Source organism: Bombina bombina, chromosome 2, assembly GCF_027579735.1.
Source record: "Bombina bombina isolate aBomBom1 chromosome 2, aBomBom1.pri, whole genome shotgun sequence".
Classification (NCBI taxonomy): Eukaryota; Metazoa; Chordata; class Amphibia; order Anura; family Bombinatoridae; genus Bombina; species Bombina bombina.
The window spans coordinates 834,154,139-834,226,227 of record NC_069500.1 but is presented as its reverse complement, the minus strand read 5'-3'; the positions used below and the strand labels follow the sequence as shown (position 1 = coordinate 834,226,227).

At 37.3% G+C, this 72,089-nt stretch overlaps 1 protein-coding gene across 1 annotated transcript; it reads right to left on the bottom strand.

The window, feature by feature from the left end:
- Window positions 1-11,654: 11,654 nt before the first annotated feature.
- On the bottom strand, window positions 11,655-67,870 carry EBI3 (Epstein-Barr virus induced 3). Its single transcript, XM_053700734.1, has 7 exons — window positions 67,819-67,870; window positions 25,841-25,934; window positions 17,407-17,640; window positions 17,180-17,297; window positions 16,794-16,966; window positions 16,331-16,494; window positions 11,655-13,503 (listed from the first exon to the last, which is right to left on the bottom strand). Exons 2-7 carry the CDS (start codon window positions 25,923-25,925, stop codon window positions 13,327-13,329), a joined length of 951 nt encoding a protein of 316 aa, XP_053556709.1. The 5' UTR covers window positions 25,926-25,934; window positions 67,819-67,870; the 3' UTR covers window positions 11,655-13,326.
- Between the last annotated feature and the right edge of the window lie 4,219 nt (window positions 67,871-72,089).

Here is a 72,089-nt window from a genome sequence, read left to right as displayed (position 1 = left end):
CCACTTTTCACGCGCCACTGAAATCTATGGGGGAATAGGTTAACGCCATTGCGATATTTGAACTTCAGATTTTTGTGCGGTTTGGGATAGCGCTAGTGCGGAAACTTTTTACTTTCAACTTACAATGGGCACAACCTGACGCGCGCAAAAACTTCTAGCGCTCCACTCGCAATCTAGCCCTAAAGGAGTCAGGAAGGAGCAGTGAGTTTGATGTACATGTGGCAGTTACCTCATTTATTGAGGTTGAAACAACCAAGAGGAGATTGTGCCTTGCCTTCTTAAATGGAAGCTAAATCATGTAGACACAAACACTGTAAAATGTACTGTTGTGGACATAAATAAAACATTTATTTTTCATACAGATATGAAACATTTAAAGGGATATGAAACCCAATATTTTTCTTTCACATTTCAGAAAGAACATGCAATTTGAAACAACGTTTCAATTTACGTGTCAATTTGTCTAATTTGCTTTGTTCTCTTGGAATCCTTAGTTGAAAAGCTTACCTAGGTAGGCTCAGGAGCTGCAATGCACTGATGTAAGCTAGCTGCTGATTTTAAATATTTAGACTTCTTTTTTTGTAAGAGATATACAATTATTGAATAGAAAATTAGCAACTCTAGGCAAATTATCCCCTTTTGCTTTCCCCCAGAATTACTCTGTATACACTATTACCAATACACCAGGGAACTCTGGGTAAGAAATGCAAACTAGATATTCAATATCTCACGGTTGTTGCTTTTAAGTACTATTTTAAACACAGCAATTCCCTTTATGGGGTTGGATGCAGCAAGAAATGAGAAACATTTCTCTATTGGTGGCACTAGGTGGAGCGCTTACATCAAGTACAGTTACATATAGTAACATAAAACAAGGAAAAAGCATGCACCAGCATTTATTTTCTCATGAAAAAAAAAAAAAAAAACTGTTAAAATTGCACTTACTGGATAAAAAGATAAAATAGTCTCATTATAAAGTGTCTGATTTGTTCTTGGGGGGAAGACTCCATCCTTAGAAGCCTCCGCAGTATTTCCTCTCTGTTCTACAAACTCCTGCAACTCCATTCTGCGGCTCTGTTGGGCCCTTTCCACCTTGATCACCTTCTGATGCTGCTAGTGGTGCAGCTTCCGTAACGCTGTCCCCTACGCATTTTGTCTGTATTCTACACAGACTTTCTCAACGGCGAGTTGATACTAGCTGGTGGGGAGCTACGAGTCTCTTTTATAATGTTTAGACTTCTCCTCCTCCTCTGATTTCACCAATATGAGCTATGACACGCTAACCAAACTGTTATGCGTAGATCTCATCCTGCCGCAGTGTTAATCCGGCCAGATACCTCCCTCTGACATGCCTCAGATACTTCCATGCAGTTTCACAGATATATATTGTTACTGTTTAAATTTTGTCTCAATGCGTTATAACATGACATTTTTTGACACTTTATTGCCATTCTCTCACACTAAAATGCCAATTGCCTAAACAATTATTTGCAATTCATCCTTGTAATAAAAGTATGTTATTCCGTAATTAATAAAATTATCTTTACGGTCATATAGTAAAAGACTAAGTTGCATAAAAATTGATTTATTGTAATAAAAACAAGATATATCTTCACAATTGTGCATAACTTATTATTGTTCAACCATAAAAGCTTGAAGATCGATATCTTTATTTAAACCTTTTGGTGCTAAACTTTTTAACATATTATCCACTTTGTTTCACATTGTATCAATGAGACAAATCTTTGCTACAATAAATCCTAAGAAATATTATATATCACTTTAATCAAACAATAAAAACAACAACAAATGGTATGATATTCAGGCATACGAGTAGTGCATAATTACTTATGTGCTGATCAATATAAAGTATGGCGATTAGGGAAACACTAATAATAAGTCCCTATATAAGTGGTGACACGGAAATCGTTGCTAGCAAAGAACAAGTCTCTCAGCTTAAGCCGCAAATACCTCTGTTGTGTAGATGAGGGCCAAGAAATGGTGACTGAACGCTGAGATGCGTGTTTCAAATATCCCGGTCACGTGACCTTTGATTTTCCAATGAGATGGGTTTACTGTGGTCTGTTTCCTAGAAACAAAGTAGCAATGTTGAAGCGATGTAGCAATGTTGAAGCAACTTACTACTACTACTCCTACACTTCTTTGGCTTATCTAAGAATACCAAGAAGCAGGACAGGTGCACTCACACACTTAGCTTAGATCGAGTGTGTTAGAGATTGCAGCAAAATCCTGTTGTGGAGCTTTCTTGTATGTACATAGGCCATAATCTGAACTTCTTATTACATCATATAAGCAGATTTTAGACAAACAGGGACATTTCACACTTTGTATTGAACAAGTGTGCATTGTAATATTGACACCTGTTGGAGCGCTATTAATCTAGCTATACCCAATACTGGGTTTTTCACAGACCTAATTATCCCCAGAGTGAGCTGTTCATGAGTTCTCTGCATCCACCTAAGAGAAATAGCCTGTTTGAGTGCTCACATCAGTCTGAATTTAATTTTATGACTACACAACAACCTAGGGTTCCCACTTTTTACTTTTTGCCTAAAGTGCATAAAGATCTCCCCCCGCCCCCCCCCCCCCCCCCCCCCCCCCCCCCCCCCCCCCCCCCCCCCCCCCCGGACGACCGATAATTTTGGGCATTGAATCACTGTCCTCTAACTTGTCCCAATACGTTGACCACTTTCTTCAGGATTATGTAATAACTCTTGCGGCATACTTAAAAGATTCCACACATTTTTTTAATTGTATTAATGAAATTCAATGGCAGGATAATTACTTCATGGTCACTTGTGACGTTAACTTTTGTACACTAACATTTGTCACAAGTTAGTCCTGCAAGCTATTACACATTTTCTAAATAAAAACACTACCTTGGTAAAAGAACAAAAACTATTCCTACTAGAAAGTATTGAATTTATTTTAAAAAAATAACAGTTTTTTGTTTAATAACAAATTTTATTTGCAAATCAAAGGTACGGCAAAGGGCACAAGATTCACCCCAAGTTATTCCAATCTCTTCATGGGCTTTTTTGAAGAAATTTTCTTTAACAATGGAAAATGGGGGGCAAACCTTGTGCTCTACAAACGCTATATCGATGATATGTTTTTAATATGGAAAGGAGGCTTTGAATTATTACTTCTATTTTTAGACGACCTTAACTGTAACAATCTAGGCTTGACATTTTCATATGAACATAGCAAAAAGCAGATCCATTTTTTAGATATAGAAATATAGATTATTAATAAAGAAATTAAAACCAAGACTTATTTCAAACCTATTGATTCGAATAATTTCATACAATTTGACAGCTGTCATCTTCACCGCTGGAATTCCAATATCCCAAAAAGTCAGTACCTAAGAGTAAGGAAAAACTGTACAGAAATACAACAATATGATACCCAATCCGAAATATTAATAGAGCGTTTTTCAGATAAGGGTTATGATAAGGATGAAGTTATAAAAACTAGGAATCAAGTGAGAGACATAGGGGCCGATTTATTAAAGTACCGACGGACATGATACGATGTAGCGTATCATGTCCGCCACACATTGATACATGCAGACAGCATACGCTGTCTGCATTTATCATTGCACAAGCAGTTCTTGTGAACTGCTTGTGCAATGCCGCCCCCTGCAGAATCAGGTGGTGTCAATCAGCCTGATCGTATAGGATTGGGCGGATTGATGTCCGCAGCCTCAGAGCAGGCAGACAAGTTATGGAGCAGCGGTCTTTAGACCACTGCTTCATAACTGCTGTTTCTGGCGAGCCTGAAGTCTTTCGCGGAAACAGGGGCATCAAGCTTCATTCGGAGCTTGATAATTCGGCCCCATAGAAAGAACTGACCTTTTAAAAAAAAAACTTTAATCAGAAAAAAAATCCCCAGTAAAGAAACCCTAGAAATAGACGTTCCGTTTATTACAGGTTACAGTTCTCAACATAGAGATATAAAGAAAATTATTAACAAGCATTGACATTTCATCTGAAAATACCCCATCTTAGGTGTTAGAGTAAAACACCACCCAAATCTAATTTTCAAGAAAGCAAGAAATCTCAAAAATTACTCTCCAAGTGAATTTAAAAATTCAAAATCAAAATATGCAGATACCAATCTCAAAGGGGAACAAATTCAAGGTTTTTTCCATGCCTCACATACAAATCTTGCAAATATAGTAAAAAAAAACTAAAGAAATTACACTAAATGGTAATAATAACTTTAAGATAAGGGATATTATAAGATGTACTGACAAAAACATCATATATATGATAACATTTTCGTGCAATCTTTTTTGCGTAGGTCAGACTAGTTGCTGCCTACGAGATAGGATAAGAGAGCATATATGGAATATCGAACAAAATATCTCTAGTACTGTATTATACAAACATTTTAAAGAGACGCATCAAGGCAATTTGAAATGCTTCAAATATTGGGGTATTCTAAAAATTAATAATAACATTAGAGGGGGAAATATGGAAACAAAAATTACTAAAAAAGGAAGCAGAATTAATTTTCCATTTTAAAACTCTACACCCACAAGGGTTAAATAATGAACTAGACCTTAAAGGGACATAATACTCATAAGCTAAATCACTTGAAACTGATGTAGTATAACTGACAGGAAAATATCACCTGAGTATCTCTATGTAAAAAAAGAAGATATTTTAGCTCACAATTTCCTCAGCTCAGCAAAGTAAGTTCTGTGTAAAAAGCTATACTCACCTGTTGCTCAGCTGCAGGTAAAAAAAAATAAAAAATGAAGAAATGAACAGCAGCCAATCAGCATCAGCAGTGCTGAGGTCATGAACTCTTTTACTGTGAACTCATGAGATTTCACTTAACTCTCATGAGTTTTCATAGTAAAGTTCCTTAAACTGAATAGGGAAATAAGATATTAGCTGTCCCGGCACAGACATACTGATTTGCTGCTTAGAAATCCTTTACAATGGGATGTAGGAATTTTCTAGGTAAAATATCTTTTTTACATAGAGATGCTCAGGTGATATTTTCTAGTCAGCTTTTTACAGCTATGCTGCATCAACATGTGGGTATCATGGCCCTTTAATTTTCTTTATTAATTTATGATAAAAATGTATTTTCACCCCATACACACCTTGAAATACACAATTGTTTTGTTGTTTTTTTTCAACACTTATCTCATATTTCTTTATACAAAACATATTATTCATGTATTATGAAGTCACTATTAACTTCTTTGATTTTCACTTTCTTTATTATTACATATTTTATTCACATTCCTAGGAGCTAATAACCTCTAAGAAATTGTAGGAAGCACTTAAACACTTTATTATATATAGAGATCTTTAATTCTATTTATGTGTTATGTATTATTTGTTACTAAATTCAAGGAAAAAGAACCAAAGAGAGATGGAATTAGAACAAGGTTTCAAAATGATATTCAATCTGTCAGATAAAACTTTTTCCACTCATGAATTGAAATTATTAACAAAAGTTCTCAACTTTGCTCCTACTAGCTCTCCAAATTATTTTGACTTATATATTGATATACAACGTTTCATCAGGAAAGTTACCCTGAAACGATATTTGACTAAAAACACTTTATCTGATAATCTGGAGAGACAAGTAACTCTAGATTATGTTGATATTGATACTATAAATGCTTTGGAAAATTTAAATGATACTCCATTTCTAGAGAACGCCGAAAATCATCTCAATTTGTCAGATTTATCTATGTTTGAAGATAATGAAGATTTTCCTATCAAACATTGTCCTTTAAAACGGAAATCCATTTTTTATCCTTTACATAGTCAAACTGAATATATCAAAATATTCAATAGATTGGTTTGTCAGGATATAGAGTCTTTGTCTAAAATACCCCATCATCAGCCACAGTATTGTAGAGACAACCTCTCCAAGGAAGAAAGACTAGCCCTCAAAACTCTAAGTGATACTACTGATATTGTTTTTAGAGCTGCCGATAAGGGTGGGGGTATTGTTGTACAGAACAGGAGGGATTATTTAAATGAAGCATATTGCCTTCTTAAGGATACTGATACATATTTACCCTTAACATGTAATCCCACTGACAAGTATAAAAAGGAACTTTTTATATTTTTATCTGAGGCTAAAGCTATTAATATTTTAAACATGGGTGAATTTAAATTCTTACATGAGGTTGCTCCTAAAATATCAAGTTTTTATCACTTACTGAAAGTCCACAAGGATACTTTGAATCCCCCAGGTAGGCCAATTGTCTCTGGGATAGGTTCTTTGGGTGACAATTTGTTCAAATATATTGATTCTTTTTTACAACCTTTGGTTATGTCCACTAGAGCCTATCTCAGAGACACAATAGATGTCATAAACAAAATGGAAGGACTTTCTTGGACACATGATTACATTTAGATAACCTGTGATGCCGCTACTCTATACACCAGTATACCTCATGAACAGGGCATAGCAGCAATTAAGGATTTTTTGGATAAAAGTAATCTACTGAGATCTCAAATACAATTCATTGAAGATGCTATTTATTTCATACTTAACCACAACTATTTTTTATTTGAAGCAATATACTATAAACAGGTTCAAGGCATGGTGATGGGGACCACTTTTGCCCCATCGTATGCCAATTTATATATGTCCAAATTTGAAGATACTATGATTTGGAACAATAATCCCTTTATAAAGAATGTTATTAAATATTACAGATTTATCAATGACATTTTGATTGTATGGCAGGGTTCGAGGGATGCAATTAATAAATTCATCTCTCATATGAATTGTAATTCTTATAATTTAAAATTTACTTGTGAGAGTTCTTTGGAATCAATCACCTTTTTAGATCTGACTCTATATCATGACACTAATACTAATAGTGTATCTGTCAAAAACTTTCATAAACTCACAAACAGGAATAGCCTCCTTAACGCTAAAGTGGCCATTTAAAACAATGGAAGAGAAACATCACATTGGGGCAATTTCCGAGGATTAGACGAAATTGTACAAATAAAGATGATTTCAATAAAGAAGCTATTTTAACCAAATTGTTTTTAGAAAAAGGATATAATTTGAACCTCTTAGATGAAGCTAGAAATAAAGTTGCAGATATGGATAGGCTACAACTTAAAAATAATCAACCTAAAAAAATCAATTTAGGGAAACAAAAAGAAAATAACTTAAAGTTTGTCACTAGATATAATAATCAACATCACAAAATTATAAACATCCTTAATAAACATTGGAATGTGCTCAAATTGGATCCTATATTAAATAACATACTAGGTGATAAACCGGAGGTGGTTTTCAGAAAAAACAAACAGCTAGATTACGAGTTTTGCTTTGCGGCTTGTAACGCTGAAAATATGGCGTTTTCAGCATTAAAACAACATCGCAGCCATTTCAAGTGTTGTTGGTATAGGTGTACCGCACACCTTTTAACCTGTAATGCAACGTCAGTCCCACACTCGTAAAAATGACGTTTTTTATGGGATTCCCATAGCGCCGGTATTACTAGTTTTGCGGTGAGGCTAAAAAGTGAGCGTTGCAGCCTATACCGAAAAGATCCGTACCGCAATCTAAAGTCAATTATGAGTTTTACACTACAAAGCTGTAACATAAAACTCATAACTAATGTGTTACAAAGTACACTAACACCCATAAACTACCTATTAACCCCTAAACCGAGGCCCTCCCGCATCACGAACACTATAATAAATTTATTAACCCCTAATCTGCCGTTTCCGACATCGCCTCAACTAAAAAAATTATTAACCCCATATTTCGCCGCTCCCCGACATCGTCACCACTATACTAAAGTTATTAACCCCTAAACCGCCGCCCTCCCACATCGCAAACACTATTTAAATATTATTAACCCCAAATCTGCCAAAACTATTTAAAAAACCTAAGCTACCCATTGCCCTGAAAAGGGCATTTGTATGGGCATTGCCTTTAAAAGGGCATTTAGCTCTTTTACTGCCCAGACCCTAAACTAAAAATAAAACCCACCCAATAAACCCTTAAAAAAGCCTAACACTAACCCCCTCATGATCCACTTACAGTTTTTGAAGTCTCGCTTGAACGATCTTCATCCCGGTGGCAACATCCTGATCCAAACAGCGAGAAGTCTTCATCCAGACGGCCTCTTCAATCTTCATCCAGGCGACATCTTCTATCTTGATCCCGGAGGCGCGAAGCGGGTCCATCCTGAAGACATCGGCGCGGAGCATCCTCTTCATACGGTCGCCGCCGTACACTAGATTTTCAATGCAAGGGACGCGATTCAAGATGGCGTCCCTCGCATTCCTATTGGCTGAAAAATTCGAATCAGCCAATAGAAAATAGGGCTGCTAAAATCCTATTGGCTATTCAAATCAGTCAATAGGATTTAAGCAGCTCTAATTCTATTGGCTAATTCAAATTTTAGTGTAAGGTTTTAGTGTAAGGTAGCTTAGACTTTAATTTAGATCTAATTTCATTATGTTAAATTAGTTGATCCAATCAGTTAATAGGATTGAGCTTGCATTCTATTGGCTGTTCCAATCAGCCAATAGAATGCAAGCTCAATCCTATTGGCTGATTGCATCAGCCAATAGGATTTTTTCACCTTTAATTCCGATTGGCTAATAGAATTCTATCAGCCAATCGGAATTCAAGGGGCGCCATCTTGGATGACATAATTTAAAGGAACCTTCATTCTGGAAGAGTCATTGTAAGAAGAGGATGCTCCGCGCCGGATGTCTTGAAGATAGACCCGCTCCGCGCCGTATGGATGAAGATAGAAGATGCCGTCTGGATGAAGACTTCTGCCCGGTTGGATGAAGACTTTGATGACTTAGATGTCCGCGCTTCTCTCCTTGCTTGTATAGATAAGTGCAGATCGCGTGCACGCACCGGGGACTGATCCGACACTGCTGGCCGCTCACCCACCTCGCTGCAGCTGCTCCCACCTACCAACGATCGGCACCATCGCTGGTCACTTGAAACCCCTGATGACATACAGGCTACGTCCTTGGTCGTTAACTGACTTTTTTTTTTTTTTTTTAGGGGTTAAATAATAAAAGTAATAAAAATATGTAAAATGTTAAAAAAAAAACACTTCGCAATAAATATAAAAAACATGTTTAAAATAAAACTCCACTAGGACAAAGCAGACACAGGGGCTGATTTACTAACCAGTCAATCTGCTTATTCCACGCAAGCCTTTAGGCTCGCCGGAATAAGGAGTTAAGAAGCAGCGGTCGTGGCCTCGACCGCCACCTCTGAGGCGGCGTACAGCAATCATCCCAATTGGATAAGATCGGGATGATTGACAGGCCCTGCTAGCGGATCTGCAGGGGGTGGCATTGCACAAACTTTTCAGTAGAAATGCTTGTGCAATGATAAATGCCAACAGCGTATACTTTTGGCATTTAGCGATGTCAGGCTACAGCAGATCATTTCAGTCTGACATATAATAAATCCTCCCAACAGTCCTTAAAAAGAAGGCAAAAAAGTCTATTTACATTGAAAGGTGCTCCATTTTTAAAATTATTATTTTTGAGAATGAAAACAATTTTAAAATACATACATAAGCAATAGATAAAAGTTTAAAGGTAGATAAAACCAATGTAGTTTAAAAGAGTAGTATAATATATATATATATATATATATGACCTCTGATGAAGCGGCCAATAGCATCGCAAAATGCGTCAGGCAACACCCCCTCACTAGCTCACACACGCTGTTAGTGCTATGGCACGTTTTTGTACTTTCTCTGATTGTTAGAGAGTTTTTATATGTGATCTGATTTGTTTTATACCGTAACGTGTATACAGCATTTTAGTGGTTTTTATGCTATTATGAATAAAATTTGTTACTACACCAATTATTGCCCAGCTTTTCACTCTATGTTCCCCCTGAATACCGGTTTACAGAGACACACCATACACGATCGAACAACCCCTCTCTGCAACGGTTAATCTTCTGTTGGAGAGGTTTGGATTTTGCCTGGAGAGGAACTATTTTCTGGGAAAGTGAGGACTGCTATTCTGAATACTACAAAGACTTTACAGCCCCCCCCCTTTGCTGTTTCCATACCTCATATGAGTTGAGGTTAATAAACATGAGTGTCCATTTGGCATTTTCTTTCTATCTTATTTTGACTGCATCTTACATACTACACCAGAGAGGATTTTCGTTGCTGTGCACCCTCTCTATTCTGTTGTTTCATATACTAAATATATATATATACCTGCAAGTATCAAAAAAGAGTTTCCAGGATGATGCAAACGCGGACTGGCCATCTGAAAGTTCACAGCCAAAAACCGGAAGTGACGTCACTTACCTAAAAATCCTTATGCATTTTGTGAATTAGCTCTCACTTCGACAGAGGATGGATCCATTGCCATCCTGGCTCTGTATATATAATAATGTGCTTTCCAATACCAGATGTTACATATCTAAGTCTTATGTAATTAATACTAACAATTTTGGGGAAAAATACCATTTAAAAACAAAAAATATGAACTTGATGAAAAATATATGTATACATAAAAAGCTTATTTTATTTATATTTATATAATTAGCAGGTATTTGACATATTTGGATTTTTAGAAACAATATTGTATTATGAAAAGAAGAATAACAAATATAGGATTCAGGCTTATATTTTTTGTATATAATATCTTATCTTAACAAAATGTCCCAGTTGAAACCCAAAAAAATATATACATTGCACTTAGTTAAAACTGTGGCAATATGTTCACCAATTGTTTTGATATTTTATTAGTTCATGACTGGATTATAGAAAAGCAGCTAGATTTATATCTTTGTTTAACTCTTTGGATTCCAAAGTGCCCAGATAATGGACCCAGTATGTTTCTCTTTTTTCTTAAATCCAAACGTTTGTTGGTCCCCATTTTAGAAGGAATACATTCTATACCTTTAACTGTAAACGCATTTGCATTTTTAGTTTGGCATTCCTCAAAATGGCTCTTTATTCCATATCCATCATCTTCTCCTTCTATATTCTTTATATATTCAAGAACCCTAGTCTTTGAGTATCTTTTAGTGCGACCCACATAGAATAGATTGCAGCTACACGTTAAAAGGTTTACTACATACAGACTTGCAATTTATGTTTGTTGTTTTGGGTATCTTATTTGTCTCATTCTTGATTATCCGTTTGTTGTTTCCCTGTTTCTGGCTATGTAATCACAACATACACAAGCCTTTATGTAATATTTGTAAAAAAAAAAAAAAAAACTGGTTAAATGGCGGTTTTGTTTTTCTCCCTTGGTTTTTTCTTTTTTGTAGGGTCTAGTATATTTTTAAGGTTGATGTTTTTCATATATGTAACTAAAGGTTTCTCCAGCAGGTGGTTGTGAAAAACAGTATCTTTATGAAGTATATTCCAGTGGGTTTTTTTTATAATATTTTCAATGTCTTTATAGGCACTATTGTAGGTGATGATACATGTTGGACATTCTTGTTTTCCTTGTTTCTTTTTATTTAATGTCTTGGGCACTAGTAAATCCTTTAGTTCATTTATTTCACCTTTTGATAAGCCTGTTCTACTATCTATCTATCTATCTATCTATCTATCTATCTATATCTTTTGTTCAGTTTGTGGTGTACTTCTCTAAAACATCCTTTCATTAAGATGGACTCAATAGACTCTTCAATCAATCTTCACATGAATTTGGAAACAGCACACTTACAGTACTGGGGCATGGAACCACAGATTTGCCAAGTCCTCCACAATCACAAAAAATCATATAGATTCCAGCCTCTAATTCATAAAAACAACAACGTTTCAGGCCTATAATAGGCCCTTAGTCCCTATGGACTCAGCAAAGAGATAATAAAGGTCTTTTTTTATGAACTGGGGCCTGGAATCTATAAGTTTATTTTTTATACAGTGTTATTAACAGAAAATGTTACCACCCTAGGGACATTATGAAGTATCTGTGTAGGAGCAGTACAATATTATATCATTTTCTGTTGCTTTTTAAATGTTACAAAGTACAAATGAATTGCATAATTTAACAAACATTGATTTAATGATAATTTGTTCAACAAACATTGAGAAACATGAATATTAATTTAATTTTAACTTAATATTAGTTTAAATATTAGCCATTTGGTTATTAAAATAACCTACAGAATAATGTTTACATAAAGGGATCCACTACACTATGTAAAGGGGGCAATAATCGATTGGAGGAGGGAGGTAGGGATGGTGAGGGGGCGGCTACACTACAGAAAAATATTTTTTTTATTAATAAATTAACAAAAAGTGATGTAAATACATATAAACTGGATACTGGCAGACAACTGCCAGTACCCAAGATGGTGGACACTATTTAAAGGGGGAAGTGTTAGAGAGCTGTTTGGGAGGGAGCTGGGAGAATAAGGGGGGATCCTGCACAGTAGAAAAGTAAAAAATAATAATACAAAAAATGCCCTAAAACTTCATAGTGGCAGACTGTCTGCCAGTACCTAAGATGGTGGGTGACCAGTTGGGGTGAGGGAGGGAAGAGAGCTGTTTGGGAGAGATCAGGTAGGGATCAGGGGTGGGAGGGTAATCTATATAATACAGCTAAACTTAACCTTACAAGTTACCTGATTAACCCCTTCCCTGCTGGGAATTTCAGAAGTGTGGTGCGCAGCTGCAATTAGCGGCCTTCTAATTACCAAAAAACAATGGCAAAGCCATATATGTCTGCTATTTCTGAACAAATTTCAGTGAGAATCCCAAAGTTTGTAAAAGAGTTAACAATTAACGATGGCATGAAATATGGCAAAATGGGTCTAGATCAATGACATTTGTGGTCTACAATTTGTTTTTATAGTTTTCATAGGTAAACAAAAAAAACAAGGCTCTTTTTCTGTTTATATAGAGTGATAGCAAAAAGTTTAAAAATTCTCCGCTCTTTTGTGCAAGTTTTCTTCTGAAATTCTCGCTCCTTAAGGGATTAATTATGGTAATCACCACATGGAGTTACAGAATATGATGACGCATTACAAATGATTAGTAATGATGGTAACAATAATAACGATAATAATATCAAATAAATGAGAAAATCAGCTATTTGTAAAAAAAAAAAATACTTATAATTGATAGGTCTTTATATGGGAAAATGGATGTATAGAAAATAAATTACAGAAGGTTGACGAATGTCAGTCAATTATTTGCAAAAACCAACAAAACATGTAATGTATTTCATATATATTCAGAGATATCCAGTTCAGTTTCAGATGTAGGTTATATCAACATCCAATGGAAATGCAACTTATTGTTGTAGACGAAATGTCTTTAAATAGGAAAACAACTTAAATTCTGCTTTTCGTGTGTACTTGAGAAGGCATCCAGGATTTTCCTGTTACCACTGAGCTCCAATCACTATAATTGCCGTAGTCCATGAACTCTTTGGCTGCCACCTGTACCTGTAATACAGTTCCAGGTCTGATCCCGGTTAGGTTAAAGGAGGTCTGTTCATAGTCACCTATCTGTGGGAAGAGATGGGGAAGATCTGGAATAAGAAGGGGACTCTGTTGGAAAGTGGCATTAACATAGAGGTGAAAGCAGTGATAATACTTTATAGTGACTAATTATGTAATAAAAGAGAACATATTTAGGGCTAGATTACAAGTGGAGCGTGAAATTATCCCGCGCCCGCAAATGGCAATTTGCGGGTACGGGATAAATAACTGCCCATTACAAGTGGCTGGTTATTGCTACCGGAAACTCGCAGTAGCAATTAGTGTTTAGAAAATTAACCAGAGATTAGATTTCTAGTTAATTTACTAAAAGTGCTACAAATGCCTTCAAAATAGAGGGCATTATAGTTTTTTATTAAAGTTCACATTGCTGTTAACTTGTAATACCAGCGCACATTAGCGAGCGCTGGTATTACACAGTGGAACTCATATATTGCTTTAATGAAAGCGATATTTAGCTCTCCACTTGTAATCTGGACCATACTTCATTAAAAATAAATAGATGGATGTGGGGGTCAACAAAGTCTTTTAAATCAATCTTGGACCTCCTATTTCTTGAGTGAAGAGAATGGACAAAACAAAATGTCATGATTTTATTCTTGAGCAGAAGTTACAAAACTCATAAGAATGCGTAAACAAAATATAAAATATAGAACTAATAATTTACTATACCAACAAGCTGGGATAACTGGCATTAAGTTGACAAGCATTTATATAGAAACTGTCTAAAATAACAAATTTTTATCTTATTAAAACTAAGTATGCAATCTCTAATTATACACTTTGGGCCAGATTACAAGTGTAGCGCTTGTAATAAGGATTTGAGCGTAAAGAACACTGCAATCTCACAATCGCGTTTACACTTAGCGCTCCACTTGTAATCTGGCCCTTTGTTAAAGAAAAAAATTCAAAAAGGTTGTCATGGGCATCTGCAGAAAGTTTTCTTCTAAAGTTGCTTGTTGTACACATATGTTGGTCATCATTTTAAAATGGTGGTTCATTGCTATTAAGTGACTGTTGGATGCTTGTGCCTGTATATAAAGAGCTGAATTAAAAAATCCATGATGGTTGTACACTACAGAAAAATGTGAGAGAGGGAGGTGGGCTGGAGGGGGACCCTACACTACAGAAAAATATTTTTAAAATAAATAATATTAAACAAAAATCATAGCCAGTGTTCCCTCTAAGGCTAGTTTTTGAAGCAACTCAGCAATTAAACTGTTATTTAGCAAAGACTACACAATGCAGGTGTGGTTCCCTTATTAACTGTTTCACTGCTGGGCTGCTCACAGAACTGACCTTATAGGGACACTGATCATAGCTTGTTACTGTCAGACTGGCTGCCAGTAACAAACATGGGAATGGACAGTGGGAGGGGGTAGGATAAGAGAGCTGTTGGGGATGACCAGGGAGGTGGGAGGGTGAGGAGGGACACCTACACTACAGAAATAAATATATTTAAAAAAAAAAATAAACTGCATACTGGCATTCTGCCAGTACCTTAGTTGGTGGTGACCAATGGCGGGGAGAGTAGAGAAGAGAGCTGTTTGGAAAAGATGTAGGGATCCGGGGTGGGAGGTGTCAAGTGGGAGGGTAATCTCCACACCACAGCAAAAATAATTTTACAAGCTAACTAATTAACCCCTTTACTGCCAGGAATTTCAAAAGTGTGGTGCCCAATCAGCGGCCTTCTAATTACCAAAAACTAAAGCCATGCATGTCTGCTGTTTCTGAACAAAGGGGACCAAAGAGAAGCACTTACAACCATTTGTCTTATGACTGCAGTAATTGTGTGTAAATAATTTCAGTGAGAAGCCCAAAGTTTGTGAAAAAGTTAACAATTTTTTTATATGATTGTATTTGCCAATAGTCCCTAAATTTTGTTGTATGTATGTCCCTGGATTTTTTTTGTCCCTGGAAATGTCCCCTCCAGGAGATTTGGAGGGCTGCAGCTGAGCTTTGGCATGTGTGGCACAAATTAATGGGGAAGAGCTGCCGGTGAGGCTGTGCATGCAGCAAGTACTCTGCTTGACCACTCAGAGCAGGTCTAGGTTGGGACTCCTTGCTACACCTTCTCTAAGTGATCAATGTTTAAACTGCCACAAATAAGAACAAAAAACACGTACAAAATTGGCATGAATTATACCAAAATGGGCCTAGATCAATACCTTGGGTTGTCTTCTTTAAAAAATATATAACGTTTTAATAGGAAAATAAAAAAAAGCTCTATTTTTGTTTAAACAGATTGATAGTAAAAATGCTAAAAATACATTGGGCAAGTTTTTCTCTGAAATTCCCTGTAGTGAAAAAGGTAGCAATAGAAATTAGAGATTTATTTTAATATATTTCTATTGTCAGACATCAAGGAAGTAACTATTTAGATACATTCCAACGTTCTCCCTAGGACCTTTTTAGTGGGTGCACCACCCGGTTGATTTTACTGACCACCCAGCTAAAAGTTTAGCCAATATTAAGTTAATATTAGCTAATATTATAAATGTTCAAATTACCATTAAATACATTTATGTTACAATTATGCAATTAATTTGTGCTTCGGATAGCAGAAAATTATATAATATTAGAAAATATTACTCTGCCCCTACCCAGCTACTTCATAATGTCACCCTGGTTTGCAAAATTTTCTGTAGAGAAAACTGGATTCTCTCTTGAAGGGTTTTATTGCCATTCAAAGCAAACACGTCAGTTTTTAATAAGACCTCCAAGGAATACAAATATTCTCTTTTGATCAGCAGCATTCAAATAAGTATCAGGCAATAGGAAACAGCAAAGCTACAATGACTGTAATCATGGGAAGTATTCTGAGATTACCACTTACTATTATAAAGGCTCCCCGTCCTACTTTTTTGTAACGGATACGGTATTTGAGGGGGAAATACTCTGGCAGTGGCCAAGTACGTGGTGGTCTCCAGCGCAAATGTAACATCCTGCGCTGTCCAATGATAGGAGTAAGTGAAAGATCCTCAGGAGGGTCAGGCCGTACTGTAGGGTCAGAATTGAGCTGTTAGATCATTTTCTATGTGAGTATTTGTTAATGCTTGTCTATGGCTTGTTTAGGATACTAATTGATAACATAATTGCAGATATAAATACAGTATATATATTTTTTCATTATATAACATATTTAACTACTACTCATATGGGAATATGCATTTTTATAGCTATATATTTTATGTAAAATTATCAAGACTTCAGTTTAACAGGCATAAGTTCAGTGGCCACATTTAAATGGTAAAAGGTAGCAATGTTTAGCTTTGCGTCAAATAGTAGCAATTACTCACTGATGTTCTCCACGATGAACGGTTTCCCATTCATAATAGATCCCAGAGGATTGGTGGCATTCACCTTGAGAACATAAGGCAAATTGGCAAACATCTGAAAGTCATTAATCAAACAGCTGTTTGGCTCATCTTTAGACTGAACACATGAGTAATCAGGGCCCTTCAGACCCAAACTGCAAGATAAGAAGATCCAACAAATGGGAGACAGACTCAGAGATGGTTTACTTTCCTTTGTGTCTTATTTTGATATATATTGTTCATTTTTCCATTTTAAATGTCACAAATAAACATCATATTATGTTAGATACTTAGATAAGACCTAGCCTGCTAGGCTAAGATACTAGTTTACTACTAGGCTAAAAAAAAACACAGCTAGACCTTGGTACCTATAGGTTGTGGTGAATATGGTTGGCAAGTGGGTATCTGGATGGAGATCCCATTTACATCTAATTTTCTCTGGGTAACTCATAGCCCAACACTGGATGTGCAGCTTATCGGGTGGATCTGTGGGCAAACAGACAAACAATTATATACATAAAGCTGTTCTGTAGATGGGGGAATATGGCAAGCAATTTAGAATTTCCCTACAATTACAACAAGCCTACAAACTTACATCCCAGCTGAAGTTCTATTTGTGTTAGAATCTGATTTGTGTGGAGCTGGTGGCAGCTGTAGTTACCACGTTGGTCTTGCTGGACATTGAGTAGAGTGAGCTGATTCTCATTCTGTAGCACATACTCGCTGTTCTTAATTCTAGACCCATTCAGCCTCCATTCCACGATAGACAAGATGGTATTGCATTGTAGAGTTATATTTGTCCTTAATCTTTCATATTGCACAGAGGACACTGTAAGTATAGAAATGGACAGATAGTATAGAAAATGTATCATACACAAACATCTAATCAGAAATTCTGTAATCCAACATATATTTGAATTTTCAATTTATATCACAAAACTATTTTATTTTGCACCCATAATTAAACTCATATATTGTGATTTGAAACCCTCAGTAAGATCCCTCCATAGTTGTTTATAATCAGTTTTATCTCCCAATTTGCTCATGGCTTCTGTTATATGCATATCAATGGGCCAAATCACAATATGTCCATCATTAGGTCTAACAGGACTCGATTATCAAGATCTATATCATCATGCTTACAATACATTTTCCTCACTTTTCTAATAAACAGATGTAAATCTTTAATAAATTCAAAAAGGTTTATTTTATTGGTAGGGTAGAAGGAAAGACCCTTACTTAAAACGTTCTCTTGGTGTACTGTGAGGGATTTATTAGAGAGGTTAATGATCTGTAGGCTGATTTGATGTCACCATCTCGGCCAACTCAACCAATCCGCTCTGCTCCTCTCATTTTGTATGTAGCCATGTAGTATGTATTTCTATCTGTCCTTACCTCCTCTCCTTTTTCTTTTTTGTTTTGTAGTCACCCTGGTTTTTTTTTTTACTATCTCTTTTCTTTGTTACACTATGCACCAATAAAGGTTTTGAGAAGTCCCTTCCTCACCTTCCTCTGCTGCAGAAGACTAACATTCAGAGGACGATACATTATCCTTATTACCCTTAGAGGGCAGATTAGTTATTTTCCCTCTGGGTTTCTCTCATCTCGTCCCTTCTCAAAATCTTTAATGTTTCTATTCAATTTCTCACATTTGGTCTTAATGATTTATTTTTCTTTGTCATCTAATTCATTCCTTCATGTTTCTAGAGTTTCAAACGTATGAAGTTTCTGGTTCAAATCTGAAATCTCTTTATTTAATTCTCACACAATTTCATTCTCACACAATTTGATAGAATTGCCACAAGGACTTTGGAGCAAGAAATCAATGTTTGCTCCCAACTGCCCTTTTAGCTGTCTATGTGAAAATGATATGTGGGGAATAAGCATACACTCAGGCCTCTTGGTATAACATGAATGCAAAATACCTGTCATGTGCTTTTGTTCCATACACTATATTTTCTAATAAGTTCCCCATAAGCCTTCAAACCATGCTCCCAATAGTCAGTATCAGCTATATCATTACCTTCGCTATTAATACCTGCAAATGTCTTATGTATATTAGCTTGGAAATGTTTTTCTCTGTTCAAAAAATCCTTCATTAAATTAAGTGAGGCCATTATTACTCTCACCCTAAGAAATTACTACTTAATAGTCTATTAGATAATAGTTAAGAATACATCTTCTGAACTAAATTCAGAATCGTGGGTAAAGTATACTCTCTATATCCCCAAAGAGTTAAACTTAAGTAACCAAACTAAGGGGCAGCGCCTAATGCGTGAATAAAAAAAGAAAGGGCATTATTCTGGCACACATTCTGCATGAAGTCATAACACACATACATGGGACAGCTCCATGTACATCCTGTAAGGCCCATGATTATTGCAGGTCTTGTGACTAGCTAGTATGAAAGTCATTATATCTGGCAATGGAGGCGCAGACCTCAGGAAGACAATGTGTTGTCCTCTGCATTTTGTGAGTAATGTGAAGAGATATTGTATTCCATTGAGCCTTATCACTTTTACTTATGAAGCAGCTCACATGTCTTAAAGGAACATAATACTCATGCTAAATTGAATGAAAGTTATGCAGCATAACTGGAAAAAGCTGACAAGAAAATATCACCTGAATATTTTATGTAAAAAATGAAGATATTTTACCTCAAAATGTCTTCAGCTCCAGAGTTGCTGTGTAAACAGTTATACTTCAGCTGCTGTCCAGCAAGTTTGAAAAAAGAAAAAACAATAGCCAATCAGCATCAGTAGTGCTGAGGTAATGTTTTGCCATTTCTGCTCATGAGATTTCATAGAACTTACTTAAAATGAATAGGAAAATAATATGACTATGCCTGCACATGACAGATGTACACTTCCTTGCAAGTCCTGGGACAAGCATTGTGACTGGCTGCTTAAAGTCTAATTACAGTGGGGTGTGAATACTTAGTAAATTTGAAGTAACATATCTTCCTTTTTTACATAGAGGTTTTTTTTCCATCTTTTTTAGCTATGCTGCATCACTTTCATGTGTTTCAACATTTGTGTATGTCCCTTTAATGATCAGCCCCTTATCTGACCTCAAAAATGGAGGACAGATAATGGGCCAGATCAGATAGAACTAGTTCAGTGGCAAGTGCAGGGCATGGCTCAGCAACAGTGTAAGCAAAATTAGCACACTCCATTATGCGGGTAAACGGCTATAAGCATCATCAGTGATGATGCAACCTCAAATAGTTGAAATGGCATGTGTCAAGAATCATGTACTCAATAAAGCAAGTAAGCTGACATAAAGGATTCATAAGTGTGCAATATTTGCATGTGGGATGGTTCATTGGTGGCAAAACAATTTCAGTCACAAGTTACACATAAGCGGGCCGATTTATCAATGTCTGGCGGACATGATACGCTGTAGCATTTAACATTGCACAAGCAGTTCTGGTAAACTGCTTGCGCAATGCCGCCCCCTACAGATTTGCGGCAATTGGCCACTAGCAGGGGGTGTCATTCAACCCAGTCGTATGAGATGGGCGGATTGATGTCCGCAGCCTCAGAGGTGCCGCTGCTTCTTAACTGCTGTTTCTGGCGAGCCTGAATGCTCACGCAGAAACATCTGCATTGTGGCTGATTGACAGCTTGTTAAATCGGCTCCAAGGTGTTTGATATCTCCAGCGGTACAAATTGTAGAACTAATTATGTAGTCTACTTAATCCATTGCATAGAAAGAAATATGCAATATGTAGGGATGACCACTAGGGAGGTAAGGGTACGGATCAGGGAGCACTTGAATGACATTCCCACTTCTACACCTTGCTCAGTTCTGGCAGCCCATTTTATAGATAAACATGGCTCTTTAGTGGATTCATTGAAATGGCTAGTGATAGACAAAACAAGGACACCAGAAAGAGGGGGTTATATTGATACTCTCTTATCCAGAAGGAAAGCATTCTGGATTTTTTCACTATAGACTAGATTACCTCTAGGATTTAATACAGAGGCGGATATAATTAATGTCTGGAGATAACTCTGTTAAAATAAGTGGTAAGCAACACTAAATTATTTAAACCTAAGCTCTATGTCACATATTATTTGTGTATCCTAATAGTGATATGTTTGGAAGGATAATAGAATTGAGTAAAAATGTAAAGTGGTTAAGTGTTATAAGGTATGTTTCAATATAGTTCAGATCAGGTACATGCAGGGTTAAGTGGGTAAGAACATGGCTCGTCATGTGATTGTCTTGTGCACCTATCAGAGAAATTGAACATCTATAAAAGTTGCAGGTGTGTTAAAATATTCAGGCTTCTGATGACGGCATTAGCCGAAACACGTCAAGCCGTTTTGCTCACTTGCAAGTGTTATTTTATGTATTTTTATTCATGTTTCAATAAATGATCCATTTTTGTGCAACAGCCTGTGCTCTACTTAATTTTTGTTTCTGTAGATGGGTCTTTGATTTAACACAGTTACCTGGACCACTATACATCCAAGTATGAGAGAACCCTGACAGTGCATCTCTCTAAAAAATAGCCACTAGATAGGCCAGGGAGAGTGTGGTTTGCCATGATGGAAAACCTGAATTTAAGTGGGAGTGTGTTACCTGGTTTCCAAAAGATTTAATTTGAACTGAAACCTTTTCACTTTCTTAGAAATTCTAAACATTGTACACACCTATGAGAGTAAAGGAAAATTTTAACATCAATGCCATTCAAATGGACAGGGAAGGGAGGAGAAGAAACAAAGTGAAAAGTGCTAGACAGTCAACGTTTCAAGAGGAAGACATAAAACACAGGGTGAATCTGATAGACATCAATAAGTGTCAGGATTCACTGGTGCTGAAATGGTAAATGGTCCAACTTAAATATGCCACTACATTTTTGGTTCTGCAAAACATTTGCAGTATGGCCATACTTTATGGTGATACTTTGGGGCATATTTATCAAGCTCTGAATGGAGCTTGATGCCCCGTGTTTCTGGCAAGCCTGCAGGCTCGCCAGAAACAGCAGTTATGAAGACCGCTGCTCCATAACATGTCCGCCTGCTCTGAGCAGGGGGACAGACATCGCCGGAAATCAACCCGATCGAGTACGATTGGGTTGATTGACACCTCCCTGCTGGCGACCCATTGGCCGTGAGTCTGCAGGGGGCGGCGTTGCACCAGCAGCTCTTGTGAGCTGCTGGTGCAATGCTGAATACGGCGAGCGTATTGCTCGCCGTATTTAGCGAGGTCTGTCGGACCTGGTCCGACAGACCTTGATAAATATGGGCCTTTGTCTTCAGCTTTGAAAGCAGAAGGTAAGTGACTATTGGGATCAGCAATCCTCTTTAATTGTTGTTGGACTACTTGTAATCATTTTTGTAGAAATGGGAATTTATGAGAGCTTGAACCCACTTAAAAAAATAGCAGGAACCTAAATAGAAAAGGGAATGTCCAAATGAAGCCATAAGTGGAGACCATAATTTAAAAAGAAAGGAGGTTAATAGAGAAAAAAATAATAATATATACAAACTCAGCTACACCACACATTTTGTTAAGTGTAACTCTTTGCTATATAAGGTGGTAGGGAGGGAGTACAAGATTGAAGAAAAGAAAAAAAATATGTAGTCATGTATAAGCGAACTATAAGTGAAGTTTTTAGATATGATTAAAAAAAAAAGGAAAAGATTTTCTTAGAATGTCTAATTTTAAATGAAAAACATTAAACAAAAAATGACTCTCTTGTGATAGAATTGTTAAATAAAGTCCAACTGAAGTGTTTCTCTCTCTCTCTCATGAGTGAAGCAGTAGTGTGTGCTCGCATTCAAGCATTAAAACCACTAGAAGTAATTTTTTGGGGCTCCGAGATTCGCACTCGTACGAGTCAAAAGTAAAAAGTTTGCACTCTCGCTTTTGCAAAATCACATTTCTCATAGACTTCAATGGAGCCGAAAATGGACTCACTTCCATTGAGTTGCTCCATTTTAGTACCACATTTTCATTAAAATATGTTGCGCTTTGCATGCAGCAGCTTTTTTCATGTAGGTGTAAGTTAACGTTGTGTTAACGCTTCCATCCGACATTGGATTTCTTGAAAATCAATTAGTTGCTAAGGTAACCCAACCTTACACTATAAAATTTACGTTTAACGTCTGTGCTCCTTACCTGTGATCACCTCTAAAGAGAAACAAAAACAAAGATACACTTATTTATAATACATATTTTTTAACTATAAGCAAATACTATTTTCAATAATAATTATAGTTTCCACTTTATTAATATACAATATGTAATATGTATTGCTGCTCTAGGCATAGGTCTAGTTTGAATTCTATAGATATGTGCTTGCATCTATTTTTATATGTAAATACATGGGACAACAATATACTGTATATTACATATTACAATATTTTTTGAAATTGAAACACTTGCATTATTTGTTGTTTAAAATTTCAATGGGAAATAGGTCTCAAAAAACTCCTTTTTCCTCTTTTACACCTATTTGAACTGGGTATAATTTTTCTCAATGTATCGACAGTCTCCGACAGTGTATTAACGTTTGAGCTTTCATTAGAAACTGGGTATAAGTTATCACTTAACGGCTTCTAATACTTTCAATGGGATGCGAAAATATTTTCTGCAGCCGGAGTCTGGCTGCCGAAATTGTGGTGTAACGCGCCATTGGAAGCGGTCGATAAAGGAAAATTGCTTCTGACAGCATATTTATCGGTTTGCGAGCTCATGCAAACCTAATTATGGCTCAATGGAAGCGAGCCCAAAGTTGGAACACCCACAAGTAGCGCAAACACGATTGTGGTTATTTGAAAGCATACAATAAGAAGATAATATTGCATATTTCATAATACAATGTTCTGCACATAGCAGAATATGTTCTATTTTCTTAAAGAGCTATTTAAATATATCTGATGGATTTTTGCACAAATATATATTTTAACCTATATAAGTACGATTATAGGTTTAAATATATACAGATATATATATAGGAATATCTATTTAAAAATACATAGACCATATTCTGTTATGTGCAGAACATTGGAATGTATATTTATAGTAAATACACAGTATAACACTTTATTAAATATGAATATTTTTTAAATATAATTTTTCATGTTTTCATCTTCTTGACTGCAGAGGGCTCCAATGCACGTATATATATGTAAATATATGTATTTATGTTTTTATATGTGAATATATTCTGTAAATACATCCGTACACATATATATACTGTATATATATATTTTTATATATATATATATATATATATATATATATATACACAGTATATGCATATATAGACATGTAGGTTCATGTTAAAGCCCTTTGCCTGACCTTTTTTTTTCTAACACCTATGACCTCATATCTTTGAGCCCTTATAATGTTTTAATGCAATTTTTTTTAGAATTATTTTTTATCAGACATTATAATGAGTGTAACTGTTAAATGTATTTTTGTTGTGTTTGGTGCAAGTTATTTGAGCATAACAGTTAACCAGAGCTCTAAGGTCGCGGTAATTATTCTATCAAAAAATTACACTCACGCAGTTGCATTTACTTGTAATACGAGCAGAATTTAACTTGCGTGCAAACTGCCTCGAAAACCCAATATCACTTGCGTGCAAACTATATCACTCCACTCATAATCTAGCCGTAAGTGTATAAATTGAGAAAAAGAAAACAAAGTACGTACACACACACACACAAATATATATATATATATACTGTATGTATATATATATTTTTTTAGCAAAAAGAGGCTGCTTCTAGGGTGGTATCCAGCCATAGAACAAGCTATTATGCTATTGTTCATGCAAATTATGACTCTTAGGGAAGTCTCCCTAAGTGTTATGCGGGAATCCAGACGTGGACCCGTTGCTCAGTGTGCCTAGAGGTATATGGCTGCACCTCACTGACGAGGCCACACTAGGCCAAAACATACATCTGGGGTTTTGCCGTTTCTCTCGTTCAGAGAGGGATTGCCTGGTATTTCGGGGCTGGACTGTACTGTGAAGTCAGGATCAGACTGATATGCTACAGGAAAGTTCTTCTCTGTGAAAGGCACATGTTGTTGAGCAAAAAGAGGCTGCTTCTTGGGTGGTAACTAGCCATAGAACAAGCTATTATGCTATTGTTCGTTCCCAGGTTGAGTGCTTGCAGGCAAAAACAGTTTACTTTCAACTTGTAATACGAGTGCAACCTGACGAGCGCAAAAAGCTTACTTCTAGTGGAATTAACACTCGAGCGGGAGCTTTAATTAGTGCTCTACTCTGGCACTAAATGAGTTCAACCATAAGCAACATTGTCTTAGAAGATTTTGTCCCTTAAAGTGAAGATGCAACGGTTGTGCGTGTAGCACAGTGTAAAATGGAGATTCCAATATGGCATCAAAACTGTATTATCATATTTTGCTCTTCTAAGTTGATTAAAGGGACATTAAACCCCAAAAATGTATTTCATGATTCAGGCAGAGAATACAATTTTAGACAACATTCTCATTTACTTCAATTATCTGATTTGCTTAATGCTTTAGATATCCGTTGCTGAAGAAATATCAATGCACATGGGTGAGCCAATCACACTTAGCATCTATGTGGAGCCACCAATCAGGAGCTACTGAACCTATCTAGATATGTTTTTCAGCAAAGGATATCAAGAGAATGAAGAAAATTAGCTAATAGAAGTAAATTAGAAAGTTGTTTAAAATTGCATGCTCTTTCTACATCATGAAAGAAAAAAATTGTGTTTCATGTCCATTTAAATAAATACTTTAAAATTTAAAAAAAAACAAAACATCTTGAGCTTAGATGAATTCTTAGGAACACATAATAATAAAACTGCTACCTTCTAAAGCAGTTTTCAGATTGAAAAAAAAAAGGACAATCTTTGTGGAACCCCTGATCACACATGAAAAACAGTTTGGGAATACTTATATATTCATTAATATTATAAAGCGTGTCTCCCTCCTCTCTATTCTTACAAACTATTGTAACCTTTCCGCCCACTTCCCATGTCAACATGTATATTTCCACACTCAGATTACTTTACCCTTGTATGCTACACCTTCCCTGGATAGGAGCAAAGTGACAGCAAGAAAGGAAGCCCAGGTCATTCTCCAGCTACCACTGATCATTAAAGATTCCTGAAGAGAGAGTAACAAATAGACTGGTTTTAAAATCAATGAAAATCAACAGTTTTCCAATGGACTTCAAGTAAGTAAAATTTATGACTTTTTGTTTTATGGGGGGGGGGGTAAGAGCTCTACATCGACTCCTGACTTCTCTATCCGTGTTAACGACATTACCATTTCCCCATCGCCCCAAGAGCGCTGCTTCAGAGTTACACTTGACTCAAATCTATCCTTCATCCCCCACATCAAATCACTTTCTACATCCTGCCGCAACCACCTACGCAACATTTCCAAGATTCACCCTTTTCTGAGCGCTAACACCACAAAACAAATAATCCACTCCCTTGTTATTTCCCGACTTGACTACTGCAATAACCTACTTACTGGCCTTCCTCTTTCCCTCCTCTCCCCCTTCAATCCATCCTAAATGCCTCTGCTAGGCTAATCAACCTTTCCTGCCGCTCTGTATCTGCTGTACCTCTCTGCGAGTCCCTTCATTGGCTCCCCATTCACAGCAGATTTAAATTCAAAATTCTCACCCTTACATACAAAGCTCTCACCAACGCCACTTCCCACTAGCTATCCTCTCTAATAAACAAGTATACTCCAGCCCGCTCACTAAGATCCAACAATGACCTGCTCCTTGCATCTTCAACTATCACCCCTTTCCATGCTAGACTGCAGGACTTCTGTCATGCAACACCTACCCTCTGGAACAGTCTCCCTCGTGCTGTCAGGCTTTGTCCTAATCTTTTTTCCTTTAAATGCTCCCTGAAGACTTTTTTGTTCAGAGAAGCCTACCACCCAACTCAGTAATAAATTAATTTCACTTTCCTCATTTAACTCTGCATTAACATCTTTTTCAATCTTGCAGTTCTCACCTCCTGCTTCTCAACCTCCTACTTTCCTAGATTGTAAGTTCCCATGGGAATAGGGCCCTCAATTCCTCCTTTATGTGTTTATAAATTTTGTCCAGTCTCTTACAAGTTTTATATCATTGTTTTATTTAAATTAATTGTACCCATGGGCAGCGCTGCGGAATATGTTGGTGCTTCATAAATAAAGTATAATGTTAATAATAAAAATAAAATTCGTGATGGTGGGGGAATTAAAAAAGGGAGATTGCATAAGGGGTTACATTTGGTAGGACTATTTGCAAAGGGGGGGGTTATTTAGAGGAGGTGATTACTGACGGGAGGGATTATATGAATTTGTTTAACTGGTGAAGAAAATAAAATTATTAGTGGCTTACTATAAAATTGGTGCTGCTTATCAGCCAGGCCATGCTAAAATAAATTACTAAAAAAGCAACACTCAAGTTAAAGATTATAGGATAAAATGAATACTATTGCAGACTTGCTAATGGAAATCCAAATAAATCTATCAATCTGTAGCAGGGTGAGACTATTAAATAAACAATATACTACTGTAAAATATATCCTTGCTGTATTATACTAAAGGGTTAAATATAAAATTGCCTTGAAGCAACAGTGGAAATATTTTAATGTCAATGTAAACTATTGAAAATTGTTCATATATTTCTCAAGGATTGTCCCTGTTCAGCCCATTTGCGAAGGCTGTGAGATTTTACAACAAAAAAACATAATTTAGGCTTACCTGATAAATTAATTTTTTTCTTGGTGGTGAGAGTCCTTACATGTAGGATTCAATACCTGTCCACCAGAAGGAGGCAAACACACAAAAACACCAAGAGCTTTAAGACCCTCCCACTTCCCTGTACCTCCCAGCCTAAATGTATAGCCTAGTAGAGGGGAATAACAAATGAGTAGAAAGGCAAAGCAGAGTAAATGAGGTGCACACTAAGGCCTAGATTTGGAGTTCGGCGGTAAAAGGGCTGTTAACGCTCCGCAGGCTTTTTTCTGGCCGCACCATAAATTTAACTCTGGTATCGAGAGTTTAATCAAATGCTGCGTTAGGCTCCAAAAAAGGAGCGTAGAGCATTTTTACCGCAAATGCAACTCTCGATACCAGAGTTGCTTACGGACGCGGCCGGCCTCAAAAACGTGCTCGTGCACGATTCTCCCATAGGAAACAATGGGGCTGTTTGAGCTGAAAAAAAACCTAACACCTGCAAAAAAGCAGCGTTCAGCTCCTAACGCAGCCCCATTGTTTCCTATGGGGAAACACTTCCTACGTCTGCACCTAACACCCTAACATGTACCCCGAGTCTAAACACCCCTAACCTTACACTTATTAACCCCTAATCTGCCGCCCCCGCTATCGCTGACCCCTGCATATTTTTTTTAACCCCTAATCTGCCGCTCCGTAAACCGCCGCAACCTACGTTATACCTATGTACCCCTAATCTGCTGCCCTAACATCGCCGACCCCTATATTATATTTATTAACCCCTAATCTGCCCCCCTCAACGTCGCCGACACCTGCCTACACTTATTAACCCCTAATCTGCCGAGCGGAGCTCACCGCTATTCTAATAAATGGATTAACCCCTAAAGCTAAGTCTAACCCTAACACTAACACCCCCCTAAGTTAAATATAATTTTTATCTAACGAAATAAATTAACTCTTATTAAATAAATTATTCCTATTTAAAGCTAAATACTTACCTGTAAAATAAATCCTAATATAGCTACAATATAAATTATAATTATATTATAGCTATTTTAGGATTAATATTTATTTTACAGGTAACTTTGTATTTATTTTAACCATGTACAATAGCTATTAAATAGTTAAGAACTATTTAATAGTTACCTAGTTAAAATAATAACAAATTTACCTGTAAAATAAATCCTAACCTAAGATATAATTAAACCTAACACTACCCTATCAATAAAATAATTAAATAAACTACCTACAATTACCTACAATTAACCTAACACTACACTATCAATAAATTAATTAAACACAATTCCTACAAATAAATACAATTAAATAAACTAGCTAAAGTCCAAAAAATAAAAAAGAACTAAGTTACAGAAAATAAAAAAATATTTACAAACATAAGAAAAATATTACAACAATTTTAAACTAATTACACCTACTCTAAGCCCCCTAATAAAATAACAAAGCCCCCCAAAATAAAAAATTCCCTACCCTATTCTAAATTAAGAATGTTCCGATCAGCCAATAGAATGCGAGCTCAATCTGATTGGCTGATTGGATCGGCCAATCGGATTGAACTAGATTCTGATTGGCTGATTCCATCAGCCAATCAGAAAATTCCTACCTTAATTCCGATTGGCTGATAGAATCCTATCAGCCAATCGGAATTCGAGGGACGCCATCTTGGATGACGTCCCTTAAAGGAACAGTCATTCGTCGTTCAGTCGTCGGTCCGGATGGATGTTCCGCGCTGGAGGTCTTCAGGATCCTGCCACTTCGCTCCGGATGGAAGAAGATCGAAGATGCCGCTTGGAGAAGATGTTTGCCGGTCCGGATGTCCTCTTCTTGCCGGATAGGAGGAAGACTTTGGAGCCTCTTCTGGACCTCTTCAGCACCGGATTATGGATCGCCAACCCCCGCTTGGGTTGGATGAAGATCTTGGAGCCAGGACGGATCGGTGATACCTGGATGGTGAAGACAAGGTAGGAAGATCTTCAGGGGATTAGTGTTAGGTTTATTTAAGGGGGGTTTGGGTTAGATTAGGGGTATGTGGGTGGTGGGTTGTAATGTTGGGGGGGGGGTATTGTATGTTTTTTTTTACAGGCAAAAGAGCTGAAATTCTTGGGGCATGCCCCGCAAAGGGCCCTGTTCAGGGCTGGTAAGGTAAAAGAGCTTGTAACTTTTTTAATTTAGAATAGGGTAGGGAATTTTTTATTTTGGGGGGCTTTGTTATTTTATTAGGGGGCTTAGAGTAGGTGTAATTAGTTTAAAATTGTTGTAATATTTTTCTTATGTTTGTAAATATTTTTTTATTTTCTGTAACTTAGTTCTTTTTTATTTTTTGGACTTTAGCTAGTTTATTTAATTGTATTTATTTGTAGGAATTGTGTTTAATTAATTTATTGATAGTGTAGTGTTAGGTTAATTGTAGGTAATTGTAGGTAGTTTATTTAATTAATTTATTGATAGTGTAGTGTTAGGTTTAATTATATCTTAGGTTAGGATTTATTTTACAGGTAAATTTGTTATTATTTTAACTAGGTAACTATTAAATAGTTCTTAACTATTTAATAGCTATTGTACCTGGTTAAAATAATTACAAAATTGCCTGTAAAATAAATATTAATCCTAAAATAGCTATAATATAATTATAATTTATATTGTAGCTATATTAGGATTTATTTTACAGGTAAGTATTTAGCTTTAAATAGGAATCATTTATTTAATAAGAGTTAATTTATTTCGTTAGATAAAAATTATATTTAACTTAGGGGGGTGTTAGTGTTAGGGTTAGACTTAGCTTTAGGGGTTAATCCATTTATTAGAATAGCGGTGAGCTCCGATCGGAAGATTAGGGGTTAATAATTGAAGGTAGGTGTCGGCGATGTTAGGGAGGGCAGATTAGGGGTTAATACTATTTATGATAGGGTTAGTGAGGCGGATTAGGGGTTAATAACTTTATTATAGTAGCGCTCAGGTCCGCTCGGCAGATTATGAGTTAATAAGTGTAGGCAGGTGTCGGCGACGTTGTGGGGGGCAGATTAGGGGTTAATAAATATAATATAGGGGTCGGCGGTGTTAGGGGTAGCAGATTAGGGGTACATAGGGATAACGTAGGTGGCGGCGATTTGCGGTCAGAAGATTAGGGGTTAATTATTTTAAGTAGCTGGCGGCGACGTTGTGGGGGGCAGGTTAGGGGTTAATAAATATAATATAGGGGTCGGCGGTGTTAGGGGCAGCAGATTAGGGGTACATAAGTATAACGTAGGTGGCGGTCGGCAGATTAGGGGTTAAAAATTTTAATCGAGTGGCGGCGGTGTGGGGGGACCTCGGTTTAGGGGTACATAGGTAGTTTATGGGTGTTAGTGTACTTTAGGGTACAGTAGTTAAGAGCTTTATGAACCGGCGTTAGCCAGAAAGCTCTTAACTCCTGCTATTTTCAGGCGGCTGGAGTTTTGTCGTTAGAGCTCTAACGCTCACTTCAGAAACGACTCTAAATACCGGAGTTAGAAAGATCCCATTGAAAAGATAGGATACGCAATTGACGTAAGGGGATCTGCGGTATGGAAAAGTCGTGGCTGAAAAGTGAGCGTTAGACCCTTTAATCACTGACTCCAAATACCAGCGGGCGGCCAAAACCAGCGTTAGGAGCCTCTAACGCTGGTTTTGACGGCTACCGCCGAACTCCAAATCTAGGCCTAAAACTGCCGCTAACCAGAAAAAATAAATTAAATACTTTAGGCAGGCTTCATGGACTCTCATAACCAAGAAAGAAATGAATTTATCAGGTAAGCATGAATTATGTTTTCTTTCTTAAGGTGGTGAGAGTCCATGAGTCCTTACATGTGGGATTCAATACCCAAGCTGTGGAATACACAAGAAAAATAAACGGGTGAGACAAAAATAAGGTAGTCACCTATACACGGCCGGATACTGCGGCCTATAAAACATTCTTGCCAAAAACGGCTTCCGAAGAAGCAAAATCATCAAACTACTAACACTTTGTAAATGTGTACAAAGAGGACCAAGTTGCTGCTTTGCAAATCTGTTCTACTGATGCCTCATTTTAGAAAGCTCAGGAGGTTGCAACTGAATGAGTATAATGAGCTGTATTACGTTGAGGAGGAGACTTACCTACCTCCAAGTAAGCTTTTTGAATCAAACTTTTTAACAAAGAAGCTAAAGAAAACAACTGATGCCTTTCGACCCTTATGCTTCCTGCAAAATGTACAAATAAACTGCCAAGTACTTTTCATATCTTGTAAGTGTGTTTTATTTTTTGCGCTGTGAATTGTGTTAATAAATCTCCCTTGAATCGAGTTTCACTACCAAGTGACGTCATTACACCCGGCATTACCTGTGAGCCGCTGGTATAGATTGAATCGCTGAAAAAAGGAGAGAGAAAACAGCTGTGGCGGAGCAGTACTACTAAGTGATTACATCTTTGCCAGCATTTCCGTAGGAACCGCAGTTACGGACCTTACATACTTACATATTGAGATACTGTTGCTAAACAAATCCCATGTTTGGCTGGAGATATCACTGATCCTCTCAAGTTTTTAAGTTTTGTAATAGTCCTGCCTATTTACACAGTGGACTGAACGGACTAAGTTGGATCTTTGTTCAATATACTCTATGGGTTATTAGTCAATAACGACTTCCCTTTTATATGAACATATTAATGTATTATAAGTTTTGTTTTATTCTATGCACCGCACTTTTTGTGTTATTATTTATTTCAGTGAGTGTTTTCACTATAACTGGGGGCTTTTTAGCGCAGATTGTTTTTTCTGTTTGTCTACAAATAAACTGGTAGTTTCACAAAACTGTTTTGTAGCTTGTAAATAATAGTTTGAAGCTCTAACAACATCCAAATTATGTAAGAGGTGTTCATTTTAATTTTTTGGATTTGGGCATAAAAAATGAACTACTATCTCTTGATTAATGTTCTCTGAAGAAACTACCTTAGGTAAAATAAACTGAAAAGTATACAAAGTATTGATGAAAAATTAGACATGGTACTTCACAGGAGAAAGCAGATAATGCAGAAACTCTCTTAGCCGAAGAAATAGCTAAGATAAAAAACACTTTCCAAGACAACTGCATGTCTAATTTGTGCATGGCATCAAAAGTAGGAGCTCGTAGAACTCTCAAAATCAAATTTAAATTCCATGGAGGGGAAATTAGCTTTACCACAGGTCTAATTCTGTACATCTGGTAACTTAGCAATCTTCCTGTGAAACAACTTGCTGACCTTCTTTTATCTAAACCATCCTGGAAAAATTGCGGAATTCTAAGAATTCTAAAGGAGGACCAACATAAATCTCTCTCATCACACCAAGAAAAATACCTCTTTCATATCTTATGGTATATCTTTAGAATAACAGATTTACGAGCTTCCAAAAAACTCTAAAATTAATTAACTGTTCAATTTCCAAGCCGTTAAGTTGAGAGACTGGAGATTTTGATGACCAAAATGGTCCTTGACACAATAGATCTTGACGAAGAGGAAGATGCCATGGCGGAGCACTAGACATGTGAATAATATCTGCATACTAGGTTCTGTGGGGGCAAGCTGGAGCGATCAGAATCGCTGATGTGCGTTCCTGCTTGAGTCAGACTTGTGACATCTATGATTTCTGCCTGAGGATCTACGGATCTTGCATCATATCTGGGATGTTTGCGATTCAGATGAGGAGCCATCAAATCTATGTCTGTAAGACCCCAATGGTCTACTAACGGGTCGAATATTTCCTGAATGAGAGACCACTCCCCCTGAATGAAGGCTCAAATAATTCTCCCAATTGTTGAAAGAGTGCATTGATTGATTTCTTCCCATGAAAGAATCAGATACTTCCTCCATTGCTTCTTCAGAACAATAAAAAGGTTTGAATAAAAACCCCAAACTCATTCCAATTCTGTAACAGGAATAATCAGCCCTATATTCTGTAAATCCTGAACACATTGAAAAAATTAATTTGCTTTCTGAGGATATTTTGGAACATGAGTCAGAAGAAACCTTCTACGAGGAGGTCTTGAACAAAAACCTTTATGATAATGCTTGCCAAGAGGCCTGGTCACAGGCTGTTCAGGATCTTTGGGTTCTCAACATAGTTTTGAAAACCAAGGATCCTGAACAGCATGTGAACAGGCCTCTTAAAAAAAAGGCTCAATCTTTTTCAATCTACCAGAAGAGAATCTGGATTGTCTGATATAGCTGGATCAGACTTTTGCAAATTAGAAGAGTTTTGATTTTAGGTATGATGAGAGGAGCGAAACCTTTACCTTTAGATCTCTGAGGAAGGAAAGATTTATTTTCTTCCGTAGCAGCTGAAATGATAGCACCCAATCCATGACCAAATAAGATCTTGCCCTGAAAAGACAAAGAGAGAAGCCTTATCTTTGATACCATGTCAGCAGACCAAGATTTTTACCATAAATGTCTTCTAGTTAAAACCGCCAAGGCCATGTTCTTTGTGTTTATCTGTATAATTTCTACAATAACAAATAAAGGAGTTAGCAAGTCTCAGAAACGTAATATGCTCCACAGAATCCTCTAATGGACATTGTTCAGACACCAAATTAGATTAAGAATCACACCAAAGGGAATCAGCCCCTGCAACACAGGCAATGTCCAGAACTGGCTTAAATAACACTCCTCCTTGTAGAAACGATTTTCTAACATAACCTTCTATTTTCCTATCCATGGGATCTGTGAAAAAAGTATGATCTTCTAGAGGAATTTTGGTTCTCTTAGCTAAGGTGGAAATTGCACCATCAACTTTAGGAACTTTTTCCCAGTTTTAAATTGTCATTAGGAAATAGGAAACATCTTTTTAATTTTTGAGGAAGTAAGAAAAGGAATACCTGGTTTATTCCATTTATTCCATTTCTTAGAAATAATTTCAGATATTGCGTCAGGAACTGGAAAAACCTCCACCGCCTTAGTGGTAGGTTTAGAAATTAAATCAAGCTGCTTTACAGAATTATTCTCCACCAGAGTAGAATCTTGATCCCCTATAGTTTGTAAAACTTCACAAAGCAAAGATTTAAGATGTTCAATCTTAAAATTGAGATTATAATCCTGGGCCTCAGAGGATATTTCACCCTTTGAAGACTGATCAGAACGCTCAGAATCTGAATTATGTACTGGAATACTAGCAACCTCTGCCACAGGCAGAGAATGAGAGGAGAGATGCTTGCGCTTACTTGAAGGAGGCATAGTCACCAAAACCTCTGAAATAGTATTTTTTTTTACATATTCCTTAAAATCTGGTGAAAATTCAATGGCTCCCCCTATAGAGGACCCCACTGACGGAGGACAAGACACCTTAGTTGAAATTGTAGGTGTAGGCTTTAAACAGAATTTAAACAGGAGCTGCAAAGTTGTGCTAGAGGACAAACAGTAGCCAGCTTGCAAAGCATACACTTATTAATGGCATCAACAAAAATCTGTGGGTTTCCCTTCTAATGGGTCCAAATTGCCAGAAGGGATAGTTCCAGTCTGAGTCATTGGGACACGAGTAAACTAAACTTTTTTAATATATTTTTATTAAGGCAATGAAAAACAGGGTTACAATCACAGAATAAAGGACATCTCAGGTAATAATACATAACAGTAATTTTGCACTGTAAACAAGCATAAACAGAACATTAATTGGACCATGGAATTGACCTTCTTTGAGCCTCGATTTTTAAATAGTGAAACACTCTAGCGTCAACAATACAAAATAGATCCACAGTCGGGATCTGGTATCTGGTACTTATCAGAAGACAGAGTTCTCAGTTTCAAGAGTTCACATTGTGAGAAAAACAGATACAGCAATTGTAATACGAAGGGCAATAGTTCACTAGGAATAATACAACTTTACAGACCTAAACAGCAGCATAACATTTAGTGAAGACTTCGTTCGGACAGTCCATTACCCCTCATCTATACCTCTCAGTTACTACTCAAATTCTCCATTGTCTTCGGTATTACGGAGATCCCCTTAGGGGATCTGAAAACTAGCACACAGTTAAAGGCAAGTAGACTAAAATTAATATTGAGAGAGATCATATTAATAACTATAACACTCTTAAAGCACACGTATATAAATCATTACGTCAACATTGTTAGGGTCCGGAGAGCCATTTTTACCTTATTATGAGTACAAGCTTTGACAAAGATTCTGCGGATAGGGCAGAGGCTACTGTACTCTGCCAAAAGGGCGTATAGAGGGATTATTAATCCTTTATCTCCCCTAGGCGGGGGGGGGGGGGGGGAGTGGGCAGCACCAAAGCTGGTAATATCAATCCCTTCCTCAAACAAAATGTACATCTTACTTTATTTGTGCTACAAATCCTAACAGAAGGAACTAGCATAATAGTGTACTATACTAACATACTCCAAGTTTTGGATACTGTAAGTTGCATGTACTTGAACAATTCTACCACAACTTAGATAGCAGAAAGAGTTTACATGAGGTATATCCCCTGGTTGACATATACAATATCTTGCAGCTTGGAGATTAGAGGCTGTATAAATATGATTACCATTAGGTAGCTTGAACTTGAAACTTAGACTCTTTCACTCACTTGCAGTGTAGGCAATAATCAGGGAGCCAGCCTCAGCTACGATTAACTTGTCTAGAGAACAGCAGACAAAGGAAGTAAAGAACTTATAGCGTAGGATGGCAACTGGCCTGCAATTATGAGGTAAAAACTGCCTGCCTCCAATCTCCTGCTGTTGCTTCAAATGCAGATTATTAAATATATCATCTCAAAACTTAGTATATTGCTTTTAGGAAAAATATCTACAATAAAAAAGCTCAAATATGGAGGGGTTTTGATCTTAGTGACTCTAGTGGTGATCACTAACAAATAAGAGAGCCTAACAAAGTATTGTACTAGTTTGTGGTACTCCTAGTTTTGGATACTGTAGGTGACATGAGATGGATCGTCCTGCCACTTCTAGCAGAATAAGAAGCATAGGCTAGCATACATAGGCGAAGGGTTAAGTAATGTACAGTTATATGTGCTATATTAATAACAGACAAATGTGACAGTTGATATGTAGGAGCAGGAGGTAGTCCTCTAGTGGGGATCCGACAACGTGTCTTCATGAATAGATTACTAATTTCAATAGAGAGGGAACCTCCAAGTAACTGTAACATTAAGTTTCTCATATATAGTACAACTGCTCCGGTGGCCATAGCTTCCTCTTATAAGTCCTGCTCATCCTGTTTGCATGCAGGCAAACCCACCCGTTTTCAGATGAGGGCAGCCAGCCCGGGGAACCCAGGGGAAACAATGACACCAAGTCCAGGGCATCCGCATACTATGGAAATGTCCCCAGCCGGGCTGCCGCAACAGGTCCGCATAGCTTCTTTCAGAGGGGAGCGCGCATAACAGTGCGCGAACACTGCCCTGTCCCACAGGGCCTGCGCCCGCCTGCAAGAGGTCGTACTGAGTTGCCCCCCTTATGGTTATGCCGCTCATGGTGACAGAGGGTGGGTAGGACTCCTTCTTGATGTCTACACTCATCAGCGTCTGCAACGGAAGGCCCCGCCGGGGATCTGTAGACACTGTGTCCCGCTGCGACTCCGGTGCTGCCTCCTGCTCCTCAGCAGCGGTGATGTGGCGCGAACGTGTCTCTTGGATTTTTTCAGTAAGAGCATCAAGTCTCTCACACATTCTCTGTCCATATTCCTCCAGTAGCTCTCTGATGTCGGAATACAGCACACGGGTCTCTATGACGGGTAGCAGTGTATCCTCAACCAAAATGGTGCTTCAGTACGTGACAGGGAGCTCCGGTTCAGACTTTTCAGCTCAGCAGTATATATACAGCCACCGGTTTTCTGTTCACATATCCCAGGCTTCTTTCCGTGTCACCGTCCTCCAGACACAAGCTGAATAGTTTAGTTTTATCAAGGGTAAATCATAGTTTTTAAAGTTGGGATCGGGAGCTCCTGAACAGTGCGTCTTCTAGCTTTGGCGATTGGCCCCGCCGCCCAGAAATAACATTTTTAACTGAAACAGTTACTATGCTTACAAAGGCAGAACTAAATAGGGTTCGATGACCTAGAAGGCAAAAGGTGAAGAGGCGCCTTATGGTGCAGTATCTTTGACTTAACTTGTGTGTAAATTATCACACAGGGTACTCACAAGAGGAGGTGCACACACAGTGCAATCGCAGGCAAGCTGAGGCTTCAGAGCTGCTCGGCTGACTCAGACACTCCGTCAAGGTTGTGGGAACGCAGGGAGATTTGTCACTGGTGATGTCACAGATTTTAATCAGGTGTGGAGAGCACTGTCAAATAAGGTGAAGCACCTGCAATAGGTCTACACGATATGATAGTTGAATATTCCCAAATAACAACTCTGCGTTATAATCAGTTGAGTAGCTTCTGTCTTGTTTACATTCACACATTCAGGCATAGAACAAGTTCCACGACAGCATGTATTAGACCTGTAAGCTTCAGAGGGACCGGTCTTTTCCAAGTAACCTCAGTTTACCCTGTGTGACGATTTACACGCGAGTTATTTGTATCATAACCTCTTCACCTTTTGTCTTCTAGGACATCAAACTTATTTTCTACCATTCAAGAGAGAGCAGCCTACAATTTTATTTGCATTGGAATTATTTGGTTATATTTCATATATTTATATTAAATAAAAAAAAATTTTTTATTTTTTTTATATATATTTTAAGTGTGCGCACCACTGATTCAATATTGGTTACAATACTGTTTGTTTGTTTTGCTAGAACTAAACAGGAGTTAATTCCCATGTGTGCACAGGGAACTGGAAGTATAACAGAAAGTATAATTACTGCTATGTGCAATAACTTGTACTCTGAATTAGAGAACTTGAGGACAAATACACAATGTTCCAAAAATGGTCACATATAGTGAAAGAACTTAAAGGGATACTGAACCCAAATTTTTTCTTTGGTGATTCAGATAGAGCATGCAATTTTAAGCAACTTTCTAATTTACTCCTATAATCAATTTTTATTTGTTCTCTTGCTATATTTATTTGAAAAAGAACCCTGGACAGCACTTGTTTATTGGTGGATGAATTTATCCACCAATCAGCAAGAACAACCCAGATTGTTCACCAAAAATGGGCCGGCATCTAAACTAGCATTCTTGCTTTTCAAATAAAGATACCAAAGGAATAAAGAACATATGCTAATAGGAGTAAATTAGAAAGTGGCTTAAAATTGCATACTCTATCTAAATCACAAAAGAAAAAAAATTAGGTTCAGTGTCCCTTTAAATCCCCCGCTCTTGATGTGCAATGTATGTACCCCCTCCTCGCAAATGCTGCAACCGGAGAAGAGAAAAAGCTAACTGCTGCGCTGAAAAAATCTGCAGGACCGGAGCTGTGAACACACATGCTGCCACCTACTGAGGGGCTGAAGAAACTAGCGCACAACTCAACAGCACGGAGGGAAAAAATGTTAATGCTTGCACTGCTGAACTGAGTTGCACTGCGCTACTAAGAGCAGAAAATTTAAAATAAAAAATCAGGAATTCCAAATCTAAATAAAATAAAGCAACCGCACTGTGTATTTTTTCCCACAAACGTTTTCCAGCTCACTAACTACTCCCTGAGAGCCAGTAGTAATGTCTATGTGCACAAACATAATGCATGTAAAAAGTGTGCACAAGCATAATCATTCAGTGCTAGTACTACCATATTGACTGTGCATACCTGTGACCCAGAGCAAATGGCTATGTTGTACCTTTACCTACTAATAGCCTGTGGGCTATGCGAGTGTGTATACTTACCTGAAAAACACCCACTCTACTGGGCTTACCCAGCTGCAGAACCTCTGCCTCAGTAGAGAGCCCATCCAGTACTGTGCAAAACAACAGAAGATATACCATAGGAGTACAGCAACAATGCCAAACAGGAGGAGGCCAAAGACCAGTCCCCACGACACCTGTGGCAGGCTATAGACAAAAACTCCCTCATGAGAATTACTTTATTTAGCCTTAGTGCACCTCTCTACCCCCTATCTTCTTATTTTGCTTTCCAAGGGGGAATAATGGGTTAATAAACCCTTTCCAACTAAAAAACTGTAGCATCTCAATTCCTCACCCACTCTTGTAGAGGCAAAGACTAAGAGTGAGAGGTACAGGAAGGTGGGAGGGTCTAAATGCTCTAGGTGTGTTGGGTGTTTTTGACTTCTCCTTGTGGTCAGGTGTTGAATCCCACATGTAAGGACTTATGGACTCTCACCACCTGAAGAAAAAAAATAAGTATGCATTGTATTTTGAAACTGAAAGTACATTATGATTTTTTTTAATTTTACTGAGTCATTTGAATTTGCATTTTGTTGTGTAATTCTTTTACTAATTTATTTATCTATTAATATATTTCGTAATGCATATGTTAGCTAAGATATTTAACTTTTTCATATATTTTTCATCATTCAGCTCCTTTGCAGAGCATGTGACACCAGTACTCGTTCCTATTCTCTCACAACCAATACTCTCATTTTCAGTCTGACTCATTTCCTGGTATATATTCATCATCATACCTAATCCATGCTTTAGTCACACATATCCTTTAGAAAACTTTACTTGATCCAGCCTTCCCTTTCAGCTACTGCCACATATCTCTACTCACTCTTGCCTTTATACTCCTTGGCAGAGTTATATATTAACATTTATAACATTAAATTATCTTCTTGATCCTATAGAATTTGTTTTTCTTCCAGAAAAATCCACAGAGACTGCAGTTATGACAAATTATCTGCTTAAAATCAAGTCTAAAGGCTAATCCATCTCATTCTATATTCTGCCTTTGATGCTGTTGAACAACCTCATTTGCTCCAAATCATCCAACCCTTTGGACTCCTCTGCCCCTTTACCACTCTATTTTGCCTTGCCCCAAGCCTCAGGTCTGGGTTCCCTCCTTTTTTCACTATTTCCTTTAGGATTACACCAATTATACATTTTTTGCACTAGACTTATCCTCATCATCCTGGATGTCCATTAAAAAAACCTTAAATAAAGTAGAAATCATTATATAGAGGCAAGTCAAAAACACTTAGGGGCATATGTATCAAGCTCCGAATGGAGCTTGATGCCCCATGTTTCTGGCGAGCCACAAAGTCACAAAGACCGCTGCTCCATAACCCTGTCCGCCTGCTCTGAGCAGGCGGACAGACATCGCCGGAAATCAACCCGATCAAGTACGATCAGGTTGATTGACACCCCTCTGCTGGTGGCCCATTGGCCGCGAGTCTGCAGAGGGCGGCGTTGCACCAGCAGCTCTTGTGAGCTGCTGGTGCAATGCTGAATACGGCGAGCGTATTGCTCGCCGTATTCAGCGAGGTCTGGCGGACCTGATCCGCAGTGTCGGATCAGGTCCGCCAGACCATGATAACTAGAGGCCTTACTCTGAACTGACACATTTCAAAATCCTTCTATTTCCCTGTTCTCTGTATCATGTGACAACCACCCACAGTCTCATACATGTATACACTGTCTAACTCTAGCGCATGCTCAGTAGAAGCTGGTGTCTCAGAAAGTGTGCATATAAAAATACTGTGCACAGTTTGATAATGGAAATTTTTTTTATTTTTTTTTAATGAATTGCATTATTTGAATCATGAAAGTTTTGACTTCAGTATAACTTTAATGATCCAAAGCTAAAAGTCTCCTAAGCTTAGCTCATCCCATTTTCTCTTCATACTCTATTTCCAACCCTCATATTATATCTACACTTGACAACACCGTCATCAGTTTGACCTCTCATGAAGGGAGGGCTCTAGATCATAACATCTGGGGGAGCAAAATGTAGACCACAAAGCTAAAGGAAAGGAAAAGTGGGAGACTTTATCTTCTACTACCTACTCCTAAATTATTATATTTAAAATCCCCATTGGTCATAGTTAAAGGGACATGAAACCCAATTTTGTTATTTCATGATAAAGATAGAGCATGCAATTTTAAATAACCTTTCTTTATGTATATCTAATTTGTTTCTATTTCTTTGTATCCTTTGTTGAAATGTATACCTAGGTAGGCTTAGGAGATGTTGATTGGTTGCTGCACATATATGCCTCTTGTCATTAGCTTTCAGCTAGCTCACTGTAATGCATTACTGCTCCATCAACAAAAAATGCCAAGAGAATGAAGCAAATTAGATTATAGAAGAAAATTGGAAAGTTGTTTAAAATAGCATACTCTGGGGCCGATTTATCATGGCCTGTATTAAGCCAAATGTAAGACTGCTGCTCCTTAACTCGTCCGCTACCTCTGAGGCGGCGGACAGCAATCCGCCCGATCGCATATGATCGGGTTGATTGACACCCCCTGCTAGCGGACGATTGGCCGCAAAATATGCAGGGGGCAGCATTGCAAAAGCATTTCTAGTGAACTGCTTGTGCAATGATAAATGACAACAGCGTATGATGTCGGCATTTATCGATGTGCGGCGGACATGATCGATACAGCGGATCATGTCTGTTCACACTTTGATAAATCGGCTCCTCTATCTGAATCAAGAAAAAAAATTGGGTTTCATGTCCCATTAAAGGGACATGAAACCCACATTTTTTTCTTTCGTGATTTAGAAAGAGCATGTCATTTTAAACAACTTTCTAATTTACTTTTATTATCTAATTTGCTTCATTCTCTTGATATCACTTGCTGAAAAGCATATCTAGATATGCTCAGTAGCTGCTTATTGGTTGCTGCACATAGAGGCCTCGTGTGATTGGCTCACACATGTGCATTGCTATTTCTTCAACAAAGGATATCTAAAGAATTTAGCAAATTAGATAATAGAAGTAAATTGGAAAGTTGTTTAAAATTACATGCCCTATCTGAATCATGCAAGTTTAATTTTGACTAGACTGTCCCTTTAAGTTTGACTCAGAAATATAATTTGTTTCTCTCATTATATCCTTGAGTAATTCCTGCTACTTCCCCTGGAAAATATTCCCAAAACTTCCTCACAGAAATCAAATAACTGATAAGGCCTGCCTGATTTACAGGAACATAAACTATTAGTGGATATAATATTTATTTATTAAATGTGTGCTACAATAAACTGAACTGAAACTAAGGCTGACAAACTCCTTGCTTAATTAACCCAACAAAAAGAAACTGACTATTCCTCAAAATAGCATAACATAAGCTATTAATAAAATAAAATACATGTCAATAAAAGTAACAGAAAAGCCTAGAGGGACGCATTACAAAATAATATAATAAACCAAAAGCTAGAGCTATTTTTTTACAGCAAATACCTTGGAATCACAAGATTGTTTTGTGCAGCCTTGCAATAAATTAACATATACTATGTGAGTGTGAATTTTGTTTGAATGCATTAACACCTTGTCTGCAGCAATTATTTTTCAATAGCCAAACTACCCGCTTCTTGTATTTGGAGGAGCCAATACAGACAAGCGACTGTCATTTTGTTAGCCGAATATCCATCACTTTGCAATTCATTATAAGATCAACTCTGCTGAAATCAATTAGTAACAGATATGTGTACATTGTGCACTTCCAAATGTCAGAATTGGGAAACAAATTTTCAGGCTTAAATTATAGTCAAATTATAGTCAGATAGAGCATGTGATTTTAAACAACTTTAAATTTACTTACTTTTTTTTTTTTTTTTTTTTACTATTATTTTTCTTCATTCTTTTTGTATCTTTTGTTGAAAAACAGGGCGGTATACACCTATACGGCAGCAATTTTGCAAGAATTTTATCCATTTGCAAAAGCACTAGATGGTAGCACTATTTCCTGTCATGTAGTTCTTTAAATGCCTACCTTGGCATCTGTTTAACACTGAATATCATGGGAATAAAGCAAATTGGATAATAAAAGTAAATTGCAAACATTCTTTAAATAGTATGCTCTGTCTGAATCACAAACTAACATGCTTGGGTTTCATATCCCTTTAACATTAAATGGTTTATACCACGTAAACAGAATAACCACAATTGTTTGCTTGTTTACAATGATTTAGGGTTTCAAATGATCCTCCCCTCACATACTTTCCTAGCTGCCAAGCTTGGGGTTTTATCAGTTGTGTTTAATCCAGTAAACATTTATAAAATTAACCAGAGCTCACAGTAGCAATAACCAGCCACTTGTAATGGCTGATTAATTATTGCGCGTCCGCAAACGGACAAATTTGCCCATTTGCAGACGCGCAATAAATAAGTGCTCCACTTGTTATCTGGCCCAAAATGCATATTTTCTTACACACTCTGGCTATAGGTATTATTTTGTCATGAGAGCTTTTGAACCCTAAAAAAATTGACTTTTTCCCCTGAAAGGATATCAGTAAGCACTTATTAAAGGGACAGGCAAAATTAAAAGGCAAAATTAAAATTAAATACATTGTAATAGCACATAACATTTTATCAATATTAGTTCTGTTAGTATTCTTTGTTAAAGAGTAATCTTAGCTGAGCTCAGGAACAAAAATGTGGTTTTGCCACAAGGTTTATTGCAACGTTATACATACTTGGAAGAACTATTAGAATGCTAAAGAAACGTGCACTCTAGTCTGTGTATTTAGCATTCTATGGCCTAGATTTAGAGTTGGGCGGTAGCCGTCAAAACCAGCGTTAGAGGCTCCTAACGCTGGTTTTTACCGCCCTCTGGTATTTGGAGTCAGTCATTAAAGGGTCTAACGCTCACTTTTCAGCCGCGACTTTTCCATACCGCAGATCCCCTTACGTCAATTGCGTATCCTATCTTTTCAATGGGATCTTTCTAACGCCGGTATTTAGAGTCTTGGCTGAAGTGAGCGTTAGAAATCTAACGACAAAACTCCAGCCGCAGAAAAAAGTCAGTAGTTAAGAGCTTTCTGGGCTAACGCCGGTTTATAAAGCTCTTAACTACTGTGCTCTAAAGTACACTAACACCCATAAACTACCTATGTACCCCTAAACCGAGGTCCCCCCACATCGCCGCCACTCTATTAAATTTTTTTAACCCCTAATCTGCCGACCGCCACCTACGTTATACTTATGTACCCCTAATCTGCTGCCCCTAACATCGCCGACCCCTATATTATATTTATTAACCCCTAATCTGCCCCCCTCAACGTCGCCTCCACCTGCCTACACTTATTAACCCGAGCGGACCGCACCGCTACTATAATAAAGTTATTAACCCCTAATCCGCCTCACTCCCGCCTCAATAACCCTATAATAAATAGTATTAACCCCTAATCTGCCCTCCCTAACATCGCCGACACCTAACTTCAATTATTAACCCCTAATCTGCCGACCGAATCTCGCCGCTACTGTAATAAATGGATTAACCCCTAAAGCTAAGTCTAACCCTAACACCCCCCTAAGTTAAATATAATTTAAATCTAACGAAATAAATTAACTCTTATTAAATAAATTATTCCTATTTAAAGCTAAATACTTACCTGTAAAATAAACCCTAATATAGCTACAATATAAATTATAATTATATTATAGCTATTTTAGGATTTATATTTATTTTACAGGTAACTTTGTATTTATTTTAACCAGGTACAATAGCTATTAAATAGTTAAGAACTATTTAATAGCTAAAATAGTTAAAATAATTACAAAATTACCTGTAAAATAAATCCTAACCTAAGTTACAATTAAACCTAACACTACACTATCAATAAATTAATTAAATAAAATACCTACAATTACCTACAATTAAACCTAACACTACACTATCAATACATTAATTAAATACAATACCTACAAATAACTACAATTAAATAAACTAACTAAAGTACAAAAAATAAAAAAGAACTAAGTTACAAAAAATAATAAAATATTTACAAACATTATAAAAATATTACAACAATTTTAAACTAATTACACCTACTCTAAGCCCCCTAATGAAATTACAAAGCCCCCCAAAATAAAAAAATGCCCTACCCTATTCTAAATTACAAAAGTTCAAAGCTCTTTTACCTTACCAGCCCTGAACAGGGCCCTTTGCGGGGCATGCCCCAAGAAATTCAGCTCTTTTGCCTGTAAAAAAACACATACAATACCCCCCCCCCCAACATTACAACCCACCACCCACATACCCCTAATCTAACCCAAACCCCCCTTAAATAAACCTAACACTAAGCCCCTGAAGATCTTCCTACCTTATCTTCACCTCACCGGGTATCACCGATCGGTCCTGGCTCCAAAATCTTCATCCAACCCAAGCTGGCGATCCATAATCCTGCGGCTGAAGAGGTCCAGAAGAGGCTCCAAAGTCTTCATCCTATCCGGGAAGAAGAGGCGATCCAGACCGGCAACCATCTTGATCCAAGCGGCATCTTCTATCTTCATCCGATGAGGAACGGCTCCATCGTGAAGACCTCCAGCGCGGATCAATCTTCTTCCGACGACGTCCAACTGAAGAATGACGGTTCCTTTAAGGGACGTCATCCAAGATGGCGTCCCTCGAATTCCGATTGGCTGATAGGATTCTATCAGCCAATTGGAATTAAGGTAGGAAAATTCTGATTGGCTGATGGAATCAGCCAATCAGAATCAAGTTCAATCCGATTGGCTGATCCGATCAGCCAATCAGATTGAGCTTGCATTCTATTGGCTGTTCCGATCAGCCAATAGAATGCGAGCTCAATCTGATTGGCTGATCGGATCAGCCAATCGGACTGAACTTGATTCTGATTGGCTGATTCCATCAGCCAATCAGAATTTTCCTACCTTAATTCCGCAGGATTCCGCAGGATTATGGATCGCCAGCCCCCGCTTGGGTTGGATGAAGATTTTGGAGCCAGGACCGATCGGTGATACCCGGTGAGGTGAAGATAAGGTAGGAAGATCTTCAGGGGCTTAGTGTTAGATTTATTTAAGGGGGGTTTGGGTTAGATCAGGGGTATGTGGGTGGTGGGTTGTAATGTTGGGGGGGGTATTGTATGTGTTTTTTTACAGGCAAAAGAGCTGAATTTCTTGGGGCATGCCCCGCAAAGGGCCCTGTTCAGGGCTAGTAAGGTAAAAGAGCTTTGAACTTTTGTAATTTAGAATAGGGTAGGGCATTTTTTTATTTTGGGGGGCTTTGTAATTTCATTAGGGGGCTTAGAGTAGGTGTAATTAGTTTAAAATTGTTGTAATATTTTTATAATGTTTGTAAATATTTTATTATTTTTTGTAACTTAGTTCTTTTTTATTTTTTGTACTTTAGTTAGTTTATTTAATTGTAGTTATTTGTAGGTATTGTATTTAATTAATGTATTGATAGTGTAGTGTTAGGTTTAATTGTAGGTATTTTATTTAATTTATTTATTGATAGTGTAGTGTTAGGTTTAATTGTAACTTAGGTTAGGATTTATTTTACAGGTAATTTTGTAATTATTTTAACTATTTTAGCTATTAAATAGTTCTTAACTATTTAATAGCTATTGTACCTGGTTAAAATAAATACAAAGTTACCTGTAAAATAAATATAAATCCTAAAATAGCTATAATATAATTATAATTTATATTGTAGCTATATTAGGATTTATTTTACAGGAATAAATAATAATAGGAATAATTTATTTAATAAGAGTTAATTTATTTCGTTAGATTTAAATTGTATTTAATTTAGGGAGGTGTTAGTGTTAGGGTTAGACTTAGCTTTAGGGGTTAATACATTTATTAGAATAGCGGTGAGCTCCAGTCGGCAGATTAGGGGTTAATGTTTGAAGTTTGGTGTCGGCGATGTTAGGGAGGGCAGATTAGGGGTTAATACTATTTATTATAGGGTTATTGAGGCGGGAGTGAGGCGGATTAGGGGTTAATAACTTTATTATAATAGCGGTGCGGTCCGCTCGGCAGATTAGGGGTTAATAATTGTAGGTAGGTGGCGGCGACGTTGTGGGGGGCAGATTAGGGGTTAATAAATATAATATAGGGGTCGGCGGTGTTAGGGGCAGCAGATTAGGGGTACATAGGGATAATGTAAGTAGCGGCGGTTTACGGAGCGGCAGATTTGGGGTTAAAAAAAATATACAGGTGTCAGCGATAGCGGGGGCGGCAGAATAGGGGTTAATAAGTGTAAGGTTAGGGGTGTTTAGACTCGGGGTACATGTTAGAGTGTTAGGTGCAGACGTAGGAAGTGTTTCCCCATAGCAAACAATGGGGCTGCGTTAGGAGCTGAACGCGGCTTTTTTGCAGGTGTTAGGTTTTTTTTCAGCTCAAACAGCCCCATTGTTTTCTATGGGGGAATCGTGCACGAGCACGTTTTTTAAGCTGGCCGCGTCCATAAGCACCGCTGGTATCGAGAGTTGAAGTTGCGGTAAATATGCTCTACGCTCCTTTTTTGGAGCCTAACGCAGCCATTCTGTGAACTCTAAATACCAGCGGTATTTAAAAGGTGCGGCCAGAAAAAAGCCAGCGTAGCTAACGCACCCTTTTGGCCGCAAAACTCTAAATCTAGGCGTATGGCAGTAGTGTTTGCAAGTATGTATTACATTGCTATTGCCAAACATTTATCTAGGTTTACTCTGTCACAAAGGATACCAAGAGACAAGGCAAATTTCGTGATATAAGTAAATTGAAAAGTTATTTACAATTGCATGTGCTATCTGATTAATGAATGTTTAATTTTGACTTTAAAAGGACAGTAAACACCAAAAATGTTATTGTTTAAAAAGATAGATAATCCCTTTATTTACCATTCCCCAGTTTTGCATAACCAACACTGTTATAGAAATATACTTTTTACCTCTGTAATTACTTTGTATCTAAGCTTCTGCTGACTGCCTCCTTATTTCAGATCTTTTGACAGACTTACATTTCAGGCAATTAGTGCTGACTTAAATAACTCCACATGCGTGAGCACAATGTTATCTATATGGCACACATAAACTAACGCCCTCTAGCTGTGAAAAACTGTCAACTGCATTCAAGAGGAGGCCTTCATGGGCTTAGAAATTAGCAAATAAGCCTACCTAGGTCAACTAAGAATACCAAGAGAACAAAGCAAATTTGATGATAAAAGTAAATTATAAAGTTGATAAAAATGACATGCCCTATCTGAATCCTGAAAGTTTAATTTGAATTTTACTATTCCTTTAATGTCCCTTTAATAACTAACATCTCACCACATTATTTATTTATTTATTCATTTGTTTGCATATTAGCCAATACACATTTATAGCAAAAATGCATATGCTCAAAACTGAAATACACATATACATATTACATAAGGACAAGTAGGAAAATTCACCATTGTGATAGTGCATATTGATCACATATGTCTGTGCTATATAATATACAGGGAGTGCAGAATTATTAGGCAAGTTGTATTTTTGAGGATTAATTTTATTATTGAACAACAACCATGTTCTCAATGAACCCAAAAAACTCATTAATATCAAAGCTGAATAGATTTGGAAGTAGTTTTTAGTTTGTTTTTAGTTATAGCTATTTTAGGGGGATATCTGTGTGTGCAGGTGACTATTACTGTGCATAATTATTAGGCAACTTAACAAAAAACAAATATATACCCATTTCAATTATTTATTTTTACCAGTGAAACCAATATAACATCTCAACATTCACAAATATACATTTCTGACATTCAAAAACAAAACAAAAACAAATCAGTGACCAATATAGCTACCTTTCTTTGCAAGGACACTCAAAAGCCTGCCATCCATGGATTCTGTCAGTGTTTTGATCTGTTCACCATCAACATTGCGTGCAGCAGCAACCACAGCCTCCCAGACACTGTTCAGAGAGGTGTACTGTTTTCCCTCCATGTAAATCTCACATTTGATGATGGACCACAGGTTCTCAATGGGGTTCAGATCAGGTGAACAAGGAGGCCATGTCATTAGATTTTCTTCTTTTATACCCTTTCTTGCCAGCCACGCTGTGGAGTACTTGGACACGTGTGATGGAGCATTGTCCTGCATGAAAATCATGTTTTTCTTGAAGGATGCAGACTTCTTCCTGTACCACTGCTTGAAGAAGGTGTCTTCCAGAAACTGGCAGTAGGACTGGGAGTTGAGCTTGACTCCATCCTCAACCCGAAAAGGCCCCACAAGCTCATCTTTGATGATACCAGCCCAAACCAGTACTCCACCTCCACCTTGCTGGTGTCTGAGTCGGACTGGAGCTCTCTGCCCTTTACCAATCCAGCCACGGGCCCATCCATCTGCCCATCAAGACTCACTCTCATTTCATCAGTCCATAAACCTTAGAAAAATCAGTCTTGAGATATTTCTTGGCCCAGTCTTGACGTTTCAGCTTGTGTGTCTTGTTCAGTGGTGGTCGTCTTTCAGCCTTTCTTACCTTGGCCATGTCTCTGAGTATTGCACACCTTGTGCTTTTGGGCACTCCAGTGATGTTGCAGCTCTGAAATATGGCCAAACTGGTGGCAAGTGGCATCTTGGCAGCTGCACGCTTGACTTTTCTCAGTTCATGGGCAGTTATTTTGCGCCTTGGTTTTTCCACACGCTTCTTGCGACCCTGTTGACTATTTTGAATGAAACGCTTGATTGTTCGATGATCACGCTTCAGAAGCTTTGCAATTTTATATTCATTTTTTATTGTATATTTCAACATGTTTAAACAAATACATTTGATTTCAAAAAGAGTAAGTAAAGTAAGTTAGGCCAGCAATTGACAATTCAAGTATTCCTGCATATGAGCAAAAGAGAAGATAAAACAAGAAAGAACAAACATAAAACCCTCTAATATTTTCTAAGCTTTTTCTGGCCTCTGATAGCCTAAAAAAAAGAAAATAAATTAACTCTATTAATCCTTAAGTTTTAAGGTGATCCTGTTGAAATATTTTTATTTGTAATTCCATACAATTACTAACCCTAAAAAAAAAAAAAAAAAAAGAACTGGCAACTCAAAACAAAAACAAAAAAAACAAAAAACAGAGAAAAACCCCCCAAAAAAACCCCTAAAAAACAAACAAACAAACAAACAAACAAAAAAAATAATAAGGGGAAGGATTCTTCCTCCTCAGTCCTCCCTCCTCCTCCCCCCCCCCTACCAACTCTCCTGAGTCCAATCCATTCACCAAAGCCCCAGTAAAACCAGCTTTGTGTTTTGAAAAGGGAATATAATATACTCTATTTCTGTAATCGGGAGGGATTTAATAAATGGTGCCCATTTACCAAAGAATTTTCTGATGTCACTCTCATTGTTGATGTTCGTATCACGTTGCTCTAAAATGCATTGTTTTTTAAGGTAATTTTTTATTTCTACCACCGAAGGTAATTCTTTCGTTTTCCATTTTTTAAATATTAGGTATCTGGCTGCTAAAATGGAGACACTTATTATCTTTTCGTTCAAATGTTGTTCTGCCTGATTGTCGCAGCAGAAAATGATTAAGCTTGGTGACAACTCCAAGGGAGAAATATTAAGAGAGGTGTTAATCCAAAATTCAAGTTTACGCCAGAACTGACTAATCAGGGGGCATTTAAACATCATGTGTGTGATATCAGCTGCAACCAGAGAACATTTCGGACACTTTTGAAAATTCGGATTCTGAAGCTTATGCCCTTTTTCTGGTGTATAATGAAATTTATGTATCAATTTAAGATGCACTTCTCTCCATGTTGCTGAGAGAGTGGCCTGAGCCACTTTGTGAATGGATTTTTGAATGAATTTACAATCAACATGCTCTAGTGCCATGATTAGTCTCCAGTCTTGAGCAATGTTCTCTAAAGTACGTTTCCCCTCTTGAGCTCCTAAAAGATAGTAGCAGTAAGAGATGGACATGCGGCCCTTCTTAACTAATGTAAGCCAGTCCTCTAGGTCACCCAGCTCCCAGTTCCACTCACCCTCCCTCAGTAACCCAGATACATAATGCCTTGCTTGCAGAAAAGCATAAAACTCCTTGTTAGAGAGATTGAAGCTGTTTTTAATTTCTTCAAATGTTCTGAGACACTTATTCTCTTCATCGATAAATTGTATTATCGTTTTTAGTCCCACTGAATACCACTTTTTAAAGATAGCTGAGTCTAGACCAGCTTGAAATAATGGATTACCCCTTAGGGGAAGATATTTGGAAACTTTGCAATTAAAGGAAAGAAGCTTCCCTATCCTCCACCATGCCTTTAATGGGTTAAAAATCGCTTTAATTTTCTTGATTCTAAGTGGCATGTCCTTTGGAGCGCAATGTAATAGTGCGCAAGGTAAGTATGGATCACAGATGCTCTCTTCCAATGCATTGTTTAGAACATAATTATTGCCGGAGATCCAGTCTGCCGCAATACGTGCTAAGAAAGAAAGATTATAAAGCCGCAAGCTAGGTAATGCGAATCCTGCAAATATCTTGGCTTGTGTCAATTTATTCAGGGCTATCCTAGGTTTTCTCGTTTGCCATATGAAGCTTCTAAGCCAGCTGTTTAGGCTTCGAATGTCCCTATCAAATAGCATTAATGCAGTATTCTGTAATATATACAGCAATTTAGGAAGAAGTACCATTTTGAACAGTGCTATCCGTCCTGATATAGAGAGGGGTAGGTTTTCCCAAGTCCTTAGTTTATCTTTAAATATTGTCAGAATTGGAGGGATGTTGAGGTTATATAGGTCAAGTGGATTCGTAGGTATTACTATACCTAAATACTTAAATGAGTCCTTAACTATTCTAAAGGGGCTGTTCAAGAAGGAGTCTTTGTTTTTTCGGAGCCAATAGATCTCTGATTTGTTTACGACTCTCTGTCGTTCCTAACCAGGTTTGCAAGTAATTTGCCAGATTTGTTTCCATATCTATATAGTTTGGATTTTAATTTTAAATCTGACTGGGTTTCTTTGTATATTGCAAATGTGTCTTTATCGTTTTTGGCCCTAATGTAGCTTGCCCAATTGATCGGGTTTTTGGTCAGAAGTAGGCGATTGTACGAGTTGGTCACCGCATTATTTAATTATTTTTCTCTGGATCTTAGCTTTTTACTAATCATTGCACTATAGGAAATAATTTCGCCTCTTATAACTGCTTTGGCCGCTTCCCAGAAAATTAGGGGGCGTTCCCAGTATTCCCTATTACATTGAACAAAATCCTCGAATTTTGTCCTCAAATGTACTTTAAATTTTATATCTGATGCTAAGAAGGAGGGAAAGTGAAACCGCACAGAGCCCGACCCAGAGACTGCTAATTGAAAATTCAACGAGATTGGTCCATGATCAGAGAGGAAAACAGGTAGAATATTTGCTCTTACTTTAACTGTGCATAACCTTTCATCAATTAAAAAAAGATCAATTCTTGACATAGTCTTATGTGCCTTAGATAAACATGTAAATTCCCGAACATCAGGATTCTGAATCCTCCATATGTCTCTAATATTCAAATTTTGTTTTATTTTCGCCAGTAATTTGGATTCTAGATTATCTTTTTTATTCTTTTTTTGTTCCCTGTTTTCTCTCAATCTGTCCAAAGGACAGTGAGGGGCCATATTAAGGTCTCCTCCAAGGATTAAATATCCTTCCCTAAAGGCAAGAATTTTGGCCTGGAGCTGGTTCCAGAATTCGAGGTCAATAATATTGGGTGCATATATATTACAGAGTGAAAAAACAACCTTATCAATTTTAATCTTTAAAAATATATATCTCCCCTCAGGGTCTGTTAAGACCTGTAAAATTTCATCTTTTAACCTTTTTCCCACTAATATGGCTACCCCCCTTTTCCTGCCGATACCTGATGAGGCATAGACTTCTTTTACCCATCCTTGTCTAAGCTTCAAAGTTTCCACCTGAGTTAGGTGGGTCTCCTGTAAGAAGACAATATCAGAATTACGCCGGGTTAAAATTGCTTTTCTTTTGATGGGAGTTGAAATACCCCCCACATTCCAGGAAACTAGCTTAAAGTTAGCAACTGGACTAATCATTCACCTGAGATGGGGGGGAGACCCAATCGGGGAACAGGAGAGGGGAGAGGGAAAAAAAGGGAGAGAGAAGAGAGGAAAGAAGAAGAAAAAAAAAGGGACAAAAAATGAACAGAAATAATTCTGTCCATTCTAACAAACTCTTAGATCTATAATTATGAATCTTATCCATGAATTTTTTATTTTTCCTGAATATCTAATTGATGCAATAATTTTTCTGCCTCTTGTGGGTTGTCAAAGAAATGAATCTCGCCTTTCACATAGATTTTTAATTTAGAAGGGTAAATTATTAAGGCCTGATAGCCTTGTTGAATAAATTTTGAACAGATTGGGACCAGGTTTCTTCTTCTAGTAGATGTTTCAACTGAGTAGTCTTGAAATATTAAGATTTTATTTTCCTTATACATAATTGGCTGATTTTTGCGAAAATGTTGGAGTATCGTGACCTTATCTTGGAAATTAAGTAACTTCGCAATTATCGGTCTAGGTCTGTTATCTTCCTGTCTGTTTGTTAATCGTCTCCCCAATCTATGTATCCTCTCTACTACTATCTGTGGGTGATTGGGAGAAATCTTAAGCAACTGTGCAAGTATTTCAGGAATAAATGTGTTTAATTCTTCGGTTTGCCCTCCCTCAGGGACCCCTATGATGCGAATATTATTGCGCCTAGAGCGGTTTTCCAGGTCCTCAATTTTATTTTGCAGTTTAGTAATAATTGCATTGTTGGTTTTAAGATTGGACCCCTGTGCTGAAGTGAGATCTTCCAGATCAGATACCCTCTGTTCAGCCTCTTCTAATCTGTTAGAGAATAACTTTATCTTGTGTCTAAGTAAGTTAATATCTTGCTTGATCTCAGATCTTAGTGCATCAAACTTAGGGGTTAATGCCTCGGAGATACTAGACACTAGGGCCTGTACATTGGTTAATTCATTTATAGGCAAAATAGGGGCTGCAGGTATAGATACTTCCGAGAGAACTTCAGGAGCAACCTTTGTCCTCCTTTCTCTCTGTTTAGCTGCCATGACTGGTGAAGGAGTCCGGGAATGGGAGTGAAGGAATTTATCCATGTGCTGTGCAATTCGTGAGTAAATCAGTTTCGTGAACACTTACACCGTGTACTATATTGTGCAATCTTAACAATAAACGTGAAGAAAGAAGAGAAGAGAAAAAAAAAAAAAAAGGGGGGGGGGAAGGGAAAAGTGATAGGGGACCCGTACCCTAATCAAGTGATAGTGACGTGACCCTGGGGTAAAAAATTAAACCCAGGGAATTCCGTGAGTGATTTCTTCAGGGGAGAAAAAAAAAAAAAGTTTTAACTTAAAGATGAATCCTTAAAGAAGTAGGTGGGAGTCACTTGACCAGCCAAGGTGTTGCATATGACAAAAGGAAAGCAGTTATTGATAGTGGCTAAGGCGCTTCAAAAATCAGCCAACCTTTAGGCTTCAATAATATACTGATATTGAGCAGTGTGTGTTCAATATCAGGGTAAGGGAGGGCTCAGTCAATCAATACTAGGGATAAAAGGGGGGGGGGGAGAGACCTTAGGTTTCGCTCCCTTCTGCCCCTCTCCTCTCAACAAATGTGGAAGATTTTTCCCTTTAGTCTAGAGAAATGGTGTGACCTTCTAATAGCCCAGAAATTGATTTTAATAATTTTCCCTTTTAATCAGGATAAGTATTTGAGACTTCTGAGGTTTTCCACCACTACCAGATTGGTCTATCTACAACCCTTCTTTTCTTGTAGTGTGGTTAGGAAATTATAGTGTGAGGCCTTTTAACCTAATAGAAATAAAAATGAAATACTACACAACCTTTAATCACTATACAATACAGTGTGTTATAGGCACAGCTCTGAGGGACCCATAATAATGTATTAAACCATTTATTAAATCAAGACCTTTAGATGCTATATGCCTGCAGATTCATAAGCAAGGGTAGTTTGTTATACTATAATCCTTTCTATGAACAGGCCACAACACTATAATAGAACATTCAGAACTTGTTAACCATAATCTCTTATGTCATCACAAATATATATTTTGTGTCAATTATGTTTTTCTCAAATATTGCCAATCAGGGACAAATACTTCTAATTTGCACAATTTATATGCCTATGACCTGTAATTTAGATTAAACACACAGCTATGTAAAAGCCAAGAGATTTAATTTTGTACTTCTCCCGGTTAGTCAGAATTAATATTTAAGGCTTTTGGGGTTATCTCTCATTAAGTAATTGGTTTTAGATGTCTGAGATCCTGACCCCACCCAGGAGGTTTTAGTGAATCTAGATAATGTTAGCAGATATATGACCTTGAGGCCTAACCAGCCTAAGAAATAAAAAATACTATAAGCCTTTTCTTTCATGTAATTAGCAAGAGTCCATGAGCTAGTGACGTATGGGATATACATTCCTACCAGGAGGGGCAAAGTTTCCCAAACCTTAAAATGCCTATAAATACACCCCTCACCACACCCACAATTCAGTTTTACAAACTTTGCCTCCGATGGAGGTGGTGAAGTAAGTTTGTGCTAGATTCTACGTTGATATGCGCTCCGCAGCAAGTTGGAGCCCGGTTTTCCTCTCAGCGTGCAGTGAATGTCAGAGGGATGTGAGGAGAGTATTGCCTATTTGAATGCAGTGATCTCCTTCTACGGGGTCTATTTCATAGGTTCTCTGTTATCGGTCGTAGAGATTCATCTCTTACCTCCCTTTTCAGATCGACGATATACTCTTATATATACCATTACCTCTGCTGATTCTCGTTTCAGTACTGGTTTGGCTTTCTACAAACATGTAGATGAGTGTCCTGGGGTAAGTAAATCTTATTTTCTGTGACACTCTAAGCTATGGTTGGGCACTTTATTTATAAAGTTCTAAATATATGTATTCAAACATTTATTTGCCTTGACTCAGAATGTTCAACTTTCCGCTCCCTTCTGCCCCTCTCCTCTCAACAAATGTGGAAGATTTTTCCCTTTAGTCTAGAGAAATGGTGTGACCTTCTAATAGCCCAGAAATTGATTTTAATAATTTTCCCTTTTAATCAGGATAAGTATTTGAGACTTCTGAGGTTTTCCACCACTACCAGATTGGTCTATCTACAACCCTTCTTTTCTTGTAGTGTGGTTAGGAAATTATAGTGTGAGGCCTTTTAACCTAATAGAAATAAAAATGAAATACTACACAACCTTTAATCACTATACAATACAGTGTGTTATAGGCACAGCTCTGAGGGACCCATAATAATGTATTAAACCATTTATTAAATCAAGACCTTTAGATGCTATATGCCTGCAGATTCATAAGCAAGGGTAGTTTGTTATACTATAATCCTTTCTATGAACAGGCCACAACACTATAATAGAACATTCAGAACTTGTTAACCATAATCTCTTATGTCATCACAAATATATATTTTGTGTCAATTATGTTTTTCTCAAATATTGCCAATCAGGGACAAATACTTCTAATTTGCACAATTTATATGCCTATGACCTGTAATTTAGATTAAACACACAGCTATGTAAAAGCCAAGAGATTTAATTTTGTACTTCTCCCGGTTAGTCAGAATTAATATTTAAGGCTTTTGGGGTTATCTCTCATTAAGTAATTGGTTTTAGATGTCTGAGATCCTGACCCCACCCAGGAGGTTTTAGTGAATCTAGATAATGTTAGCAGATATATGACCTTGAGGCCTAACCAGCCTAAGAAATAAAAAATACTATAAGCCTTTTCTTTCATGTAATTAGCAAGAGTCCATGAGCTAGTGACGTATGGGATATACATTCCTACCAGGAGGGGCAAAGTTTCCCAAACCTTAAAATGCCTATAAATACACCCCTCACCACACCCACAATTCAGTTTTACAAACTTTGCCTCCGATGGAGGTGGTGAAGTAAGTTTGTGCTAGATTCTACGTTGATATGCGCTCCGCAGCAAGTTGGAGCCCGGTTTTCCTCTCAGCGTGCAGTGAATGTCAGAGGAATGTGAGGAGAGTATTGCCTATTTGAATGCAGTGATCTCCTTCTACGGGGTCTATTTCATAGGTTCTCTGTTATCGGTCGTAGAGATTCATCTCTTACCTCCCTTTTCAGATCGACGATATACTCTTATATATACCATTACCTCTGCTGATTCTCGTTTCAGTACTGGTTTGGCTTTCTACAAACATGTAGATGAGTGTCCTGGGGTAAGTAAATCTTATTTTCTGTGACACTCTAAGCTATGGTTGGGCACTTTATTTATAAAGTTCTAAATATATGTATTCAAACATTTATTTGCCTTGACTCAGAATGTTCAACTTTCCTTATTTTTCAGACAGTCAGTTTCATATTTGGGATAAATGCATTTGTTTCAATCATTTTTTCTTACCTTAAAAAATTTGACTTTTTCCCTGTGGGCTGTTAGGCTCGCGGGGGCAGAAAATGCTTCATTTTATTGCGTCATTCTTGGCGCGGACTTTTTTGGCGCAAAATTTTTTTTCTGTTTCCGGCGTCATACGTGTCGCCGGAAGTTGCGTCATTTTTTGACGTTTTTTTGCGTCAAAAATGTCGGCGTTCCGGATGTGGCGTCATATTTGGCGCCAAAAGCATTTAGGCGCCAAATAATGTGGGCGTCTTTTTTGGCGCTAAAAAATATGGGCGTCATTTTTGTCTCCACATTATTTAAGTCTCATTATTTATTGCTTCTGGTTGCTAGAAGCTTGTTTACTGGCATTTTTTTCCCATTCCTGAAACTGTCATTTAAGGAATTTGATCAATTTTGCTTTATATGTTGTTTTTTTCTTTTACATATTGCAAGATGTTCCACGTTGCAACTGAGTCAGAAGATACTTCAGGAAAATCACTGCACAGTGCTGGAGCTACCAAGCTAAGTGTATCTGCTATAAACTTTTGGTATCTGTTTCTCCAGCTGTTATTTGTATTGCATGTCATGTCAAACTTATTAATGCAGATAAAATTTCCTTTAGTACTGTTACATTACCTGTTGCTGTTCCGTCAACATCTAATTTTCAGAGTGTTCCTGATAACATAAGAGATTTTATTTTTTAAATCCATTAAGAAGGCTATGTCTGTTATTTCTCCTTCTAGTATACATAAAAGTCTTTTAAAACTTCTCTTTTTTCAGATGAATTTTTAAATGAACATCATCATTCTGATACTGATAATGGTTCTTCTGGTTCAGAGGTTTCTGTCTCAGAGGTTGATGCTGATAAATCTTTGTATTTGTTCAAGATGGAATTTATTAGTTCTTTACTTAAAGAAGTATTATTTGCATTAGAAATAGAGGATTCTGGTCCTCTTGATACTAAATATAAACGTTTAAATAAGGTTTTTAAATCTCCTGTAGTTATTCCAGAAGTGTTTTATCTCCCTGATGCTATTTCTGAAGTAATTTCCAGGGAATGGAATAATTTGGGTAATTTATTTACTCCTTCTAGACGTTTAAGCAAATTATATCCTGTGCCATCTGACAGATTAGAGTTTTTTGGGACAAAAATCCCTAAGGTTATGGGGCTGTCTCTACTCCTGCTAATGTACTACTATTCCTACGGCAGATAGTACTTGATTTAAGGATCCTTTAGATAGGAAAATTGAAATCCTTTCTAAGAAAAGCTTCCTTATGTTCAGGTAATCTTCTTAGACCTGCTATATTTTTAGCGGATGTTGCTGCAGCTTCAACTTTTTGGTTAGAAGCTTTAGCGCAACAAGTAACAGATCATAATTTTATAGCATTATTATTATTCTATAACATGCTAATAATTTTATTGGTGATACCATCTTTTGATATCATTAGAGTTGTTGTCAGGTATATGTCTCTAGCTATTTTAGCTAGAAAAGCTTTATGGATTAAACTTGGAATGCTGACATGTCTTCTAAGTCAACTTTGCTTTCCCTTTCTTTCCAGGGTAAATAATAATTTTCGTTCCTTTCCTCACAACAAGGAACAAAAGCCTGATCCTTCATCCTCAGGAGCGGTATCAGTTTGGAAACTATTTCCAGTTTGGAATATATCCAAGCCTTATAGAAACCTATAGCCAGCTCCTAAGTACCTATGAAGGCGCGGCCCTTATTCCAGCTCAGCTGGTATGGGGCAGATTACGTTTTCTTCAAAGAAATTTGGATCAATTCCGTTCTTAATCTCTGGTTTCAGAAACATTGTTTCAGAAAGGTACAGAATTGGCTTCAAGTTAAGGCCTCCTGCTAAGAGATTCTTTTCTTCCCGTGTCCCAGTTAACACAGCAAAGGCTCAGCATTTCTGAAATGTGTTTCAGATCTAGAGTTGGCTGGAGTATTTATGCCAGTTCCAGTTCTGGAACAGGGGCTGGGGTTTTATTTTATCTCTTCATTGTACCAAAGAAGGTCAATTCCTTCAGACCAGTTCCGGATCTATCATTATTGAATCATTATGTTAGGATACCAACATTCAAGATGGTTACTGTAGGACTATCCTGCCTTTTGTTTGGCAAGGGCATTATATGTCTACAATAGATTTACAGGATGTGTATCTGCATATTCCGATTCATCCAGATCACTTTTAGTGTCTGAGATTCTCTTTTTAGACAAGCATTACCAGTTTTGTGGCTCTACCGTTTGGCCTAGCCTCAGTTCCAAGAATTTTTTTCAAAGGTTCTCGGTGCCCTTCTTTCTGTAATCAGAGAATAGGGTTTTGGTATTTCCTTATTTGGACGATATCTTGGTACTTGCTCAGTCTTCTCATTTTCGAAGAATCTCATACGAATCGACTTGTGTTGTTTCTTCAAGTTCATGGTTGGAGGATCAATTTACCAATCAGTTCATTGATTCCTCAGACAAGGGTAACCTTTTTAGGTTTCTAGATAAATTCAGCGTCTATGACTCTGTCCTTGTCAGACAGGAGAAGTTTAACATTGATATCAGCTTGTCAAAACCTTCAGTCACAATCATTCCCTTTGGTAGCCTTATGCATGGAAATGTTGGGTCTTAGGACTGCCGCATCAGATGCGATCTCCTTTGCTCGTTTTCACATGCGACCTCTTCAGCTCTGTATGCTGAACCAATGGTGCAGGGATTACTCAAAGATATCTCAATTAATATCTTTAAACCGATTTTACGACACTCTCTGACATGGTGGACAGATCACTATCATTTAGTTCAGGGGGCTTCTTTGTTCTTCCGACCTGGACTATAATCTCAACAGATGCAAGTCTTACAGGTTGGGGAGCTGTGTGGGGGTATCTGACGGCACAAGGGGTTTGGGAATCTCAGGAGGTGAGATTTCCGATCAATATTTTGGAACTCCGTGCAATTTTCAGAGCTCTTCAGTCTTGGCCTCTTCTGAAGAGAGAGTTGTTCATTTGTTTTCAGATAGACAATGTCACAACTGTGGCATACATCAATCATCAAGGAGGGACTCACAGTCCTCTGGCTATGAAAGAAGTATCTCGAATTTTGGTTTGGGCGGAATCCAGCTCCTGTCTAATCTCTGCGGTTCATATCCCAGGTATGGACAATTGGAAAGCGGATTATCTCAGTCGCCAAACGTTGCATCCGGGCGAATGGTCTCTTCACCCAGAGGTATTTCTTCAGATTGTTCAATGTGGGAACTTCCAGAAATAGATCTGATGGCTTCTCATCTAAACAAGAAACTTCCCAGGTATCTGTCTAGATCCCGGGATCCTCAGGCGGAGGCAGTGGATGCATTATCTCTTCCTTGGAAGTATCATCCTGTCTATATCTTTCCGCCTCTAGTTCTTCTTCCAAGAGTAATCTCCAAGATTCTGAAGGAATGCTCGTTTGTTCTGCTGGTAGCTCCAGCATGGCCTCACAGGTTTTGGTATGCGGATCTTGTCCGGATGGCCTCTTGCCAACCGTGGACTCTTCCGTTAAGACCAGACCTTTTGTCTCAAGGTCCTTTTTTCCATCAGGATCTGAAATCCTTAAATTTAAAGGTATGGAGATTGAACGCTTGATTCTTGGTCAAAGAGGTTTCTTTGACTCTGTGATTAATACTATGTTACAGGCTTGTAAATCTGTATCCAGAGAGATATATTATAGAGTCTGGAAGACTTGTATTTCTTGGTGTCTTTCTCATCATTTTTCTTGGCATTCTTTTAGAATACCGAGAATATTACAGTTTCTTCAGGATGGTTTAGATAAGGGTTTGTCCGCAAGTTCCTTGAAAGGTCAAATCTCTGCTCTTTCTGTTCTTTTTCACAGAAAGATTGCTATTCTTCCTGATATTCATTGTTTTGTACAAGCTTTGGTTCGTATAAAGCCTGTCATTAAGTCAATTTCTCCTCCTTGGAGTTTGAATTTGGTTCTGGGGGCTCTTCTAGCTCCTCCATTTGAACCTATGCATTCATTGGATATTAAATTACTTTCTAGGAAAGTTTTGTTCCTTTTGGCCATCTCTTCTGCCAGAAGAGTTTCTGAATTATCTGCTCTTTCTTGTGAGTCTCCTTTTCTGATTTTTCATCAGGATAAGGCGGTGTTGCGAACTTCTTTTGAATTTTTACCTAAGTTGTGAATTCCAACAACATTAGTAGAGACATTGTGGTTCCTTCATTATGTCCTAATCCTAAGAATTCTAAGGAGAAATCGTTGCATTCTTTGGATGTTATTAGAGCTTTGAAATATTATGTTGAAGCTACTAAGTCTTTCCGAAAGACTTCTAGTTTATTTGTTATCTTTCCGGTTTTAGAAAGGCCAGAAAACTTCTGCCATTTCTTTGGCATCTTGGTTGAAATCTTTAATTCATCTTGCCTATGTTGAGTCGGGTAAGACTCCGCCTCATAGGATTACAGCTCATTCTACTAGGTCAGTTTCTACTTCCTGGGCGTTTAGGAATGAAGCTTCGGTTGATCAAATTTGCAAAGCGGCAACTTGGTCCTCTTTGCATACTTTTACCAAATTCTACCATTTTGTTGTATTTTCTTCTTCTGAAGCAGTTTTTGGTAGAAAAGTACTTCAGGCAGCAGTTTCAGTTTGAATCTTCTGCTTATGTTTTTCATTAAACTTTATATTGGGTGTGGATTATTTTCAGCAGGAATTGGCTGTCTTTATTTTATCCCTCCCTCTCTAGTGACTCTTGTGTGGAAAGATCCACATCTTGGGTAGTCATTATCCCATACGTCACTAGCTCATGGACTCTTGCTAATTACATGAAAGAAAACATAATTTATGTAAGAACTTACCTGATAAATTCATTTCTTTCATATTAGCAAGAGTCCATGAGGCCCGCCCTTTTTTTGTGGTGGTTATGATTTTTTTGTATAAAGCACAATTATTCCAATTCCTTATTTTATATGCTTTCGCACTTTTTTCTTATCACCCCACTTCTTGGCTATTCGTTAAACTGAATTGTGGGTGTGGTGAGGGGTGTATTTATAGGCATTTTAAGGTTTGGGAAACTTTGCCCCTCCTGGTAGGAATGTATATCCCATACGTCACTAGCTCATGGACTCTTGCTAATATGAAAGAAATTAATTTATCAGGTAAGTTCTTACATAAATTATGTTATATTGCTGCCAGCAAGTGTATCCTTAAACAGGGTGCAGCCCAGTATGTTACTATCACTGCTCTAGAGAGCCAGGAGCAACATTTTAAACCATTTGATTGTGCTATGAACACTTAAATCTTTAAACAAGGAGTGTTTAAATGTGTGTCTAAATCTTTCTGTGATAATACCACAGAGCTATATTAAACCTTTGTAACTTAATAATCCTAGATTCATATATCAGCCAAAATACTATAAGCCTTATATTGCTGCCAGCAAGTGTATCCTTAAACAGGGTGCAGCCCAGTATGTTACTATCACTACTCTAGAGAACCAGGAGCAACATTTTAAACCATTTGATTGTGCTATGAACACTTAAATCTTTAAACAAGGAGTGTTTAAATGTGTGTCTAAATCTTTCTGTGATAATACCACAGAGCTATATTAAACCTTTGTAACTTAATAATCCTAGATTCATATATCAGCCAAAATGTAAATTTTGTAACATTTGTAACAGTTGTATCACATTCTGATTATTGTCATATACTGTTCTTGGGAAATAGATACTTCTGAGAAGAAAAAAAAAAAAAAAAAAAAAAAGAATTCCGCCAGAGAGAAATTTTTGTACAGAGTCCTGTAAGTTTTTTCTCTTTTCTTTCTTTCTTCTTTCGCCCTTCCCCTTTTTAAACCAGCATTAGGCAATGTTGCTTTTTCCCTTCTTTTTCTCTCCTCTTCCTTCCCTTCTGCTTCCTATTCTCCCTTTATTTCTGCATTTTCTCTCCCTTTTCTGTTCCAGTGAAAAGTCCAGGAAGAAAATTAGATTTTATATGTTGAGTTAAATCGCAATCGTAAAGCCTTTAAGGTCCTCCCTTCTTCTTTCTTTGTCCCCTTTTTTCTTTGTGGAAGGTCAAGCTATTTATACCATCTCTCCCCGGTGTATCTTTTAAATAGATTTATACTTCCTTTTTCATTCTTCCTTTTTCCCTTCCCCCTTGATTCTTGTTATTTAGAGATAAATGTCCCAGTGTTTAACCCTCAGGTAAAAAAGTCCCTTCATGTACCCCCTCTTGAGACCAGGTCTCAGACTCACCTCCTCCTCCGGCTTGCCACCTTCAGAAATGAGTCACCTGGGACTCCGCGTTGAACCACTAGAGGATTCCCACGTTCCACTCTGGCTTTCTGTTTGTATCTTTGCTGCCGGCCTGCCTTCTCTCATGCAGCATCGGTGAGAGAGAAGGAGGTGAGACCCAGAAAAAAAAGGCCCGTCAGGCCTATGCAGAAATCAGGCTGTCTTCATCTGCTCAGCCCCCGGACTCCTCCCCTATACCCCCTCTCACGCAACACCGGTGGGAGAGGGGATGGGAGCGTCGTCAGAAGCCGGGTCAATGTGTGCCGATATCACAGAGCGGGGGGAGCCAATTCAGCTCAGTAAGTCGCCGCTTCAAAGCAGGGAGTCTCCGCCGTCACCAGAGGTAGGAGGGAGGGGGCAGAATGGGGGAGGTGAGTGCTTCCTTGGAGTAGTTCTTTCTTTTACCTCTTTAGAGGGGAACAAGGAGGGCACTTGTTATATTAAATAGTATTGTAAGTTCTTAGGGGGATTAGGTATAGGCAAAATGCTGACATCCCCAAATATGTCCAAGTGGTAAATTATGCCTAAGAGTTTGTCTGTTTGAGCAGCGGGGTGTAATGCCGCTACCAGGGTTCCAGGAGTGATAAAATTTGCTGTCCAGAGAGCAAACTCCCAAGCATTGGGAGAGGCACGAAATCACTGCCAGCAGCTGTGGGACTGGAGATCAGAGCACAGCTTCACCTCAAAGCTTTGCAATTTTAAGAGTGCTGCATCCCTCTGCAAGATATCTCACTATTTTTGACTTTTCTGAGCCTGTCAAGTCCTTCTTTTGACCCATTTTGCCAAAGGAAAGGAAGTTGTCTAATAATTATGCACACCTGATATAGGGTGTTGATGTCATTAGACCACACCCCTTCTCATTACAGAGATGCACATCACCTAATATGCTTAATTGGTAGTAGGCTTTCGAGCCTATACAGCTTGGAGTAAGACAACATGCATAAAGAGGATGATGTGGTCAAAATACTCATTTGCCTAATAATTCTGCACTCCCTGTAGGGTTCAAATTGACCATGTGTATTTACTTATAGATTCAGGTACACATACACATATATATTATTTATCAGTATTAATATGTAGCTATTAGCTAGTGTTGCTTGTCACTTACTGTGAAGTTTTTGTACTTTATCAAAATAATTCATGTTTAGTTACTATGATATTCAAGGTCCCCAACATAGCTGCATATCATTATATTATTGGTATAAATATCCACAAATATCCCTATGTTTTTCATACATGGTTCCAGTAAGTCTCTTTTTCAATAAACATTAGTGGGGTCCAACCTTGGTTAACGGTCAAATGGAGATACTGACTTGTTTTTCAAAATATATAAAATACATATTTGTCTATTATAGCTTAGTGACGAGTGCCATCTTCCGAGGGAAAAATATTCTGACTGCTAAACCTTAGCTCTAGGGATGGGCGAATGTGTTTATATCCTAATTCGAATGTTAGAACGAATGTTATTGTAGAAATTCGATTTACATAATAGAATGTTAATAAGAACGAATATTCTTAAATTCGATTTTCAAATGTTATTTACAGTTTTCAAATGTCACATTCAAATTCAAATGTCACATTTGAATTCGAATGTTACATTCGAATTCGAATGTTACATTCGAAAATCACATTCAAATTTGAATATTACATTAATAAAACACAATTGTAGACTAGAAACACTACAGAAAACAAAAACAAAAAAAACAACTTTTTTTTGCAAACTGGGTACTGGCAGACAGCTGCCAGTACCCAAGATGGCCCCCAATAAGGCAGATGGGGAGGGTTAGAGAGCTGTTTTGGGGGGGGATCAGGGAGTTTGGGGGCTAAGGGGGGATGCTACACCACAGCATATGTAAATATGCAAAAAAAAATAAAAAAAATTTTTATTTTAGTACTGGCAGACTTTCTGCCAGTACTTAAGATGGCGGGACAATTGTGGGGTGGGGGAGGGAAGAGAGCTGTTTGGGAGGGATTAGGGGGTCTGATGTGTCAGGTGGGATGCTGATCTCTACACTATTTGTGCTAAAATTAACCCTGCAAGCTCCCTAAAAACTACCTAATTAACCCCTTCACTGCTTGCCATAATACACGTGTGATGCGCAGCAGCATTTAGTGGCCTTCTAATTACCAGAAAGCAACGCCAAAGTCATATATGTCTGCTATTTCTGAACAAAGGGGATCCCAGAGAAGCATTTACAACCATTTGTGCCATAATTGCACAAGCTGTTTGTAAATAATTTCAGTGAGAAATCTAAAATTGTGAAAAATGTAATTTTTTTTTAATTTGATCGCAGTTGGCGGTGAAATGGTGGCATGAAATATACCAAAATGGGCCTAGATCAATACTTGGGGTTGCCTACTACACTACACTAAAGCTAAAATTACCCCAAAAAGCTCCCTACATGCTCCCTAATTAACCCCTTCACTGCTGGGCATAATACACGTATGGTGCACAGTGGCATTTAGCGGCCTTCTAATTACCAAAAAGCAACGCCAAAGCCATATATGTCTGCTATTTCTGAACAAAGGGGATCCCAGAGAAGAATTTACAACCATTTATGCCATAATTGCACAAGCTGTTTGTAAATCATTTCAATGAGAAACCGAAAGTTTGTGAAAAAATTTGTGAAAAAGTGAAAGATTTTTTGTATTTGATCGCATATGGCGGTGAAATGGTGGTATGAAATATACCAAAATTGGCCTAGATCAATACTTTGGGATGTCTACTAAAAAAATATATACATGTCAAGGGATATTCAGGGATTCCTGAAAGATATTAGTGTTCTAATGTAACTAGCGCTAATTTTGAAAAAAATGGTTTGGAAATAGCAAAGTGCTACTTGTATTTATAGCCCTATAACTTGCAAAAAAGCAAAGAACATGTAAACATTGGGTATTTCTAAACTCAGGACAAAATTTAGAAACTATTTAGCATAAGTGTTTTTTGGTGGTTGTAGATATGTAACAGATTTTGGGGGTCAAAGTTAGAAAAAGTGTGTTTTTTTCCATTTTTCCTCATATTTTATAAAAAAAATTATAGTAAATTATAAGATATGATGAAAATAATGGTATCTTTAGAAAGTCTATTTAATGGCGAGAAAAACGGTATATAATATGTGTGGGTACAGTAAATGAGTAAGAGGAAAATTACAGCTAAACACAAACACTGCAAAAATGTAAAAATAGCCTTGGTCCCAAACTAATACAGAAAATGTAAAAGTGCTGTGGTCATTAAGGGGTTAAAACACAGTATTAGACTAGAAATACTATTTCAAATTTGAATGTGACATCTGTTGACAATAAAACTGGGTCAATCAGGAATCTGGTAATAATATAATTTCTTATGGTTTGCCAGGATTATTAGTTTACCTGATTCTTGCCAGCTATGCTGAGAATTTAAATAACAAACATTTCTGTTTCTCTATTATACACGCAAGCTACTGCAAATCAAATCATTTAGTGATTGTTTTCATTAGTTTTAACCTGATAATCATTAAATCATTGTAATGATGTATGCTTATTGATTGCTTTATTCAAATATTGCTTATTATTTCCAATAATTCTTTTAATAAACTAAGTTTGTTTATTGATCTGGTCTAGTTTAATTAATAGACAAATCAAATCTAAAAGGATTCAGGTTTAATATCTATTATCCTTTGCTACTGATATAATTCAGAGTGTTATTAAATTGCACACATTGCCCCTGCAAAGTTGGTAACCGCTATTATATATATAAGGAGTTACATTATCAGAATTATATAGAGGTTCCATAATATTTTTTGCATCTAAACACATAATACACTTTATGGGTACACTACTGATATAATAATAATAAAAATTATACTAAGGATAATATTCACAAAAGACTATTATGTCGCTTTAGTCACTAACCTTCAGTAGACGTCATGCAGCATACGCGAGAGCTGAGGGCTGAGGGACTGTGTTGTTGTGTACATGCTGAGATAGGTTTTTGTCTGTCATGCTTTCACTTCCTATTGTTTTCCCTCAGAAAGTCATGGGGAGTATCTATTTAACCAAATGAGGAACATGCCTAGCAGTCTGCTTAGTAATAGTATTACAATATAATATAAATCTAATTAACCAGAATAGTGTCTTTAAAGGGAAATTAAACACTAAGTGCTAAAATTAAACTTTTTGCGCTAGTCGGGCTGCGCTGGTATTACAAGTTGAAAGTAAACTGTTTTTGCTCTAGCGGTAACCCAACTAGCGCAACAATCTGAAAATAGAATATCGCTTGTGTGGTCACATATTCCCCCATAGAAGTCAATGGAGAAAAGAAAGTGAAAAAAAACACCCTCACATATTCTCATTAGTGCTAACTGTGGTGACATTTTATCAATGGGAATATTAATCTAGCTGTTATTAAAATATAGCTCACAGATTTTATCCCTGGCAATTCACATAGCTGGTTTTAAAATGGAATATTCAAGTAGTTAATTCTCCCAATAGCCTTTGAATGGCATTTGATAAACCACTCCCTATTGAATTGGGGTATAAAAAACTGTAACACCAAAACCTATCTCTCTCTTCTTATCCTGTTCCTGCTGAAAAGATGGCCAGTGATGAAATGCCACCACACTAACAAACATGAAAATATGAATATTTCACATTGTAATGTTCTTTACATAACAGAATATGTTCTATTTATTTATAATTAAATATTTCTACATATATCTGATGCTTTTTTAAACAAATATATATTTATACCTATATATATATATATATTTATATATATATACACATATATACTGTATATATATATATATATATATATATATATATATATATATATATATATATATATACAGGGAGTGCAGAATTATTAGGCAAGTTGTATTTTTGAGGATTAATTTTATTATTGAACAACAACCATGTTCTCAATGAACCCAAAAAACTCATTAATATCAAAGCTGAATAGTTTTGGAAGTAGTTTTTAGTTTGTTTTTAGTTATAGCTATTTTAGGGGGATATCTGTGTGTGCAGGTGACTATTACTGTGCATAATTATTAGGCAACTTAACAAAAAACAAATATATACCCATTTCAATTATTTATTTTTACCAGTGAAACCAATATAACATCTCAACATTCACAAATATAAATTTCTGACATTCAAAAACAAAACAAAAACAAATCAGTGACCAATATAGCCACCTTTCTTTGCAAGGACACTCAAAAGCCTGCCATCCATGGATTCTGTCAGTGTTTTGATCTGTTCACCATCAACATTGCGTGCAGCAGCAACCACAGCCTCCCAGACACTGTTCAGAGAGGTGTACTGTTTTCCCTCCTTGTAAATCTCACATTTGATGATGGACCACAGGTTCTCAATGGGGTTCAGATCAGGTGAACAAGGAGGCCATGTCATTAGATTTTCTTCTTTTATACCCTTTCTTGCCAGCCACGCTGTGGAGTACTTGGACGCGTGTGATGGAGCATTGTCCTGCATGAAAATCATGTTTTTCTTGAAGGATGCAGACTTCTTCCTGTACCACTGCTTGAAGAAGGTGTCTTCCAGAAACTGGCAGTAGGACTGGGAGTTGAGCTTGACTCCATCCTCAACCCGAAAAGGCCCCACAAGCTCATCTTTGATGATACCAGCCCAAACCAGTACTCCACCTCCACCTTGCTGGCGTCTGAGTCGGACTGGAGCTCTCTGCCCTTTACCAATCCAGCCACGGGCCCATCCATCTGGCCCATCAAGACTCACTCTCATTTCATCAGTCCATAAAACCTTAGAAAAATCAGTCTTGAGATATTTCTTGGCCCAGTCTTGACATTTCAGCTTGTGTGTCTTGTTCAGTGGTGGTCGTCTTTCAGCCTTTCTTACCTTGGCCATGTCTCTGAGTATTGCACACCTTGTGCTTTTGGGCACTCCAGTGATGTTGCAGCTCTGAAATATGGCCAAACTGGTGGCAAGTGGCATCTTGGCAGCTGCACGCTTGACTTTTCTCAGTTCATGGGCAGTTATTTTGCACCTTGGTTTTTCCACACGCTTCTTGCGACCCTGTTGACTATTTTGAATGAAACGCTTGATTGTTCGATGATCACGCTTCAGAAGCTTTGCAATTTTAAGAGTGCTGCATCCCTCTGCAAGATATCTCACTATTTTTTACTTTTCTGAGCCTGTCAAGTCCTTCTTTTGACCCATTTTGCCAAAGGAAAGGAAGTTGCCTAATAATTATGCACACCTGATATAGGGTGTTGATGTCATTAGACCACACCCCTTCTCATTACAGAAATGCACATCACCTAATATGCTTAATTGGTAGTAGGCTTTCGAGCCTATAAAGCTTGGAGTAAGACAACATGCATAAAGAGGATGATGTGGTCAAAATACTCATTTGCCTAATAATTCTGCACTCCCTGTATAGGAATATCTATTTAAAAATACAAAGAACATATTCCCCTGTGTACAAAACATTGGAATGTGAAATATTTACAGTAAATACATAGTTAAAACCTTTAATAAATATGAATACGGCAAAAGGCTCTAATGCACTTAAATATATATATATATATATATATATATATATATATATATATATATATATTTATATATATATACGTATATATTTATGTTTTTAATATGTGTATATATGTCTGTAAATACATATAAATACATAAATACACATATATAGACATATACAATATATATATATATATATATATATATATATATATATATATATATATAGACATGTATATGTATGTTTCTCTATGTTAAAGCCATTTGGCGGCTTTTTGTTTTCTAACACCCGAGATCTCATATCTTTGAGCCCTTATAACTTCTTTGTCAATATTTTTTTAAAATAATTTTTATTAGATAGTGTTATTAAAAGTGTAACTGTACTTTGTAATGCATTTTTTAAGTGTTTTGTGCAACTTTTTATTTTTGCCAGTTAACCACAGCTCTGAAGTTGCGGTAATGATTGTAGCATAAATCACCATTGCGCTCACACGATCGCATTTACTTTCAACTTGTAATACGAGCGCAAACCCTCGCAACATACCCCTTATCGCTATGGCTCAAACAATTGTGCTCCACTTGTAATCTAGCCCTAAATACATTATATAAGCATAGTATTGAGGTTATTCCGAGCCTCCCTCAAGTCATGGGTGCCGCCATGTTGAAGTCTGTCTTTCACTACATTCTAGTGATAACTAGAAGAAAATAAGGGAGACTAATCATTTTCACACATTTTATGTAGGAAATCAACAAATTTTACAGTAGTTAGTGAAAAAAAATACTATTTTACAATGTGATACAGTTTGGTGCAACAAAATATTTCATACAAGTCATCTTCATTAAACAACCTTCTGCAAATCCGTGAATTTTATTTCTCATTTAACCCTATTAGTGCTAACAATGGCTCTGAGCCATTGTAGAGTTTCCCACTCAGGTGCTAACGACGGCTCAGAGCTGTCGCTATCACTCTGCCACCTTGAGGGGGATCTGGGGCTCCCACCCGCTTCTACCCCGGCGATCGGACCTGTATAGTGACAGGCATCGCTGGTGCTTCACATTATGAGTGGTGACGTCACGCGCAATGACGTGATGACGTCACCGTGCAACTTTATTTAAAAATGACAATGTTAAGTATAGGAAAAGGAGGCATGCTGCTTAGAAGCCTGTATCTCATTCATCTAAGCAGCTACAGACCCCCAATACCCACCGTTGGAAAGGTAATCGCTTAACCTTTCCAACAGTGTAAGTATTCTGAAAGAAAAAAAATAAGTAAAAAAAAACCTTAAAACAGCTTAGCACCCAGGTGGGAAAGAACTTAGCACTCAAAGGGTTAAGGCATCGTGGGATTATAGCCATTAAACTGTCAGATACACCACAATTATTAACTAAACAATTTGGGGTAAAAAAAGGAGATCCCTGGAAATAAGGGAGGATTGGCAATCCTACTTTACAAAAAGGTATATACAGCTTGCAAATCTTCTAGAGCAACTTGAGCTGGCTTTCTCTAGTATTTACTGAACAGTGACAGGAGGTTAGCTTATTGCTAATGTTTAGTAGAGGACATAATGCAACTTGAGAACTTAAGTTATCAACATGTTCATCTCCCTGAGAGCAGTGGCTACACTGAGAATTTCTAAGAGATTATTTTGCAAAGAAGTTGTTTGCTGTTTATT

Coding starts and splice junctions, on each gene's coding strand:
- EBI3 (XM_053700734.1), bottom strand. CDS start 25,925: ATGATCAGTGGTAGCTGGAGAATGACCTGGGCTTCCTTTCTTGCTGTC. Junction 16,495..16,793: donor GTTCATCGTGGAGAACATCA/GTGAGTAATTGC, acceptor CTGACCCTACAG/TACGGCCTGACCCTCCTGAG. Junction 13,504..16,330: donor GACGGGGAGCCTTTATAATA/GTAAGTGGTAAT, acceptor CTCTTCCCACAG/ATAGGTGACTATGAACAGAC.